Source organism: Eublepharis macularius, chromosome 7 (genome assembly GCF_028583425.1).
Source record: "Eublepharis macularius isolate TG4126 chromosome 7, MPM_Emac_v1.0, whole genome shotgun sequence".
In the NCBI taxonomy this organism is placed as follows: Eukaryota; Metazoa; Chordata; class Lepidosauria; order Squamata; family Eublepharidae; genus Eublepharis; species Eublepharis macularius.
Genome location: NC_072796.1, coordinates 104,752,895 through 104,813,842, shown reverse-complemented (window position 1 = coordinate 104,813,842; position 60,948 = coordinate 104,752,895). Strand labels below are relative to the sequence as shown.

The 60,948-nt window shown below is 43.2% G+C and overlaps 1 protein-coding gene across 1 annotated transcript; it reads right to left on the bottom strand.

Moving 5' to 3' along the window:
* Positions 1-4,550: 4,550 nt before the first annotated feature.
* Positions 4,551-28,136, bottom strand: ATP6V0D2 (ATPase H+ transporting V0 subunit d2). Its single transcript, XM_054985197.1, has 8 exons — positions 28,007-28,136; positions 21,952-22,123; positions 19,394-19,572; positions 18,525-18,604; positions 17,156-17,233; positions 15,683-15,859; positions 13,991-14,068; positions 4,551-5,712 (listed from the first exon to the last, which is right to left on the bottom strand). The coding sequence occupies exons 1-8, from the start codon at positions 28,134-28,136 to the stop codon at positions 5,551-5,553; spliced, it is 1,056 nt and encodes a 351-aa protein (XP_054841172.1). The 3' UTR covers positions 4,551-5,550.
* Between the last annotated feature and the right edge of the window lie 32,812 nt (positions 28,137-60,948).

Sequence of the window (60,948 nt, the reverse complement as noted above, 5' to 3'; positions counted from 1 at the left end):
AACACCAGTTAAATATAACCTGGAGAATCAGAGTGGCACAGTGGCCTGAGTATTTGGCTTGATTTGGGAAACTCCAATTCCTCACTACTCAGGAATGAATTTTGTTGGATTCACTTGGGAAAATGGTGGCATTCCTCCAACATGCGCCTTAAACCACTGGAAATCAATTGGCCCGTGGCATAAAATGCAATTGCTTCATGTAAGCTGCCCTTGGGGAAAGGGTGTGATTACAGTAAAACAACTGTAAACGTTTTAAATAAATCTAGTTAATATCACTGCAAGTGCAACTTCAGTCAGTTTGAACAACTGGTGTGTACTTCTAGGCTCCTTAATGATACAAATGATCACATTACAAAGGGTCAACGGCTAGAAGGCATTCTTTTATTCACGAATCAGCTGATTTACAAATTCTGTGGTGACCCTTTTAATCAAGGCAGTTCATAATTTTTGATCTCTTCAGCTGTTCAGGAATTACATTAATAAACAGTTAAGCCTCGCAAAGAATGTTAAATGTATAGAGTAAAACTCTTGCCTATTAAACAGTTAAAATTAGGAATGTTTTCCTTTGATTGTTCATTTGCTCTGCTGAATTCCTTGTAAGTACCAAGTCATCCCACTACTTAGACCTTTGATGATGGTTTTTAAAATCCTACATGTTACGATACTATATTGACACCCATCCCAATATAATGAGTTTTCCTGATAGGGCAAATATTGCTCCCAGGGCTGTTTCAGGATGGGAAGACAGCACAGGGGAACCTTTCCACACACCAAAGTAACAATTAAAATCAAGTATTATGTGTATGGCAATTGAGGAGAACATGCAATTAAAGGATGGGGATCCCAGACCTGATCTGTGCACTCTGTCATGTGTGAACATGTGACTTGGAGAGGAGGCTGGCCTTTTAAAAACAATTTAAGGGGAAATGTGAACTTCAGTGAAGGACAGGGGAGTGTATTATTTAGGAACAATTGAAAATGGATTTTTTTAAAAAAGCAAGAGTATTGCTATGCCGTGGGGGTAGCCTTGATGATTCTCATGCTTTGGTTTCTTTTTAGTTTATGTGCTCAGATGGTGTAGCAATGGAGCATTCAACATTTAAAAGATAAAAAAAATAATCAGTGACTCAGAAAATTGGTCAGAAAATGCAATGCATGTGGCACAGACAAAGAAGAGTTGAATCACTTATAAATGATGGCATGAGCATTATACAATAGGAGCTTTTTGCATTTATGCATTCACATTGTGCAACATGCTCACTCTCATGATTATTATGTATCTGTGCAAAACTTTTATTTCCCTGATGGAAAAATACTGTGGCTTAAGTACAGAGAAATTGCAATCCATGCCACAGATGTGGACCCTACCACATAAACCTCGGGTTCCTATGAATAATTGGTGCACAGCAATTAATCTAATCAAATGGTCTGGGGGGAAAGCCTTTGTTGAGAATAGTCAGACAATCTCTCAAATGACAAGCAAGTACAGAATTCTCCAACAGCAGATATAAAGGTTAACCTGCTTTACTAGACAGAAATAAGCACTCCGCCCGTTTGCAGCTACTGGTGTGTGTTACATTCTCAAGGACAGAAAGAGACACACACAATGAAGGATAGTTATTGCTGGCAGAAAAAGGGGCTGGTCTCTGGATTTTGTTTCATTCTTTCTCGGGGTTCATGTAGTAACATTTCCTCAGAGTATAAAGAAGTTTGCTATATGAAAAGTTACACTGTTTATCTTCCTCCTCTTTAAAGTAAGGAATTCTTGAAACTTATGTAACCAAAAATTGAGATTCCCTCATAATCACACAGGGAGCTTCCCAGGAGAAGGGAGAATCAAAAAAATGTCATATGGCCTTTTTGATCATTGTCAAGAAGGCTTTTTGACCTTAAATAAAAACTGAGTGTAGCAACCTTTCTCAAGCGGCACATTCTTCTCTCCATGAGGGTACTTGAGAGCTGCATGGGAAGAAATTGATAGCATTGGGCTCTGATGTTCTAAGAAAACATTATCTCCCTTGGCCAGCTGCTCAGAGCTTCATAACATACTGGTATGTTAAGCAGAGCAGTCCCTCTGGAGCTCCTGTCTCTATCATGAGTCACGTACTGAATTAAGTTTGGGGGGGGGGACCCCTGCCTTTGCACAACATACCCCAAGCAAGGCTCAAGCTTGGGGAAAGGAGGGGAAATGGGTCAGCTTTACCAGAATGCAGGAATGTTGAGGACCCTGTCTGGGCTGCAAGAATGGCATTTCAGAAATAAAGTATTTCTCTCCCCACCCCTCCCCATGTTTCTGTCTCTCTGTCAGTCTCAAGTCTATTGCAATTTGATGGCACAAATTAGAGTTACACTCTTCTAAGCTTATTGACTTCAATAAAAGGGTGTATCTATGCTTATGATGGCTCCATCTATTGGTCCCTCCCTCCATCCCATTTTTCCCCACCCTTGCTCCACGGTACTCAGGAAGGCATATATGGATCTGCCTTCTCCCAGTTTAGCCCTACAACAACCCTGCAAGGTAGATTAGGCTGAAAGATTGTGAGCTTAATGGCTGGATTTGATGGCACATATGCATGCATGTTATTTGTGCTGAGTTGCATTAAAACAAATCCTTTTCATGAACTTAGCAAAAGAGCATCAAAAATGTTAAAAATAGATATTCTCTTACTTAAAAAGCAGAAATGAACCAGAATTTATATTACAGCCTAGGCCAATTTTTTAAAATTGTATTTTTATCCAACCCTGTTTAAAATGAACTCAGGATAGTATACACAGTTTAACCCCCCTTCACTTTATCCTCCAACAACCCTGTGAGGTAGGTTATGCCTAAGGTCACCAAGTGGGTCAGTTGGCACAGGTAACATCAGAACCCAGGTTTCTCCATTCCTGGACCATACTCTAGCCATTATACCCCACTGTTTCCATCTTTTACTATGTTAAACAAGATGCTAAAGACAAAGGAAGGAAACTATTTCAACTACACACAAAAGCAAAACTAGATCAGCAAGTCACTAAAAGTCCTAGAGTTCAGCAATCTGACAATTTCTTTATTTGAGAACTGTAAGCTGAATGAGTGCAAATACAGTTATAGACGCTTTATGGAAAATAATTATATCTACACCTCCCAGCAAAATCATCCTGAATTCAGTCTCCTATTATTGCAAACGTATTTTCAAACAAAGGTAGTTGTTAGGTAGCACAGCTGCATCTACTCTTTTAATTTCCTGTTGGCCTTTACGCTTCTTAAGCAGGGCCTTATAGGAGTTCTGGCACTTAACTCTAACCTTGCAAATGATATGCAAGAAGTGTTCTTTAATGAAATGAGAACGCTTTAAGGGCGTGCTCCCCCCCCCCCCTTTCTCTTAGGCTCACATTTCTCAGTATACACATTCCTTTTCTCCACTTGCTAGTTATCATTCAATTTCTCCTTGCAAAACATGCCATAAAGGAATTCATTTGGCCATATTTACTGATTGTTTTGAGGCACACAGCAAAATTCTGAATTAATCCACTAGGAATGATTTTCCAAAATCTAGCCTGATAGAAGTAATGCACTTCTGTTTGACCTGATCCAGTAGTGCACTGAAGCCATTTTCTGTATACCAATCACTTTTTGCATCTGCTGCTATATACACAAATGAATCTTGAAGAAACAAAAGACATCCCCCACCCCACTCATGTAGCACAATGGAGGTTGGAGCTAGACTAAATTGGCAACTTCCACTGATTACTCCTTCATGCTGCAGATTCCCCACTCCCTCATGTCATTCCTCAAGGTCTCCTATCCCCCTGGAGCAGCATTGAGATCATCCAGCTGCAGTGGGATGAGGAAGGCAGGAAAGTTTCATTCTGCCATTGGAAAATTTACTGTGCATTCCAAAGAAGAGTTACTCCAGTCTAAGCTCATTGATTTCAAGGGCTTTAGCCTGGAGTAACTCTTCTTAGGATTGCATTGCCAGTCCAGAGTACTTTGTATCTCCAAGCAGAATAATTGTAAGTTCTCACACAGCTGGTTGTTGTGGGTTTTCCGGGCTGTATTGCCGTGGTCTTGGCATTGTAGTTCCTGACGTTTCGCCAGCAGCTGTGGCTGGCATCTTCAGAGGTGTAGCACCAAAAGACAGAGATCTCTCAGTGTCACAGTGTGGAAAAGATGTTGGCAGGTCATTTGTATCTACTCAGGAGGGGTGGGATTGGGCTGAGTCATCCTGTAAGCATTTCCCAAGGTGTGGAATGCTAATGGCGGGAGGCTTCCCTGTATCCTGAGGAGGCTCCATATGCAAAAGAACCTCCTCAGGATACAGGGAAGCCTCCCGCCATTAGCATTCCATACCCTGGGAAACTCTTATAGGATGACTCAGCCCAACCCCACCTTCCTGAGTAGATATAAATGACCTGCCAACATCCTTTCCACACTGTGACACTGAGAGATCTCTGTCTTTTGGTGCTACACCTCTGAAGATGCCAGCCATAGCTGCTGGTGAAACATCAGGAACTACAATGCCAAGACCATGGCAATACAGCCCGGAAAACCCACAACAACCATCGTTCTCTGGCTGTGAAAGCCTTCGACAATACATCTCACACAGCTGATCACGTATGTGTTGGGAATATACCCAATACACTCAGTGAGAGATCCAGCATAGTCCTTTGTTCAGTGAGAACAGAGGGGGGAGATTCTTGCCGCTATTCATGCAAAAGGATATCTGGACAGGGATTTTCTACAAAAGAGAGCAAATCAACTCCCCAAACAGTTTTAGATAACTATGGTAGAAACACAGTGCAAACATGGAATTTATCTGCAAATAAAAACACTCCATCAAATATTACTTCTCTTTGTTATTGTTCTCTGTGATTTGATTTTGATTTTTGATTGATAATTACATCATGTTGTATATAAAGGTGACAATTCATGCAGGTTTCTAGATTGGACCAGCTAAATGGGCTGCTTGAAATTGCTCCATAAGGCAGCTGCTAGCACATGGTGAGCAGCTTGTAGATGATATCGCTTGGGGGACATCAAGATTTCCAAACTGCTGTCACAAAACCTTTGTGTTTATATATTTGCGGTATGATCTAACTTGCTGAGGGTCAAAACAGATATGATTCCCAGATGCCAAATCATCTTCAGAAGGTAAATTACAGGTATTTGTGCCCCCAGTTTAGATCAGGGCCACGTAGAAATGGGTGGTTGTGGTTTAACCCTTCAAATCCCTCATTAGTTTTACTTATTAAATTCACCCAATGCTGTTATTAGCTCTTTCAAGGAAAACTTGATCTTCACTCCCTGTGTGATGGACCTGCTCAAAATCAGAAATGTGCACAGCAAAGACTAATTAAGATCTGTGATAGTTGTCATGGTCTGTTTTGGCACTGCATGAACAATTGATCACATGCAAAATGGTCTTTCCTGGGTGGTCAAACTCCCCTCCTCTTTTTTCCTTTTCCTTTTCTTTCTTTTTCTTTTTTCTTTTCCCATATCAGGACAAATTAAGTAAAGAAGCCAATTTAATAAGCAGGTGCTACTGTTCATATGCATCACAAGGATCCAGTTCAGAAAATCGGTATATAGTTGTTAATTTTTGTCCGGTGCCTCTGGGAGATGCATTCAGCAATCCAGACGATATTTCTGCTTTCTTGTTCTTTCAGCTTAACATAGGCATAAAAGACTCCAAAATGAAACTGGTTGTTGAATGCCAGTACGTTCATTTTGACCTAATGAAAGATTCACAAAAATAAATGTCATTTAAAATACTCTACTAGAAACAGGATAACCAGGTAATTTTATATTTGTCAGGTCCAGTGTATATCTAAACTGTACTGACTCCATTTTCTAATGCTTCTAGTGTTTGAGTATTCTCTTCCCAGGTGCACCAGTTCCCAGGCAGCATTCCCACCGGAGGAGACTGTTTTGTCTAACACCGTTCCACCAAGCATTGGCCTTGAAGGAGAGCCGCTTCCCAGGACTGAGAGATGTTGTTTTGAGAACTGTGGGGGGAGGCTGATCCAGATGGGTATTGTTACTCTGTATCTTATGCTTGCTCTTCATTGGTAACAATGATCATGTACCATCCTGATTCTCCTATTCAGGACAGTGGACTATAATGGACCTTTTCTGCAGTAAAGTTTCCTTTTCCAAACAATGGACTTGTGTTTGCTTCTAAAGGGAACCCTGTAGTGAGTGCCTTATTTAGCCACAGTCTGACATTTTGTTACCAATCATGTCTGAGTCGGGCCCAGCGGAATCCAAGGTTGTCCCGGACAGGGATCCTTTGTTTGATCCGTATGCGTCTCCCGACAATCAACCTGTGCAACCCGTGCAAGCCCAAGACTCCCAGGAGCTGGGAGCAGCCGGGAACGGAAACGGAGCCTCCACTTCCACCCCGCCTCTCATCGACCTCAGTACTCGGGACGAGACCGAAGCCAACCTCGGGGCAAGGCCGAAAGCGACCGCTCTCCCTTTGATTTCGGTACCCACCCCGTCGGAGTGGGGAGCCAGACCCCGAGAAACCAGAGAGCGTCGGGCAGGTGGACTCCATCCACTAGTTTCGATGGAAGGGCGCCGAAGCCTAGGAACCGTCCCGGAGCTAGACAGCAGCCAACCATGGCGATATTGGAACAGGACGTCCGAGCAGGCGGAGGGGAACACGTCTCGCCGCGGCGTCCTGAGTTGGGATTACTCCGAACTTGTTCCGTGGAAAGAGCCAACGGAGGTCCCTGAACAAAGTTGGGAGCAGATACAAGGTCGCACCTATGCGGTGGATACCAGCATCTCGGCCGTGACGGGTATGGCCAAGGGAATCCTAGCTGCGAGATCGAGAGTCGTCCAAGGGGACCCTCCTCCTTGGGGCCCCTTGTCCCCGGTGAGTGCAACGAATGAAGCTTCCATAAGCGAGCAACCGGGGGCAAGTCGAATGCAACAGTTAGAAGCTAAACTGATGGATATGGAGGAGAGTTTGGCTCATGCCATCCATTTAATTTCGGCAATGGGAGCAGGGGAAAGACTGTCCCCTGAAGAGATGGCGATACAGATAGCTACCCTTCAAAGTGTTATCTCCTATCCGATGGAGGATGTCCAGCAGCGGCCGTCACCTACCGGCGAAGGGGACACCCATCCGGGCGAAACGGGAGAGCAACCCAGGGAACTTCCAGCACAGCGGGAAGTTCCGCCGAGCGGGGGAGACCCGGTTGAGCCACCCGGGGGGACCCCCACCGAGCTTCCTGGCCAGGCAGGGGATGCGCCGCCAGACGGGACTCCCATTGAGAGGCCTACGGAAGGGGAAGAAAAGCCCAGTGATACACCGGTGAGACCCCCTCTTACTTCTTCTATAACGGTCCGGCCGGACCAAGCGGGAGCACACGCGGCTCCATCCGAGGAGGGAGCCCCTCGTCAACCGCGAGACATTGTCCCCGCCGGGCAACCTACGGGGGACGGTCTAACAGCGCCAAGAGGCCAGCCGCTGCTTCCCAGATTAACAACACCCGGAGGGGCAAGCCCGCGCGGCCTTCCACCGGTTCAACCCTCGCCGCTGCGGCCTCTCTCACCTCGACCGCAGCTCATACTGTTGCAGCAGCCCCAGGACCAGCCCGTTTTACCACCCCCGAACCAACCGGGACGGCCTGCACCACTACGACACCTTCAACCCCCTCCTCAGCGGCCGATTTCCACTCTCCCACACCAACCTCCTCCACCTCGACAGCTGCCACTAACGCCTCCCGTGTTACCGGCCAGACCGAGACTGCCGCCTCCTGCTCGCCTGCCACTACAGCCTCCGGCCCAACCAAGACCAACCCCGACACAGCAACCACGGCAACCTCCGCCCGCACAACCAGCCCAACCCCAGCCGGCACCGCCGGTTCAACCGCCACCCGTACAGCCGGCACCGTTGCCCCGACCGAGACTCCAGTTACCTCCTCCTGTGCCTCAGGCGCAACTAAGACTGCCGATGGACTTTTACCCAGCGCCTGCTCCGAGACAGGAACTCCCGATGGGTTGGGTGAAGCTGGAAGCCACCTTCGATGGGGATCCATCCAAATTGGGATTTTTCCTAGTCCAAGTGGTACAGTTTTTCAACCGGTGGGGGCACCTCTTCGGCAGTGAGGCCAGTCAAATCGAACATCTTGGATCTCGTTTACAGGGCAAAGCAGCAGACTGGTATGTAGGACTATACAATGTCGGGGCCCCAGAACTCGATACTCTTCAGGGGTTAGTGGATGCTATCCGAGCGCAATATGAAGACCCCTTAGAAGAAACCCGGGCCCGAACAGAATTGCAAGCCATCAAACAAGGCAGCATGTCAGCAAGAGACTATGTCACAAAATTCCGGCAATTAGCAGCCAAGTGCCCTAGGTGTGAGGAGTCCACCAAGATTATTCTGTTCAAACAAGGCCTTAACCCGAGACTTTTGGACAGAGCTCTCATGCAAGACAATCCCCCCACGTTGTTAGGGTGGATCCAACTTGTTTGCGAAGTAGAAAATCGCATTTTGGAAGTCCGTTTGGTTGAACAACAACAACAAACGGGACAAAGAAGATCATTGACCTTACAGAGGGGAACACGGGGAGCTAGCTACGCCACCCGTGGAGCGAGAGATGCTAGATGGCAACAAGGGCTGTGTTTGCAATGCGGACAGGCTGGTCACTTTGCAGCACAATGCCCTTACCGGCCTGTGCAAAGACCTCCGCTCCAATTACGGCGTCCAACCCTTGCTCCGTTTCCTACGCTCCAACGCCCGACTCCAGCACCACGAGCAAATAGAGGCCGCGGCGCTTCCCAAAGGCCAGCCTCGGAGAGAGGGCTGGAAGCGGAAGAAGTCATGGAATACGATCCCGCTTCCCCAACCGCAGAAGCTAATCCAGAAAGTCCCCAGTCGGGAAACGAAATGGATCTGTCGTGAAAGGACCCAAACGACAGATCCGCCCTAAGCCCGTCCCTGCACGGAACCGGCCGCCTGGGTCCATCTTATTCATGCCAGTGACTCTAATCAACCCAGAGAGGAAGATGCATATTCGGGTGCAAGCTCTTATTGACTCGGGCTGCTCAAGAGACATCATTGCCCCTGCTCTAGTCAATGGACTAGTCCTACCAACTCGGGATCTACAAAATCCAGTAATCTTTGAGCAAATGGATGGTACCAACATGAATCCTGTAACAACTGAAACCATCCCAGTGATCACAGGCATGGGACAACATTGGGAAAAGAGGTCCTTTGTCATCAGCTCGACTGCCAAGTACCCGTTAATTTTAGGCAGCAAATGGCTATGTGATCACAATCCCTACATAGACTGGGCACAAGGATGTATTACCTTCAGTCATACCAACTGCAAAAATCACCGTTGGAATCAAAACTGGGGCGAAGATCCGACTCATAAAGAAAAGGCCCTTCTCACCCAAGAAGAAGTCAACCAAATACCCGAACCGTACTGGCCTTTTCTAAATGCTTTCTCTGAAGAGGAAGCAGATACTCTACCCCCGCACCGACGAACGGACTGTGCGGTAGAAATTTTACCCGGAGCCTCACTGCCCAAAGGACGACTTTATCCCATGAGTCTCCATGAACGCGAAGAGCTCCGGAAATTCATCGACACCAACCTCCAACGAGGGTTCATCCGCCCAGCCGCTAGCCCCCACGCCGCTCCAGTCCTCTTCGTGAAAAAGAAGGATGGGGGACTTCGACTGTGCACAGATTTCCGAGGCTTGAATGCAGTGTCCACCAACAACGCCTATCCTATACCGCTCATCCGAGACCTTCTCAACGTCGTGGCCCAAGGTAAGATCTTTACGAAATTAGATCTAAAAGATGCTTACTTCCACGTTCGTATCAAGGCAGGGGATGAGTGGAAAACCGCTTTCAATACGCCCCTCGGACAATATGAATACTTAGTTATGCCTTTTGGTTTGACGGGAGCCCCGTCCGTATTCATGTCCATGATAAACGAAGTTCTACACGAATTTCTGTACAAAGGGGTGGTAGTGTACCTTGATGATGTATTAATTTACTCGGACACCGAGGAAGAACATATTCAAACGGTACGAAAAGTTTTAGCCACCCTGATGAAGAATAAGCTGCCCATCAAACTGTCCAAATGTGAATTCCATAAAACCGAACTCACTTACCTCGGGTATTGTATCTCCCAAGAAGGTCTGAAAATGGATCCAGCCAAAATACAGGCGATCCAGGACTGGCAGAAACCCACCACCCGTAAAGAACTGCAATCCTTCCTGGGTTTTGCCAACTTCTATAGAGACTTCATAGCAAATTTCGCCCAAATCACGCTCCCTTTAACAGACTTGCTGAAAACCAAAGATAAAGGGGACCAAGCTAAAAAACCCTCTACCAAACTGCAATGGACCCCCGATTGCCAAACGGCCTTCGATTGTCTAAAAAAGCAATTTGTAACAGAACCCATCCTCTCCCACCCCAACGAACAATCCCCTTTCATAGTACAGGTTGACGCCAGCGATACGGCGATAGGGGGGGTTTTACTGCAGAAGGGGGAGGATGGTAGGCTGCGGCCGTGTGCTTTCTTGTCTAGAAAATTTTCGGAGGCGGAAAGGAATTGGAATGTGTGGGAGAAGGAGGCCTTTGCAGTAAAAGCGGCCCTTACTAATTGGAGACATTGGCTGGAGGGGGCGCGATACCCTTTCGAGGTCTGGACGGATCATAAAAATCTGGAGGCCCTCCGAAGCCCACGCAGACTGAATGCCAAGCAATTGCGATGGGCGGAATTCTTTTCCAAATTCAACTTCACTCTAAATTATCTCCCGGGCAAAACTAACTTTTTGGCAGACGCCCTATCGCGCATGCCCCAACATAAGAGCAAACGGGAGGAGACTGTCGACACTGTCTTCTCGCCTACGCAACTTGGGGGCGTGGTGACTACTCGCAGCCGTGCCAAGCAGCCCCTCCCGGCCAACCAAGAGTGGAAATCGAAACTTAAAACTGAGGTGGAGAAGGAGGGGGATAAGGCTCCGCGAAACAAACTGACCCAATCCCCACAAGGGGATTGGTTAGCCGGGAGCAAGTTTTATGTCCCAGACAGCCTCAGACTGGAAGTTTTGCAGCGCTGTCATGACGCTCCCACTGCTGGACATTATGGGTATCTGAAAACTTTGCACCTAATCCAAAGACAATTCTGGTGGCCGGGCATGCGCAAAGACATTTCCCAATACGTTAGTTCCTGTCCTATTTGCCTCAGCGCCAAAACCAGAAAAGGGAAGCCTCCGGGTCTCCTGCAACCATTGGAAACGCCAAACAGACCCTGGGAAATAATATCTATGGACTTTATCACTGATCTACCTATCTCAAAAGGACATAATTGCATTTTAGTGGTGGTAGATCTATTCTCCAAACAAGCTCATTTTATCCCCTGTACTGCTATACCCTCCGCTCGAAGGCTAGCAGATTTGTTTCTAAAACACATCGTAAAATTACATTCTTTTCCGTCCAAGGTGATTTCGGATCGCGGCGGACAGTTCGTTGCCAACTTCTGGCGGGAGCTTTTGAAAATGTTGAATATTGAACAAGGCATCAGTTCAAGCCACCACCCACAAACCGACGGGCAATCCGAAAAAACAAACCAAATATTAGAACAGTTTCTTCGTTGCTACATTAATTTTCAACAAGATAATTGGGTGGACCTTCTCCCTCTGGCTGAGTTCTCATATAACAACAGTGTACACGCTTCAACGGGGGAGGCCCCCTTCAAAATTGTCTACGGGACTCACTTCAATCCCTTCCCGTTGGATGCCCCCCCTCTCCATTCCTCTAAATTGCCAGATGTATCTTCGTGGTGGGGGGAGGCGGCGCAGCAATGGACTCTTATTAAGAAGCACCTTGACAAAGCCAAACTGGATTACAAAAAATACGCAGACCGCCATCGTGTGGCCGAATGGGAATTACAACCCGGAGATCATGTGTATATTTCCACAAAAAATCTAAAACTTGCTCAGACCAGCCGCAAACTTGCTCTGAAATTCCTAGGACCTTTTCCTGTGCGCAAGATAATAAATAAAGTGACTGTTGCTGTAACTCTGCCCAAGAACCTGCGCCATGTGCATGATACGTTCCATGTCAGTCTTCTAAAGAGAGCTCCCACCGACAACAAATGGCACGTCAAAGCTCCACCCATTCCAACTTGATTGACGACCAAACACACTATGAGGTACAACAAATCTTGGACTCTAAACTCAAACGAAATCAGCTTTTTTACCTCATTAGATGGAAGGACTTTGATTCTGGTTACGATGAATGGGTGAACTCTGCACATGTTCATGCTCCTAGATTAACCAAGACTTTTCATACTCGCTACCCATATAAGCCAGGGGGGGATCTGTTTTAAGGGGGGCAGAATGTCAGGTCCAGTGTATATCTAAACTGTACTGACTCCATTTTCTAATGCTTCTAGTGTTTGAGTATTCTCTTCCCAGGTGCACCAGTTCCCAGGCAGCATTCCCACCGGAGGAGACTGTTTTGTCTAACACCGTTCCACCAAGCATTGGCCTTGAAGGAGAGCCGCTTCCCAGGACTGAGAGATGTTGTTTTGAGAACTGTGGGGGGAGGCTGATCCAGATGGGTATTGTTACTCTGTATCTTATGCTTGCTCTTCATTGGTAACAATGATCATGTACCATCCTGATTCTCCTATTCAGGACAGTGGACTATAATGGACCTTTTCTGCAGTAAAGTTTCCTTTTCCAAACAATGGACTTGTGTTTGCTTCTAAAGGGAACCCTGTAGTGAGTGCCTTATTTAGCCACAGTCTGACAATATTAAACCTTCCAAAGAGCTTTTAGCCATTAGTAAATGGAACAGCCTTTTCTCACTTACAGTGCAGTCCCAAGGAGAGTTAACCCAGTCTAAGCCCATTGAAATCAGTGTACTTAGACTGGAGTAACTCTGCTTAGGATTGCACTGTTAGAGATGAGTTGAAATAAAACCCTCTCCAGGTTTTGTGATGACACTTATAACATGTTGCAGGAATATTGATGAAGAGGTTAGGATAAAAAATTATGAATACTTCTCTAGATGCAGTGGTGGCAGCTTCATCAAGTTGCTGTGTAGGGAATTTGACCAAATCATTAATGGGTGTATCTCTGTGCTCATGCTTATAAATAACAACAACAACAACAACATTCGATTTATATACCGCCCTTCAGGATAACTTAACACACACTCAGAGTGGTTTACAAACTATGCCATTATTATCCTCACAACAAAACACCCTGTGAGGTGGGTGGAGCTGAGAGAGCTCCTAGAAGCTGTGACTGACCCAAGGTCACCCAGCTGGCTTCAAGTGGGGGAGTGAGGAATCAAACCCGGTTCTCCATATTAGAGTCTTGCGCTCTTAACCACTACACCAAACTGACCTATACCAAATGGGGCCTATAAACATAGAAACATGAGTTAGAAGAATAGTTCAGCACATTGTGGCTAACTAATGTTCTTCTAAGATGACAGTGTGAACAGTGCCATCTCCTGAAAGTCCATCACTATTGTTGCTCACAACTGGTTCTGAGAAAACTCATCATAGGCTACATTCACACACCATTGGATATTGTGCTATTATTGTGCTATCGCAACCATTCATGACTGGATTTTCCTTTGTAGGCAAGGCAATCCAGGAGATGGATGATCATGTTTGATGTAGTGTCACCAGTTTGGTGTAGTGGTTAAGAGCGCGGGACTCTAATCTGGAGAGCCGGGTTTGATTCCCCACTCCTCCGCTTGAAGCCAGCTGGGTGACCTTGGGCTAGTCACAATTCTCTGGAGTTCTGTCAGCCCCACCCACCTCACAGGGTGTTTTGTTGTGGGGATAATAATGACATACTTTGTAAACCATTCTGAGTGGGCATTAAGTTGTCCTGAAGGGCAGTATATAAATGGAATGTTGTTGTTGTTGTTGTTGTTGTTGTTGTTGTTGTTGTTGTTGTTGTTATGTGGTTGCAGCCATTGTGATAATAGATCTTCAAGAAAGTGAGAAAATATCTTACCTCATGTTCAAAAAAGGCATCTTCTAATGTTTTTTCTCCAGTTCCACCTCCAATCCCTTCAAAGCAAGCTCTATATTCCTGAAAGCACAACCACCAATGTTTTTTGTTTATCTCACATACTGCTTCTTTTTAGACTTTTGTAAACAGGTCTTTTAGATGTGGGTAAGAAGATAAGAACATGTGTGCTAGATCTGACCAAAGGTCAATCTAGTCCAGCATCCCATTGCCCACAGTCAGCAGGAAGATGCCCCAGAAAAGCCTATAAACATGATGCAGCCTAAAGAAGCCCCTTGGTTTTACCCCTTTGCACAGCTGGAATTCAGAACTACACTGCCTCTGATCACAGGAATTCTCTTCAGCTCTCATGGCTAACAGCTACAGATGGACCTATCCTTCCTGACTTGGTCTGATCTCCATCTCAATGCAATTCTGGGATGCTTTTTCTATCACATATTTCCCCCTCACACACTTGCTGAGGGAACTTCAGTCATGAGTTGACATTTTTAAAGGTTGTTCATTACTTTTGACAAACCAATAAATGGTCAAGATACTGAGAGTTCCATTATTAGGTCTTCTTAGCATCTTTTAAAGCTCAGCCATAGCTGTGGAGGGCCATGATATGTATCAGGAATATGCAGGGAGAAGAGAGGAGGTTTACCTTTTTTAGCCTTGCACCATATTGTACATGGAAAAGGGGTTTCCTATGCTGTTACAGTCCTTTAAAGGACAGGTAAAAGATCTTTTTGTCCTCTCAAATGTCTAATTATAACATAGAACCTTAGTTTTAACCAGCAAAATGTTCTATGGATGGAAGGGGGAAAAAAAACCCCTCTTCCCTCCCCACATATCTCTAATTTCAACTGGGGCCCTAAGCAGCTGTAATTCAACTTTTCAACAACCTACGGAGGTCTGTGAAAGTTGCCACATCTAGTTTGACCCAACAGATACAGGTGCCTGAAATTAATTTATTCAAAACTAACTCTGCATGTCTCTTTATTTCATATGATGCTGTGAAAAGAATGAGAAAGCAGAGAATTGCAAGTGGCAACCTTCTGTTTTATAGGTTTCTTCCCAGACAGCATAGATTCTATTTTCTGGGAAACCACAGTACAGGATCTCTCCTGCTTAGCCTCCCTAACTCAACCTGAACCAAATATATGTGCTCAATGTATGCCTGAGTTCTCAGTGTTTTTCTAGGAGTTCTGAAATGCAGGTGTGCCTTCTTTATACCTTTAGAATAATGGCAAGTCACTGCAGATGGAAGAAGCACACAATAGTAGAAGCACCTTCCTACTTGGCATGGGACCTGACAGAGAGAACACACAATCTGTCCAAACTGTTGTGTGTCCTCAACAAGAACAAGCCAAGAGGCTTGCAATCAATGGACCCCATAGCGGATCCAGGCCCTGGAAATTGGCCTGCCCATACTCCCCCTCTGACCAGGCATGTTAAAAGGTGGTAATTCAGTCATTTGGGACAGGGAGACAAGGCCCACACAAAACTAAACAGCTGCCCTTCCCCAGCACTGTATTCCCCTCAGTGAAGTGCCATGAGACTCAGGAGGACTGTGTTTGCTTTTACTCCATTTAACACAAGTTGAACAAATAGCTAATGTTCTTTCCTTAGCAGAATGTGCCATGGAATGTTGTGGACACAATATGCTTTCTGTAAGGATGTTTTGTATTTACGTACACCATAGTAGTCTGCCACACCCTTGACTTGCTCATAATCTTCCGCATTGGCAAGCAGAAGTAAGCCTTCTGGATACAGTTTCCCACATGTCGGATACAGCTTCTGCCTGTCTTCTTTGCTTAGTTCAGTGCCAAATGAATTAATTGTGATGATGAAGGCACGCCTGTCCGCTTCAAACTTAATGCATAAAACAAACGACAGGTCCATCATTAAATCATGCATATGACTATCCTGTTAAGCACAGCTCTTCAGTTCATAATCCCATTGAAATTCACAAAGGCAATTCACATTTCTGCTCCATTGTCATAGTGGGTACAAACAAGTTTGCAAGGTGTAAACACAATTCTTTGGAGCCACACAGAAGTTAACCAAGCACATTTTCAGCCCAAGTGGGAAATTGTTTATTTCCAGGACATATCAGAGATGAACCCAACAACAGTAACATGATGCTGCAGTGACCTATCTTGATGCAGTGCAAACACTTCAACATTCCCGTGTGTGTTTATTTGGCTCTGGGTCACACATCTGATATCATAGCCTTGGTACAATTACAGGCTTAAAGAAACCTATGAAGATATATAATGGATGTCCTATAACCGTCCAGGACCAGGATTAATGTATAGTAAATTCTTTCCAAGAATGACATATTTTTACATGAACATATGAAACTACCTTATACTCTGCAATACTGGTGAGGGGTGGAAGGGTGATGTAGCTCAGTGGTAGAACATCTGCTTGGCATGCAGAAGGTCCCAGGTTCAATCCCCAGCATCTCCAGTTAGCTTCATCTGTTCATGCATCGGTCCCTTTAGCTCAGTAGTGCCTGCTTTGACTAACATTGGCTCTCAGGCTCAGAAGGATCTCCCCCAGGATTCTCCTCCTAAGGTCTTACAATTGAAGACTCCAGGGAGTGAACCAGGGATTCTTTCTTGTGAAGCATGCATTCTGTTACTGAGCTACAGTCCCTTCATACTGACTGCTGGCATACTGGCAGCAGGCTTAGAAGAACGGTCAAAACTGTAATATTTAACCCCAGTTCAATTTTTGGGGGGTTAATTTCAGAAGCAAATCTGTCACAGTGGTCTATTACGGTCCCTAACAGACAAGCACAATGATCTGTGACATTAAGTTCTTTAAAGCTTTTATTGCCATCTGCAGTGCCAGGGACTGAACTTGGGAGCTTCTCCATGTAATGGAGATGTTGTGAGTCGCAGCCCCACCCAAACATAAGCTACCTTGTGGTATGTTGGACAATTCTTAAATGCAGAGGCATGTTTAACACTGTGGAAGAAAGGACTTGGCCAGGATGAATTCTGCTAGCCTACTCATTCAAGAAAGCAGTGAAGGACAGCTGGGCAAGCCATTGAAAGATGGTGGAGAGAGCTGCTGTAATTGCTCCGTTCATGCAATGACTAAAGGCTCAGCATATTTTTGTGAACCGTGTCTTACGCTCAGGCACTCTGTTTTCCTTACCTCTAAAAGGGGGCACATTATATCAGCTGTAGTACCACCTAGTTGTTTGCAGAATGTATAGAATGCCTCGAGATAAGACTGAAGAATAAAACAGAACAAATGAAAAATTATATCTGAGTCATCTTTGAAATTATCAAGTGAACAGCATTAATGTTAAAACTTCAAGTGCAAGGGAAATTCAAACACTTCCAGTAATTGCTTTGTGTACTGTGCCACTTATTCACAATAAAAACATTCATTAATTGCCTCCTGAACTGAAAAATGCTCTCTTGGTCTTATGACTGAAAGATGATGATATTGCTAGAATTATTATTCTACATTTTCTTCCTCTGGAGAACAGCCTAATCTTACAACTTGAAAATAGATAGCAAACAGAAAGGTTGCGGCAGTTTGGAAGATGTTATCAAGAAAGGCTAGTTAAAAACAAGATCTGCTCATAAGAGTTATCAATCCACTCAGTGAACCATTCATAACTGTTGATAGATAGGCAAAAAGAAATTAACATAAAGTCTAATCTAGGAAAGTGGACTATGAAACAAGATAATTAAATCTGGTTAGAAAGTTACAGAACTAGTCAACAACATCTGTAAGGGGCAGGATATGCAAGATGTTAGCACTGACAATAAGTGAGAAACATGACATCTTTGTTAAGATCTATGAGGGTTACTATCTCCATTTGGATCCCCTTACCCTTTCTGTTGTTAATATAAATGCATCAGCTTAATGGATACATACTTCATGCATCTGGATCACGAAAGCTTATCCTGGAATAAATTCTGTTAAGACTCTAAGGTGCTACTAGATTCCCATTTGTTTTGCAGACTAACATGGCTACCGCTCTGGAATCATATTTTTCAAATGGTGGGTTTGATCATTACTGAAGAAGCACTTGCAGCCATTTGTGCAGACATTTCCATGATCAGCTGGTAGAACTTTTCAATAATGACTGAGATCATACTTTGGAAATAATGTCCAGATTATATTTGTGTGCTTTCTTGCATGGTCTAGTGCACAGCTTCTAATATACAGTGACAACTTGTACCTCTCTGACCATGTCCATTTGGAATGTGATAGGGAAGCAGAAATCATTTGCTCTTCCAGTTCTCTCCATAACTAAAGCTATCCTAATTCTATGCATTGCATCCTATTCTCACTGAACGCAGCACTGAATTTTAGGGGTGGTGCTAAGTCAAAATGTGAGTTGTTTTCTTCTTTGTATTTCTTGCAGTGTGCAAATCTGCCTTAGTAACTGGGTGCAATCCAAACCCCATAGATATCAGCAAAAAGTCTGCCATTTGTTCTCATGATCAGGAATTGCATTTAATACATGGTTTTTAATTTTCACAGCTGATCCCAAGTAACAAATTACCTTGTACAGTTTGTTGCGCATGATCTCAATGTTTATTTCATCTAAGTCATTTTCAGACAGGCAGTCTTGAAAAAAAGGAGCTGAAAACAGACATGTTTAAATGATAGAGTTAAATCACATGTATGCATAAGAGTTCTATGTATCAATTTTCAAAATTCTCAGTGAGGATGTGATGCCATAGAGTCCACCCTCTGAAGCTGCTGTTTCCTCCAGGAGAACTGATCGATATAGTCTGGAAATCAACTGTAATTCTTGGATAACTCCAGACTCCACTTTTAGGTTGGTAACCCTATCTTGTCATACTGTGGCTTGAGAGCCACAGCTGGCTCTTTGAAATGCCACTTGCAGCTCTTCTGAGCATTGTTCTTCAGTGTGGGTTATGGCTCTAAGAAGTGCCTGAACCAGAGACCAGACCGCTTGGGAATCATGGGTTGTATTGTATCCAACCAGCTTTTCTGCAGGTAGAAAGGAAGTAGGGGTTCTCTTTAACCATCAAAAAGGCTATATAGGGGATAATGGAACCTGTATGTAAAAATGTCACGTGGGATAGTGACAAGAATTGGCTGAAATTGAATGGAAATATTGGTTGGATCCAACCCACTGTGTTCTTTGGTGGAAAAGTGAACTAAAATGTAACAAGCTAAATCCCTGGCAATCAAGTCAGTGCATGCTTTGCTTGGGCAGGTTTCTGAGGACAGAGGGATCCATCAGGTCCTGGCATTGCCACTTCATTTTATTATTTGCTTTCACCTTGGTGGAAAGCCAGGTTCTGCACACCTGATGTGGAGAAAAATCAATTGCTGCCATGACAAGAAATGATGTTTCCTGCAAGTGCACGTATATAATTGGAAAACTGTTAACAGGTTTACCTAAAGGTGTGTCTACCAAGATTGCGTTGAACAGTTCTGCAGGGTTTGGAGCAATGCTGACAGCCTCCAGCTGCTCAAAACTGCCTAAAGGATGGCACTTGGGAACCAGTTCTTCTACAGGGTGCTGATGCAATGTGCCAGTAATGAGCAGAATCACATTGTCAATCATATAGCTGTACCTAGGGAAAGAATGCAACATTAGTCAAAACAGTCTTTTCTTTTAAGAGAAAGCCAAGCTACCATGGATCTTTGGCAAAATGGGAACAGTAAAATTAAAATAAGGGCTTGCAAATGAGGAATTCTTTTAAACAAATATTACGCTAAGCAACACCTAATACAACTGAACTTCTGTATATTAGAAGTGAACTCGGATGCAAAAATAACTTTATTTACTTACTTACATCATTTATATCACACCTTTTCTTCCCCAGTGGGGACCCAAAGCTGATTTCATTGTTTGTCCATCTTCCATTTTATTCTTACAACAACTTTGTTAGGTAAGTTAGGCTGAGGTGACTGGTCCTAGGTAATTCAGAAAACTTCCATGGCAGAGTGGAGATTTGAACCTGGGTCTCCCAGATCTGAGTCCAACACTCTAAGCACTATCCCACACTGGGTCTAGTACAGAGTCAAGTTGGCTTCCAGATTAAAAAAAAGATTGATTTTCCAGTAGTGTTAATACTGGAAGTTGTATATGTTGCATTAAATCAGATTATGGGAAAGGGAAATGTGTGCATGAAACAAACAAGGCATTTTGACACATCTCTGAGAGCAACAAACTCAGCTCCCTGATGCATGCCCCTATGTTTCAGGGGCCAACCTCTTACTTTTCATGTTTGGTGTGCAAAGTATGAATTTGCTCTTATAATTTAATTGAGGAAGCTACTAAACATTGTTTCCTCACTAACATGAAAATAGCCAGTCAAAACAGCAAGTGTGTGTGTACATCCATATACTGCATAAGGAAATTTAATCTGAATTTCCAAAAACAGTTCTTCAATTTATTGCTCATTTGAAAGATACTCTGCATTTCCTTGAACAGACTTCTGGAACACTGGAAACAGATAATACATTCAAGCACAGTATCAAAACAAACATCTTTCTATAAAGAAATCAATGATAACCTGATTGTCAAAGAACAAGAAACATTTCTGCAAAGAAAGCTAGGGCATTTAATATTGCAAGGGTGTCAAAATGCATTAAAAGACTATGAGCAGGATCAAAAGGTCTTGTTCTGAGGGCCAAATCAGATATGATGATGGAAGTTCCATGAATGGAGCTCCCAGCATTTTTCATTAACTGGCAGGAACTCAGTCAGGACCCCCATTCAGACCAGTTTTTACAGGAAAAATCACCATGAGATAATCATAGAATCATAGAGTTGGAAGGGGTCTTACAGATCATCTAGTCCAACCCCCTGCCCAATGCAGGAACAGCCTAAAGCACCCCCAACAAGTATTTGTCCAATTGCTCCTTGAAGACTGCCAATGAGGGAGAACCCACCACTTCCCTAGGCAGCCAATTCCATTGCTGAATTACTCTTAACGTGAAAAAGTTTTTCCTAATTTCCAGCCAGTACCTCCCCTCCTGTAGTTTAAACCCATTGTTTTGAGTCCTATCCTCTGTTGCCAACAGGAACAGCTCCCTTTCCTCCTCTACATGACAGCTTTTTAAATACTTAAAGAAAATAATTATGTCTCCCCTCAACCTCCTCTTCACCAAACTGAACATTCCCAGATCCCTCAATCTTTCCTCATTGGGCTTGGTCTCCAGGCCCCTGATCATCCTGGTTGCTCTCCTCTGCACTTGTTCCAATTTGTCTACATTCGTTTTGAAGTGAGGCCTCCAGAACTACACACAATACTCCAGGTGAGGCCTGACCAACACGGTATGTAGTAGGATAATGACATCCTGTGAACTGGATGTTATGCCTTTATTAATACACCTCAAGATTGCATTCACCTTTTTTGCTGTTGCATCACAGTTAGTGCTTATATTTAACTTCCTATCAACACATATCCCAAGATCTTGTTCACATGCACTACTACCCAGAAGTGTATCCCTCATCCAGTATGCATGCTTTGCATTTTTGTTACCAAGATGGAGAACATACCAATATTAAATTGCATCTTATTCAAATCTGCCCACTTTCCCACTGTGTCCAAATCTTGTTTAATTCTATCCCTGATCTTTAAAAAATTCCTTCTGATCCTTGCATGGGTTCTCATTTATTTATTTATTTATTCCTCTGTTACTATATCCAGGTGTCTTATATGCTAAGACTCAATAAAGGTCAAAACCAAAATAGTGGTTGGAGTCCAATTGTACCATATAGGCCAACAAGATTTCCATGATATAAGCTTTCAAGAGTAAAAACTCCCATAATCAGATAAGGGAGTTTTTACTCTCAAAAGCTTATACCCTGGAAATCTTGTTGGTCTCTAAAGTGCCACTGGACTCAAATCCTGCTCTGCTACTGAAGAACAACATGGCTCCCTACCTGAAACTCACTTTACCTAGTTTTATTCAAGGCTTAAGGAATAACTAATTTTACTCACGTAATATAGTTAAGGAATGTGGCAAGTGGCTCAAAGGCATGGTTTCTGAAGTATGTGAATTCTGCCAGTAGTTTGGCTTTTAATTTGTCATCAATGATAGAAACTGTGAGGGGACCAGTTTCATTAGCCAAGAAATTTCCATAGTCTGTGGTCTGTAGGTGTAATTTCAGGTCTAAAATAGAAGTGAAAGAGATAATCAAAACAGATTTTGCTGCAAAGAAATATGAAGTTAAAGTGTTCTTTTAGTTTTCCCTTTCTTTATATACTCAGGGCATGCATAATTCCATGATTCTTCTAATGTATTTTTTTTCTTTTATCAAATCGCTGTGGCTGCAATTTTAAGCAGGCAAACATCTGTAAATTTCTCCTCATCAGCCATAAGCAGATAGTAAGGGATGGTTTTCAGTAGAATTATGTTCTGAGGCATAATGATTAAAAAGTCCCTTTACCTCTCTTATTTATCCTTGAAATCAAATTGCCACAGGCTTCTTTTTGTAAAAGGGAAAAATGGTTCTTAAAAGGATGACAGAATGGCACATAACATTTATAACCTTTGATATATATGGGTGTTTGGGATCACTGATATTTAATGGGAATATTCCTACCTTCCCAGAGACTTTAAGACAAACCAGATAGCATTGGGAACAGTTTGACAGCAATCTGCTAACTTTCACTGGCAGAGATTCTCAACAGGGTTAAAAGCCATTCCTTCACATGTACCCCAAGATATCATCAATAGCTAGCATTTTACCCTTTCCTTGATAAAAACCACTTTACCTGATTATGTGAATCAAGTAACTTTTGTGGTAGTTGGTATGGACGATATACAGTGATTTATGTTTCTGTGTAAAATCTAGGAATGGAATTTGGCAAAGGACAGAAGACTGACTGGAATATCTGATATCGGAAGCTTCTCTTCATTCCAAACTCTCTTTAGAAGTCAAACTCCAAGGGCACGCTCTGAATGCTTTGGAGTTCTTTTCCACTCTGTCTCACCCTGCGAGTTCTCACAAGTGTGTACCTGTGCAGTTGCAGTTATTTCTGCTCTAAGCTGCACCATGCCAGTAGACACTAAGGATATTTCATGTTAAACAAGACACAGAAGAATTACAAACAAAGCTCTGTTGGTAAAACATCACAAAGATCATGACACTTTGTATAAACTGTAAAGGAGTTACTAATCACTATGCTCCTTTCTAGCCTTCTTCACAAGGTTGTTGTCAGGATAAAATGGTGCATGCAATATACCGCCCTGAGCTCATTAAAGGAATGGTGTTAAAAACAATGACTTGCTGACCAGAAAACCAAAATGTTGGGAATGGCCTGGCGTCCCCTTGGGAACGCTCGTTTTTGATCACAGTATTACATGGCTAGAATGTGTTGCTATTGCATCCCTAAACCGCTGCTTACATGGTAACCGTCTCTTGCATGCAGAACATTCAAGTAGTTGTCCTCTGCCTACCCAGAATAATATGTATTGATATTTTATTGTTTTATGATTTTAAACTGTAATTTATTGTATTTCTTGTATATATATCTTTTGATATATATATATTGTTTTATGATGTTGTGACCTGCCCTGAGCCCGCTCATGGGGAGGGTGGGATATAAATCCAACAAATAAACAAACAAAAAAATAAATCATTCATGTGCAGGCATAAGATCAGATGAGGATGTACTGTGTAACTTACTCCCTCTACAAACTGATGAGTTGGCTGCACTTCTTTAAGTGGTGTACATGTGGGGATTGCCAGTGGATCACTATAACCATTTTCACACGTCATGAACGTCATGCAACATCATGTAACATTCACAGAACGGTTGCATCTTCATGGTGCGATTTCTGACATCACCCTTCATGATTCTGTTTTCATTGCACGATGACATTAGAAATCATGCCATAAAGACACTAATGTTCTGTGAGTGTTGCGCAATATTGCGCAACATTAACAATGTGTGAAAATGGCCACTACATGGAGAGCTTAACTAGACAGCACAAACTGAACGAGTTTGCCATGGAGAAGAGTTTGCAGTGGCAATTCATCAGTAAGCCCACAGCAGGGCCCAATTTGGATTGATACCACTGTGCAGGGGAGCACCAGTGGGGCTTCATTTGCTCTGTGGGAAGTCCGCATGTGCAAGCAAGCATCCCATGCATGTGCTGGCTCTTGACTGAGCAAACAACACCCTCCCCTCCGTGCTTGTTTATCAGCTGCAAAAAACAGCACAGGAATCCCTCCTTCTCTCGTGCAGGGGTCCCAATCCGAATCAGGCTCTGCTGCATGCTTACTCATGAGTTACCACCAGGAACTAACAGCTACAGTATAGCTGCAAGTCCCTGTGGCAAACTTGTGCAGTTTGTAATGTCTGTTTAGGTGACAGACGGGTTAGGTCATATGTTATGTTCTTCAGCCTAATGTGGCCTTTAGAACTGTTAGACTACAGCTCATCTTAGATAATTTTAGCTCCCCTGACTGACAATCAGCAAAGCATAGATTCATATGTACTATTTCATTTAGCGGGTGCTGTTTTTGCACAAGGGGAGATTGTGCTATTTGTGATCCTGTTGAGACACAAGGATACCATTTGGAATGCACAATCACAAACCCAGATTTTTGAAGCTATGTTCCTAACAAAGCAGAAAAATATCCACAATGTCCTATTCATGTGCAGAAGCAACTGCACACACTGAGAGTATCACAGATAGCACACTCTCCCATTAAGTGAGCATGGAGTGCCAAAAATGTAATGACTGAAACTGAGATTCAGCAACACCACATTAACACAAGAAGCTGCTGCCTTATATAGAATGTGATCCTTAGCCTATCAAGTATTGTCAGACTAGCAATGGCTCTCCAGGGCCTCAGGTAGAGGTTTCTCACATCATCTGCTACCTGATTCTTTTAGGTAGAGATGCCAGGGATTGAACTTGAGACCTTTTGCATGCCAAGCAGATGCTCTGCCACTGAGCAAACATCCCCTCCGTGTTTTGAAGACTTTTCTTGTTGGAAGGCAAATCAGGATATGGGTGGCATAGCTGAATCAGCTAAAAAGCAATAGGCAAGGAACAAGCAAACAGGCAGAGAAATAAGGCTATTGCAAGACAAAAGAAAACACAGAAAAAGAGGAACACAAAAAAGAAGACATAGAAATAGGCAAAGGTGCTGTAGAGGAGCCGTTGCCCAGCCTGCTAGCAGCACCTTTTGGCTCCTTTGGCTTGCGCCCAAGAAATCAGACCTTAGAGTAGCTTCCCTTCCAGAGTGAAAGGGTGTATGTTTAGTGAAGAACTATTTCTGGCACAGTCAAATGCAAGCTATTTATTGATTTTTGAATATTTAAAATCAATATATATAATTCTCAACATGGCCCCATTTGTGGATACCTTAATCCAGAGATTGGAACTAGGAACAGACAGGTCTTTCCACAAACCTAAGGAAAGCACTAGGTTTGCAGAACAATCTGAAATCTTAGAGAAAAAACAAAACAAAATCAGAGTTAACCCTCATAAAAATAATAGAAGCAGTAGTGTATGTATCTTTAAGAAATGAATGCCCTCTGAGATCTCGGTGTCCGTTGGAGCTAGCATGCACAACAACATTGCCACCCTTCAAACTTTGGTTTCTGTCAGTAAAAGTTTGGGGAAGAGCCTTTTATAGAGCTATTTTGCCCTTCAAGACCAGTTCTGCTCCCAGTTTATCTCTGAAGAGAAGCCTTAAACGGGCCAGGCTCTGCAGCAACCACTGGGCAACTTGCTACCATGCAATTTGCATGATTAACCCAGGTAAGGTGATGGCTACTGGACAACTTGATGTCACACTTAGGTCCAGAAGCAGCCTCCACACAACTTGTACAACTTGGATAAAATGGAGGAGGGAAGAATGATATAAAATGATTTGGGTCTCCATTGGGGAGAAAGGTGGGGTATAAATGTAGTAAATTAATAATAAATAAAGCTGGATATGGTGGGCATATAAAAAAGGTTGGTTGGTCAGCAGGAAGGAGGGAAGGAAGCAGAGACGTGGGGAGAATATGGGAGCTTCCAGGAGCGGAGAAAGAGAAAACAATGTGAGGAACGCAATACAGAGTAACCTTATGAAGTAACCCCCGCTTGTCCTTTTATAACATCTTAAAATCAATTAAAAATTTGCAACAGCATAAACCTAAAGACCAGCTTAAAATCCTACCAGGCACCACAGAAAAGCCAGATTGCCATGGGGTGGGCAACAGAAAAATGGGAAAGGGATATGTGGGGGTGGGCTGGATAGCCAATTGTAAACAGCTGATTCTCCCACTATAATTATTCTATTAGTGGGGCACAGAATATATCCCGAGCCATATTTTTCACAGAACTCCTCCTTGAATTACTGGTTTCTATTTGTTTGCTTGCTTGCTTGCTTGCTTCCTTCCTTCCTAACCCATTTTTCTCCCTACTGGGGACCCAAAGTGGTTTACAACAATCTCCCCATTTTATCCTCACAACAACCTTTGAGGTAAGTTAGGCCAAGGGTGTGTAACTGGCCCAAGGTCACCCAGCAAGCCTTCATGGCAGACTGGAGAATCAAACCTGGGTCTCCCAGATCCTAGTCCGACTATCTAATTACTACACCAAACTGGCTGTATTGTCATCTATATTCTATCAGAGTTCCAAATTTTCAAGGAAGATAAAAATAATTTTGATTTCCAATATCTTTTATGCTCTTGGATGTGTATGTGTGTGCGCTGTCAAGTGGAACCGACTTATGGCCACCCCATAGGGTTTTCAAGGCAGGAGGCGTTCAAAGCTGGTTTGCCATTTCCTGCCTTTGCATAGCAACTCTAGTCTCCTTTGATGGTCTTTTGTCCAAATAAGCTGTTTTGCATAGTTGTGGATTTAACGGATATAGGCTGAATCCACACTTACAGGGGACAGCTCTAAACAGACAGAGTGAGGGCATCTTTCTGGCGCGTTTTATGACATCATCGCCCCATGATGCCGCTCTTGTGGTGTGATGATGTCATAAAACGCACCAGAAAGATGCTCTCACTCCGCCTGTTTAGCGCTGTGCCGGTGAGTGTGGATTCAGCCATAATCAAGATTGGAATCAAGCCTGCAATGGTTTTCTAGCTGTACGTTGCTTACTCACCGGCATTAACATTTTCCACAGATTTGACCTTCTTGTTTCTGATATATCTTGGGTAAAAATTAGCAAGTGGCAGTCACGTTATCATCTGCTTTCAGTTGACACCCACTATATGCAGTGGGTACCACAGGAGGAAATGTTTAGAATGCATTCTGCTAGGTAATGTTTAGAATGCATTGGTGGATAGGAGAAGATGAACATCTATCAGGTTTGGTGCACAGGTTATCAAAGCTGCATAAGGAACACTTTTTCATGGTATTCTTCCACACATTGCTAGTAATGTCTGTAACCGTATGAGCCCCCTCATGGTGAAGTTAACATCTTTGCTTGTGTTATCTCTGCCATGTAGCTGAGTATTCTAGTGTGGGAGGAAACATATTATTTTCCTGACTCACGTGGTTCCTCTTTATAGATATTACCAGGATGACATGGCAACCAGCAGTATGGAAAAGGCTCCCATACCACTCAATAATATATGGATTAGGCTTAAGCATTGCTTTAGGTGTTATGTGATTATATAAGGCCTTGCTCTTCTTCACTCTGTTGTTGGAAAAACAGCTTTTTAGTGTCCTGGACCTTTTTGTGCTCCAAAGCAGCTCAAAGCCCTGTTTCCTTTCTCTTTTCCCTTCCCCTTTCTCCATTTTATTTCTCCATGGAGATAAGAGTAGGTCATTCTGAACAACCAACTGATGTTGCTTTAATCATCAATAGGGAAACTCCTAAAAAGCCCATAACAATGAAAGCCATTCATGATATATAGGGTCAACCTTCCAGTTTTCCTTTACTGTTACAAATGAAATACAAAATAGTTGCATGAAACACAACAGAGTTTACTTTTCACCTATTGTACAAGGATGCCAATGACATCAAATATTCTGTAGTCCAGATCAAACCACCACCACCACCACCAAATGTGGAAACTCGATGCAACTCACCTTCCAGAGTTTCACACTGTGCTAAGTTGACATAGTCAGCATTCTTCAAGATTCCACCTTTAAAGCCTCGGACCAATCCTTCTAGGTATCCATGATCCACATTGAAGTAAAATTCTGAACAGCCTGGCATAGTAGAAAAGACAGTTTGGATGCCTCCTTTGGCTTGTAGACTACTAAGCTGAGCGTGCTTCTGAAGAAGGTAGTGAGTAATCGCTAGATTTGGTTGGGGCTTATTTCCTGTTTCATTGTTTCCAATACAGCATTACTGCACTTTGCATAGTGCTTACACAACATACACTTACCAGGCACATACAAATCAAACTCTTTCCTGTCAGAAATACAAGGTGCTCTGAGCATAAGGGCAAAGTAAAGATTTGGAACAGTGGGGTTTGGATCTGATTTATACCCCACTGAGGTATAAGAAGGACCCAATAGAACCCAAAGTAGCTTATATCATTTGTCTTTCTTCTATTTTATCCTCACAATAACATGTGACCAGCTCAAGGTGACCAGCAAGCTTCCAGGGCAGAGTGGTGGTTCAAACTTCACTTTCCCAGGTCCTAGTCTGACACACTAAGCGCTATACCACACTGGCTTTTATCAATGAACCTGCACCATAAGCTGTACTTACAGATAAAAAGTCCTCTGAAAGATCAAATTCAACGTGAAAGATCAAATGGCTAGAAAAATATATCAGAATCGTGGTGTTACTACTGGAAGGCTTTCTCTTTCATTTTATTTCAGATGGTGGGGGCATGGGGAGCAGGCCTTCCGAAGATGACCTTCTTGCCTGGGTGGGACCACATGGAAGATGATGAGTCTGAGGGCTTTTAAGGTCACAGTCTGCATACAAATTAATTTTTAACCACACTTATCAAAGGAATGAGTTCTGCTTGTGACCCAGTTGACACAGCTGCTGTAGTGATCCAGTCCACACAGCCATCAGTATATACTTAAATCTGGGATACTTTGTCCCAATGTGTATCACCTTACACTTACCTATGTAAGTCTGTATGGCTTTTGAAAGGGATTAGACAAAGAATATCACAGGTGTGAGCCCTGGCAACGAAAATGGGACCTCTGTGTTCAGAGGAAGTATACTTGTGAACCAGATCCTGGGGACAAGAAGAAATTGTTATGCTATGTTCAGTGCACCCTCTGGCCCCATCTTGGCTACAGCCCTGTCCAGCTTCTAAAAGCATTCGGCTTTCAGTTGAAGGAATCATAAATCTGAATTAAACATTCTTCTCTGGCAACACAATTTGTATATTTTCACATTTATTTTTCCTGAAATGAGGCTCATGATAAAAGAATATAGATATAGATCAATACAATGATGGCCCTTTCTTTGATGAAGTGTCTTTTGCTTCCTGGAATTCTGAAGAGTAGTTCAAGGTCATTGTCTGATCTAGCTAGACATTACAATTTGAAAACTCATTCAAATGTCATTCATTATTATTAACGTCCCAGGAAATTTTTTCCCCTGCTTCTGTCTTCCCCCTACTGGTTACCTGGAAAACATAGTATAGTTGTAGATTTTCCTGCCTTTCTAAGGTTGAAAGGGACAGAAAAAGAGGAAGAACCTCTTGATTTCATGTGCAGATCTACTTACTTTGAACCAGTTTGTAGTGTTTGTGTTCAAACTCTCAGTTTCAGTTTAAGGTAACAGAAGTTTTGAAGTTTAAGTTCAGTTCTGGTTTGCTGGAAGGGAAAAAAAAACCCTTGTAAATTGTTCTTGGGGCTTGGGTTCAGGTTTGGTCCAACTCCCTCCTCGAAGGATATCCACTGTAATCCCACAACAGGTGAAGAAAAATATGTGGCAGGGAAGAGCAGGGAAGCTCCCTGCATTCATGTGTCAAACCACATGTGACTATTCCCCAGTTGCAACTTATCAACTTACATTGTAAGACAATTAGAAACAATTAAATGGGCCTGTACAATAGGCATATGTAGTAAAGAAACCAACCTCTCTGCTTAAAAAGCAGCATTTATAGCATTGCAACTTTGCAAGAGTTATGAGCTATCAAAATAACCGTAAAAAAATGTCCTTTTTAAAATTTGAATTTGAACCTGAGTATATCATAGAGTGGGCTTCAACAATGGGTGGGAATTTGGCTGCCTTCTAATGAAGACTTTTTGCTCTGCTATCGCTAAACTTTAAGGTGGTGCAAAAAGGCCTGTCTAGATGTACCCTGAGGCTATTGAAAGCTTCAGAATAAATCTTTGTGAATTTGAAAATGTATTTACTATTTTATGCATTTGGGTTTGCATTTAATTAGTGTTGTTTTACTGTCCTTCTGAATTTTTTCTAATAGACCAACATATCCAGTTTGTTGGGTATGTTAGTTTTCTGCGTGAGAAGAAATATTTATTTTTTTGACCACAAGGGGACTCCCTAACACTGTGACAAATCTCACGTCTTGCTTGTGTGGTTGGAAGAATGCTACAAAGTAATAGAAAACAACCTTATTTTTAAAGCTGATTTGAGCCTAACCAGTGAACAAGCTCTCCTGTTTTCCTTTATGATTCCATTCCATTCCATCCACTTCTAATGTATTTAAGGCTCTTCTTCATATTATTGTCCTTTTTTCCAGTGTGTTTCTTCTAAAGAAAATTGGAATCACAAAGCAGAAGAGGACAAAAGAATCAACAACCAGGAGTTTCTGAGGAAGTACTGTTCTCCCATTCAGATTCATGAGATTTTGAATCATGTGAAGAAAAATGGAAACTGTTTCTTTTCTTAACACTGAATCAGCTTAAACAGTCACCACTCACTCTTGCCTATTCACTAATCTTTATGTTGAAGTGTATTTTATGCTAACTCGTTTATTAATAGTGTTACATGCTCATGACTTGCCACTGCAATGAGAAGTTCTAGGCACGGTGCTTATTGGGTGGTTTCCTATAGAGGGAACAGAATGCTGCAATTTGTGCCTTTTGTTTTATATACAAATATGTAAGAAGAGCAAAGGTAAAGGCAAAGATACATGCCCACAGGGAAGCAGGTCCATTATATAATATCCTCAGAGAGAGAGAGAGAGAGAGAGAGAGAGAGAGAGAGAGAGAGATTGAACCCCAAAACTAATTTACAGCTATCTGTTTATATCATGAATCAGGTCCAGTAACACCTTAGAGACCAACTCTAAGGTATTACAAGACCCCCAACTGGCTCTTCTACTACAGACCAACATGTCTACCAACCTGAAACTATCTGTTTAGTTATTTCTTCATCTCGAAATTCTAATGGGTACTTTGAAAGAGTTATTTTCTAACAACTAGCCCCTCTTGAGAAACCATTCATAGAATAGTGTCTTTTGTCATAGACTCTGGCTCTGGTTCCTTTTCAGTGTATGTGATGCTTTACAATTCTTAATTCATTAACACTTTCAGTAAAAACACAAGAGTTGTTTAGCCTGTGTTTTTCAAGCAGAGTAAAATGGTTTCTATGGTCCCTTTCTTGAATGTCCTATACCACCTGCTCCATTTTTTTAGATGGTAAAACCAGCCTCCTCTGTAAACTGAGACCCAGGGTGGCCTAGTGGGTAGAATGTTAGACTAGGATCTGGGAGGCCCAGGTTTGAATTCCTGCTCCACCATGGATGCTCGCTGGGTGACCTTGGGCCAGTCCCACAAGCTCAGCAAAATAATAAAAAATAACAACAACAACATTTGATTCATATACCACCCTTCAGGATGACTTAACACCCACTCAGAACAGTTTACAAAGTATGTTATTGTTATCCCCACAACAAAACACCCTGTGAGGTGGGTGGGGCTGAGAGCTAGAAGCTGTGACTGATCCAAGGTCACCCAGCTGGCTTCAAGTGGAGGAGTGAGGAATCAAACCCAGTTCTCTAGATTAGTGTCCCTCACTCTTAACCACTACACCAAACTGTCTCTCACCAAACTGGAATAATCTACATCACAGGGGTTTGTGAGGATAAAATGAAGGGCAGGAAAACTATATAATCTGCGTGGGTCCCCGTTGGGGTGAAAGGTGGGGTATAAATAAAATAAAACAAAATAAACTTACTATATTTATTTATTTATTTATTTATTTATTTCATCTTTGTATTCCGCCCTCCCCGCAAGCAGGCTCAGAGCGGATAACAACATTAAGAACATTTAAAACATTCCATATTAAAACATTTAAAACATCATACAAAAATATCATACAAAAATAGTAGAACTCTTTTTCCTGATGGCGGCAATACGATTAATAACAGTCAATACAACAGTACAACTGAATATAGCAGCATTCTACGGAGATAGTCATCCTCCTGTTATTTGTTCCCAGCATTTGGTATAAGGTGTTGTTTGCATGCCACTGAATATGGGGTTTAGCTATCATTAGACCCATTCTCCATGGATCATTCTAACCCTGACTAGGATCCTTAACAAAATGAATTAGCTAGTTAGTTCAAATTAATTATATACAATCCAGCTCCCTTATCTGTTGTTTCATGGCCCTCATTGCCTCTTGAGGTATTTCCAGATAACAGTATGCAATCACATAAAAGCTACAGCCAGCAGAACTCCCCAAGACTCTAGAGCAGGGTTCCCTCTAGTTGAGCATACAGGTATTTCTGGAACTTTGAGAAATGTTAGTGAGTGCCACAATAAAATGAATGTCATTGGGGCCCATGCCTCTAAGTTCTCTGTATTTTTCCCTCAAGCCTTCTTTGACTCTATCTAGCCTTCTTTCTAGTTCTTCTTGTTCCACTACACCTTCAGTCATTTTTTTCTGAGCAACCTGTCTCTCTCCATCCTGATCTTTCCCCAGACTTCTGGAAGGCCATGTGTATTAGAGCTTTCCCTGTTGTTATCCCAAGGGCACCGGAAAACTTTTCCCCAAGAGATTGCCGCCTAGGTTGTAGGTCGCGAGGGAAGCAAGCGGCTTGACCACAGATTCAGATACCCACCGGGCTGGAGCAAACAAGGCCACAACTTTATTGGAACAGCAACAAGGAGTATTGGCGCAGCATCTGGATCAGATCCGCAGCATCGGGTGACCCGCCTGTCAGCCGATGAACCCCATCCCCCTCAGACCCAGGCTGAGGGAGGAAATCAGGAGTGGCATTAAAGGGGGAGGTCACTCGGTGTACACCGCTCGGTGACTCCTCTGCTACCTGGGAGTGGGCATGCTCTGGCAGCCCCCGAGCTGGGCATACCCCTCACAGGCCACTCCCAAGATTCCTTAAGGGAATCCCCAAAATGGGGACCCTGTGCGCACAGGCCCAGACTCCCCCAAATGGGATCTGATCCAATGCCTACTGCCTACAAAGTTGTGACAACAATTAAAAATACAGGAAGAGGTGGGAGGGTGTTCCTGATGAAGTGATGCTGGGGCCGGCGCCGAATGAAGGAGAGGCAGGCGAGGCCTCGCAATTTATCCCTGCCCGTCGGACCAGAGAGCGAACTGCAAGCCTGCAGTCCGCTGGCTGGCCCCGCCCCAGACTCCGAACCCAGGCACCCATGATTGGGCGCCCGCGATTCAAACCGATTGGTATAGGGCCGTGTGGGGGATGCTGGGACGGCCCTCAACCATGACGCCTGCCGGCAAGCTTCCTACACGGTCCCGTCGGCGGCAAAACAGGCCTCCCGGTAAGTCGGGAGCCTCGTCTTCTGTTGATGTTACATCATAACATGAAAACCTTTCTTTTTTCCAGGGTTTTTAATTTATGTAGCAGTTTTAATCTGAGTTGTTGATTTAGCTTCTATACCCTGATGTTTAATACTGTCAACTGAATACTTGAATCAATCTTTTAATGAGTTCATTATTGATTAAGCATTGTTGTGATGGTTTTATGGCTGCCGCATCTATATACAACTTTGGCATTGTTTGAAAGCAGCTGATAACTCCAGTAAAGAAATAAAATATAAAATGTGTATGGCAGAAAAAATACATTATGCCAACACTTGTTGAAATGCCAGTGACCAAGCAACCATGGCCGTTTCCACACATACCAGCATAGTGCAACCTCTTGCAACGAGAGCGTCTTCCTGGCACGATTTCTGACATCATCGCACCACAAAAATGGGATCGTGGCAATGCCCTCGTTGTGAGAGGTTAGTGCTATGCCAGTACGTGTGGAAACGGCCCATATGGTCTAAAATACTGACATGGTAAGCTGATCATCTTTAATCACTCATTCTGTGGCAGTGAAATCTGTATATTAATTATGTATTGTGTAAAAAACATTGTTTGTCCTTCTGGTCAATATGATTGGGTGAACCCTCCTTGCGGTATTCTTATCTTTCCACGTTTTGCCATGTGTAGAACTTTTTCTACATGTTAAATTTTTTATTAAAATATACAGTTAATTTCTTAAATATGAACACTTTTGAAAATTATGTATAGTTTGTCTTTTAATAGTTAAAGAAAACAATTTTGTTTATATTCCAGGAAAAAGGTAAGGCATCCTTCCAGGAAAACCTAATTAAGTCTATTTTTCGTAACTCTAAAATGTTCTGGTTAAGTTGCACTGGAGAATTTCCTCTTAAGCTTTTCATATCAGATGTTTTGCCAGTCATGAAATCCAAAGCTCTTCCAATTATGTTATTTTATGCAAGGAAATATGCTTGATTAATCAGTCGGTCATTAAACTTGCAGCTATAAATATATGATTTCTTCCAAGGAATTTTTTATTAACGGGAACATGTATATTCTGATTACAGTATTAACAATGCCATCCTAAGCAGATTCACAGTCTTCTAAAGTAATTGAAGTCAATAGACTTGGAACGGTTTGACTCTGCTTAGGATAAAATGGAGTGCATTTAAAAATCCTATCACTTTTCATATGATGATGATTTGGCACATAATATATGATTACAGACAGCAAAAACTAAAATTAGGTTGGGAAAAAATGGGAATTGCTTGTCCAAGCCATACTATAGGATGGAGTGCTAATACAGAGAATGAAATCTGGTGTATTGCTAATACCCATATTTTTTCTCCAGAGGCATTAAAAGTGACTAAGGAATGAATAAATAGATATATTTAGAACGAGGCAGTTTTTAAAAATGAGTTATATTTTACTACTGTACTTCCAAAAATATTACTTGCAGTAATGCGCAAAAAAGAAAAATACCATTAGTGTTGTCCAAAGAGACAGATAAATTAAATAATTGCTTCTTTTCCATTGTAAGCCAAATGGAATCTGGACCTAAGGAAAGCTAACCAAGCAAGTCCTCTAGGTGATGGATTGCTGAAACAATCTATTTAAAGCTGGAGGAATGTTTTCTATGATTTAATTAAATAAGAGGGATCTGTATCACTTGATATTTCTTCTGCCACTAGTAGGCCGGTACATTAATACCACAAGACACGGAAAGAAGAAATATCGGACACTTCCTTCATAAGATTATTGACCTGCTGGAACCATTACTGGAAAGCAAAAATGGCATCTTTAAATAACATCCAAGTTCTGGACAGATTTCTTTCCTATAGTAAAAGAATGCAGCTACTGTATCACATTTTATAAAGACAAAAAAAAGTAGGAAGAAGGTCTGGCAGGAAAGCATGAATGTAAAATGACAATAGTGAAGCAACGGAGTCAATCACTAATGCTGTGTTTCATCAGATCTAACAGCTCTAATTCAACATCAGCATTCCCTGATTTCTTGTGGCCTGGCCGTAATTACCTGACCATACCCAAAGCCACACCAGAACGGCTATATAATGTAGGAAATAACAAAAGCCAATGTTCAACTTTATGCTACAGGCTCTAGCAGGAAGAAAGTAAGTTATGGTGAGACAAAAATGTTTAAAGAAAATTGCTTTGTTTCTAATGTCATAATCCTGCCAGTGCAGAATTATGCCAGATGAGACATCTTTCTGCTGTTCGTAACTCTTGATGCTGCCACTTGCTGCTACTTGCCTTCTAAGCTCTCCTGTGAGGTAACCTTGGCACACATGGTAATGGGTTAACCCAAGCAGAAAAAATCGAATTAGTTCTTGCTGCGAAGAGTGCGGTGAGATGACAGGTGTGCTATGCAGCAAAAACCAACATGTCTGTAAACAGAATTGTTAACATTCACCTTGTTGCTGTCTGGCAGGTGGAAAACTTAGGCCCTCAGCTGCATTTCACCTTTTTAGAAATGCAAGGGGAGGAAATCTGCTAATTAGTTTTCACAACCGTTTGTGATGAAGCAAGAAACAATGTTCATATTTTATGTTAGAAAACCAGAGGGAAAATTTAGAACCAGTGTGATGTAGTTAGAGTAGGATCTGGGATTTTCAGGATTAAATCCTTGCTCTGGCATGAAAGCCAAGTCAAACAACAACAAAGGGGGGCTCCTCTGAGCTGAAGCAAAGGGGGAAAAGGGCAAAGCCCCTCGGAGGGAACGACACAACAGTATAGAGACTAAAGACATGCAAAAAGTCAATAAAGCTTTGGATCACAAGCCCTTGTTGTTATTTCTTATCCATAAATTGGGTGGAGCCGACAGGCGTGTGCCAGCAATATATTCCTGTTTCATGTGTGACACTTTTTCAGAGGCTCATACTGACCACGACAATGTAACAAGCAGAATCGCGGTTAATTAACCAAATGGTGTAGCCTTCGACGGTTGTATTGGCAAGAAGGAAACAACTGCTGGTCTTTCTGTGAACACTTGACAATAGAGGAATCTTCTAAACCTAAAGGAACAAGACAAAAATAATTTTGGTCATAAGATTTAGGATTGTACATATATTTGTTCCTTACCTATAGTTTATGTTCTACATGATTGATTCTATGACCTCTTCTATGCATTGCATGTAATATTTATTATAGTAGCTGAATCTGTATATTCATTGATACTATGATTTATATGTTCATTGGTACTGTGACTTTTTACTACTGAGCACTGTTGCACTTTTTGCACTTTATAGTAAACTTAACAGGTAATCAGTAATTATTTAGTCTCTATACTGTTGTGTTGTTCCCTTCAAGGGGCTTTGCCCTTTTTTCCCTTTGCTGGCATGAAAGCCTGCTGGGTAGCTTTGGGTCAGTCATGCACTCTCAACCTAACCTACATTTCAGGATTGCTCTGATAACAGAATGGAGGAGAAAGAACAATGAAAGTTGCTTTTAGTAAATAATAAATAAAGATTTCACACATGTGTGTTCTGTATGTGATGAGTGTAGTATCTATTGTGGTAACATGAATGTGTGAATGAGCCACCATGGAACAAAGAACATTTACAGTACAATAATAATAACAACAATAACTGCATTTAAATCCCACTTTTCTAGACAGATTAATGCCTGCTCAGAGCAGTGAACAAAGTCAATGTTATTATTATCCCCACAATATTGCTGGGGAGCTAGGGATGAGAGAAGTGGCTTACCCAAAGCCACTTATGGAGCTCATGGAAGTGGTGAGATTTGAACCAGCAGAGTGCTCATTTGCATCCCAAATTAACCACTATGCTACAGTATACAGTCTAAGACCATTGAAGTCCTTAGACTGGAGTTACTCTGCATAGGATTGCAGTGATAATTACTGAATTTTATGTGAGCCGGGGTGACTTATATGTATACGTCTCTGGACAAGGGAATTGGCTGATAACTCTGCATGCCACTTCACATTTTTTCTGGTGACCTGCTCTGGTGCAAAGGTTCTTCATACAAAAGGGTTGACCTAGATGGAAAGCAGATGTCAGGTGTTCCATCCATGATATTTCAAGCTGCTGCATGAAAGCATTTCTTAGCAGGTACTGGTGGCTATCATCTGTGAAGTATCCCCTCATAAGATCAAACATAAAGAACAATTTGACAAAAGGGACACAGTGCCTTTTGCATATCTGTGGGGAGAAGACAGCTAGTTTCAAAATTAAATTCTCCTCTCCCTTATCAATGTCAGTGTTCAACAAACAATCATATAGGTAAGAAGAATCTTTCCAAAACAATTTGAAGGCATATTAAAGATTTAAACTGAAAAAACAACTGTTGTATCTTATTTGTTCAGGCCAGTTTAGTGATATGAGTAGTTTTTCACTCTCTGCATAGGAATGTCAAGAGCGCTCTTCAGCCTGTGAAATTAAACCATCATCCCTTTTTATTTATTCAAAGGTCTGCATGGTGTAAATTATTTAATTTTCTGGTCCTGAAATTGGATAAAATCACATTGTTTTGTAACGATACTTATAGAAACACAAGGTTATTATCTGGAAAAGCTGCAGTGCAGCAAAATTCTGTTCCTCGGGCTTTTGTTTGTCTGCTGACAGATGATGTTGTGTTTTAAAGTGTACCTAATTTGAAATGATTTGATGGTAATAAAATGAGATAAATACACAGTATCTGTCCTTGTTGAACAAAGACTAGGCATAAATGAAGGAATTCATGTTGAGTGGCAGCAGTGATGAAGCCAATGGCTGAATCCACACTCACTCACCATCCGCTTATCTTGTGCAGTTGTGGCAATCGGGTTCATTCCGTTACCATGCTGTGCATCATCACATTCACCCTTCCAGTGCGTCTTCATGGCGCAATCATTTCTCCACACGCCACTGAGTAAAGCGTTACAGTGGGTGGTTCCATCCTCCGCTGTCAGAATTGACGGCGCACGTCACTTCCCTTTTTTTTCAAAAAAAAAAGGGTCAATTTTCCGGTATACCGATATTCCAATTTTTAAGAAATGGCAATGTACCCTCCCCCTCATCTTTGATTGGCTCATTTTTTGCTCGTCACAGACCACTTTCTAACAATTGGCTGGTTGGTATGGCGGGCAAATTTGAAATTAGATTGTCACATTAAAGGCATTGTTCGGAAATTCTGCTGCTCAGAGTGGTTTTCTGATTTTAGTAGTTAACAACATGGATGCTCAGAGTGTGATATTTGTGATGATGGCTCAGATTGTGGTTGGCATGCTTCACAGCACAGCCATGCGACACCACGAGATGATGCATTCTGTCTTTCGCACATGGTAGAATCTCCCACCTGCGTCCTAAGCTTTCAGGAATATATTTGTTTTCCGCACCTGCTGTTTACTGGAGACGATCATTGTGGGAAATACAGGATTGCTCAGCTTGGCTCCTAGCACTCTTAAAAATGGTGGGACACAGTAGGGAAACAGTCCCCGTGTGACATGCGCATACTCTGGTGACCGTTTCTTTTCCCGCGCAAACCGCTGCTCACTACAGTTGGTTTACTGGTATACCGACCTTTCTGCTCTGTGCAAAAAAAAAAAAAGGCAGGGAGAAAACGGATTTCTGCCACTATCACATGGTTTGGAAGGAAGGCGCAATTGTGGCACGGTGATGGCGGGGAACACACGGAATGGGAAAGCGTGTGAGTATCTGCATGAACAGCGTACCGCTTGCAAAAAAGGCACAGAAACAAAAAGGAAGTGTGGATTCGGCCAATAATATTTGAGCTTCCTTGTTGAAAGGTAGCCTTCATAGGGAACTTGTTAATCGTTGTCTAAGCTGGGAAGAGAGATAATTTGCCCATATCAGTAAAATAAATCAATGGTGTGCCCTGATGCACTGTAACTGTTGAAGAAATATGGGTGGTCGTTAAATCTATTTGGCATCGATCATTAACTGTTTAATTCAGAGACTGGATACCTGGTTTTGTGGATATTATTGAAACATGACTGGATGAAAAGCTTGGGCTAGAAATTGCTTCTTTGGCTCTAATTGGGTATGTAGCAGCCGCAGCAACAACAAAAAATTAAACGTGGGAACTGATGATACAAGGGCAGTGATCCCTGTGGACCTCTTGCAGAGAAAGTGTCCTATGCATAACTGTAACAGCATGACTGTGTCTTCTGGTTAATCTTCCTATTTAGAGCCTTTGGGCTACACTAGCAGAGCTACGCTTGTGGTTACCCATACATTTAAATACATTTGCTGAACCTGAGTTTTTCAGATATTAGGACAACTGTAGGTCTTACCTAGAGGTCATGTGGCAAGACAAACTTTGAGCAGAGTGTTTTCCATTGCCCTGGAAACAGGTGGCCCAACTGAGCGGATCCGCTTTCGGAGACTCATGAAATCCGATGGAAGAATTCTTCTATTGGCCACAATAAATCCTCTGTTGGTTTTGTGGACTTGCAAAATAGCAAGTTGACTGGGACCATCTACTTACTCAGTGGCTTCTCATTATTTCATGTCACAGATCCCCCTTTAGTTTATGGGGGAGGTGAGACAGATATAGCAGGAAAGTATACAACTAGGGCACAGATCGCTCTTAATTTCAGTGAAAGAAAACATCTTTTTTTTAAAAAGATGCTATAGCAGCAAAGGAATTGTTATTTTTTGCTACCATCACATTAGTCAACTGTCACCCATCAGAGTCATTTTCAGTGATAAGCAAGTCAATGGGTTTAGGCTGCCTTTGCCAGGAGGCTGAGTCATCCTCTCCCCTACTGTGACAAGTTTTGTCACCTACTTTGCAGACAAGAATCACACAGCTAAAGATAGCTGCCTGCTTTGACGAAGCTGAAGTTGGTTCCCAGTTCCTTATTTGCAGTTCCTTATTCCTTATTCGTTATTCGCAAAGCCAAAGAAAAATATTGTGGGAAAACTGAAAAGCTATAACTCCAAAATAAAGTTTGCAGGGGCACATATTACACACCTCCATATTCATAAGACTCAGCACTCTAAGGGGACCTATACTGGGTCATCCAACAAAACCCAGATCTTGAGTAAACAGCTTTAAAATAGGATTCCCCCAGAACATTACAACAAGAGGAAAGGGGCAGCAGCTGCAGCAGAAAAATACTTTGGATCACCCCAAATCACATAGATATGAACTCGAGAGATTGTCCCCTACAAGAGGACATGTGCTGTTGCTGATCCAGTCTCTGGTTCTGGACCTAAGGCCTCCTATGTGGCCTCCCTCCAAGCACCCTGTATAAGACATGGCTTTGAATAAGCAAGTGGTGAAAATATAAGCCCTCTGAAACCCCAAATAATCTTTGGATCACCCCAAATCACACACCCCTGAACTCCAGAGACTGTCCCCTACAAGGGGACATGTGCTGGTGCTGATCCAGTCTCTGGGTCTGGACCTAAGTCCTCGAATGTGGCCTCCCTCCAAGCTCCCTGTATTAGACATGGCTTTGAATAAGGAAGTGGTGAAAATATAAGCCCTCTGAAACCCCAAATAATCTTTGGATCACTCCAAATCACACACCCTTGAACTCCAGAGACTGTCCCCTACAAGAGGACATGTGCTGGTGCTGATCCAGTCTCTGATTCTGGACCTAAGTCCTCGAATGTGCTGTCTCTAAGCACCCTGTATTAGACATAGCTTTGAATAAGGAAGTGATGAAAATATAAGCCCTCTGAAACCCCAAACAATCTTTGTATCACCCCAAATCACACACCCCTGAACTCCAGAGACTGTCCCCTACAAGAGGACATGTGCTGGTGCTGATCCAGTCTCTGGTTCTGGACCTAAGTCCTCGAATGTGGCTTGTCTCCAAGCACCCTGTATTAGACATGGCTTTGAATAAGGAAGTGGTGAAAATATAAGCCCTCTGAAACCCCAAACAATCTTTGTATCACCCCAAATCACACACCCCTGAACTCCAGAGACTGTCCCCTACAAGAGGACATGTGGTGGTGCTGATCCAGTCTCTGGTTCTGGACCTAAGTCCTCGAATGTGGCCTCCCTCCAAGCTCCCTGTATTAGACATGGCTTTGAATAAGGAAGTGGTGAAAATATAAGCCCCCTGAAACCCCAAGTTGTCAACTACTGTAAGGAGGTGCTTCAGACACCCAGTTGCAGGGCGGGGGGCGGCAGGGGGAGCGGCGCAGCCGCGACCCCCGGGGGCCCGGCTGTCTTCGTCTTCGTCTTCGTCTTCGCCTTCCAGATAAGCAAATATCCTTGCAAGGTGTGTGGGGAAATTCTAAAAGAGTGCCACTAGTCCAGCTAGAAATTAACTGGAAAGGAAAGGAAGGATATTTTCCTGTAGCAGTTATTAAAGAACAGAAAATACAAGTAATATTGGGAAGAGATGTAATGGGAGCAAAAGCAAGAATTCAAATATACACTGACTCCGATGATTTTCTAAAAGTTGAAGCCAGGGGAGCAAAAGACAAGCCCCTAGGTATCTTAGCAACAGACACAACTGATACATTGCAGGAGGGAAAAAGAGAGAGACAAACTCTTGTCAGTAGTATTGCTGCTGAAATGTCCCAAGAAACAAATATGAAACAAATATGAGAAGGGGGTTTCGCCACCAGAGTAATGGGAGATGTAAACTAAGGCGGAGTTTTAGGCGAAGACCGGAAAGGTGTAACTCCCAAGTACCTCAGCCAATGGGGAAAGGGAGAGGGAAATTGCGGACGAGGATAGGATGCTTGAAATCTGTCAATTATCAGTGATGATTTACAGTCTATAAAAATCCTTGTTCAGGAAGCCTCTGGGTTCCTCTTTGGCACCTACAGGCCTGTATAATTCTATTGCTTCAATAAAATGGCTTGTTCCTCTCAGAGCCTCGATCTCTCTCTTCTTGTGGTTTGAAGCGGGAAGGGTCTAGTCATCTGGCCCAGCTGCCTTCAGGCAACAGCTTTCTGGTGCCGATGCCTGGGAAACTCTCTTCCTGGGGACCTCACTGCTCTCCCACTCTGAGGCCATCAGCCACCCTCCCGACTCTTGACCTACAGTGAGACCCACGGACGACTCGCCAGCCGGCACACGACCCCTTGCTTCATGGGCGCCTCGACCGCTCGTCTGTTGAACCGGACCCTGAGGCGGAGAGACTGGCAGACTGAGAGGGACAACTCACTATCCTAGTGCCTGGGGAACTGCTACTCCCAAGACCACTGCTGCATCTTTGGTAAATATCTTGTGTGACTGAGTTGTTGTGTGGCTGGTTGAAACTGACACGTGTGTTTCCCTCTAATTATCCCGGGGGTGCCCACGGCCTCTGCTGTCAGTGCAAATGAAGGGGCAACACGACACCTATATGAGCCCCGCCGGGCGATGACTGTAGGGTCAGGCGAGCTTTGCTCCTGACACGTCGGATTCAGCAGTGTTTCACTGGCAAAAACCCAACCTCACAGCGAGAGTCTGTGTGTGTGTTGATGTGAAGCCGGCATTGAAAGAAAACAGGGGCCCCCGTTCCACAGCTAGATATCAGTAAGAAAAGCTCACTCTCATCTAAGTACTCGGTGACGACCGACAAAAACCTCTTGAGTGAAGGATGAGAAGCTCCAGTTCCAAGATCCCTGGTAGAGAAACCCCTTTAGAGTGTGTCCTTAAGTATTGGGATCTGGTAGCCGACAGGGACATGAGAAAGAAAAAGATGATCAGATACTGTACAGAAATCTGGCCACAATATAAGGTAGATGACTATGATCAGTGGGATGCCAACGGATCTTTCCGTCTTACCCTGATCAACCCATGGTTTGTCTGGATGCTTAATGTAGGGAAATTTGAAGGGGCTAGATATATGGAAATCTTTCCATCAGGTGGTGAGGGATGTTATGCTTTCCTGCCCTGCGCCCCCTCACCACAGACTCGAGGTCAGGCCCTGGCACTAGTCAAGTCCACTCCTCCGGGGCCACCCCCAGTATATCCTGGACTTTCACAGATAGATAGCTCTGGCCCAGATAAAGGGGGATGCCCACCTCCAAATTCGCAGACAGCAGCATCAAGTACACCTTCAGCTTCAATGTACCCACTACATATGAATCCGCAAGTTGTTGTTCCCCAGGGGGGCCAACCCACCAGTGTCTCTGTGAAACCACCATCCCTGGAGTCCAATGGACTTTGCCAAATTTAAGAAGATGTCTGGAGGCTTCTCCAAGAAACCCCAAGAGGTTATAAACTTTCTCCAGTCACTGTTTCAGATGGCCACTAGACATGACTGCCAAAGGATGGCCCCCTTGTCTCAGGATAGTGGCAGCAGCAGCACTTCTGGTCCCAGAAGCTATCAAGCTCACCTTGGGGGGCACATTGGAAGTAGTGTCCCCACACACTATCCAGACCCTACTAGATGCCAGAGGATCCATCTAGATAACTGCTGGCTGGCTTCTCAAGATTCAAGCCCTTCTGTTTCAAAGCCCTTAGGTTTCTGTGGTTCGTTCAGAGCGATGGAACCCAGCCACTCTGTTGCCTCCAACTGAGGACCCACACGAGGTCTGGCTGTTACATGACTGTTTAGATGTAGTAGACACCCAGACCAAAGCCCGACCAAACCTCCAAGATGAGCCCTTGGTAGATCTGCAGAATGTCTGATTCTCTGATGGTTCCAGTTTTGTCTCTGAGGGAGTTCGTCACACGGGCTGGGCAGTGGTTACTTTAGCTGGGGAAACAGTCAAGGCTGGGGCCCTGCCCCCAAGCTTCTCCGCCCAGTGGGCAGAACTCAGAGCAGGAATCCAAGCCCTTGAGCTCTCTTCAGGACAGTCACTCACTCTGTATAGAGACAGCAAATATCTCTGGAGTATTGCCCATGCCCATGGGAAGTTGTGGCAAGAAAGGGGCCTCCTCACGGCATCTGGGTCCCCAGTGAAGCATGGGCCTGATATCGGGTGTTTGTTGAGTGCCATCTATTTGCCCAGTGCCCTAGCTATTATACACTGTCGTGGACACCAGAGGGGAGGTTCAGAAGTTGCCACTTGAAACCGTGCGGCAGATGCCACCACCCGCCAGGTGGCTCTCTTACTCATTCCAGAAGCAGAGGTGTGCCTAGCTAGCATTGAACTTCCAAGCCATCCCAAATACTCCGCTACTGAATCCCAGTATGCCATTGACTTAGCATGCACCTTTGATACTGAGGGATGGGCTATCCTAACGGACATGCAAAGCCAGATCCTGATCCCCAAAGCACTGGTCCACCCTCTGCTCCAGCGCATCCACTCAAAGAACCATTTAGGAGAGGAATCCCTCCTCACTCTGTGGAAGCAATACTTCCACACTGTAGAACCAGTGCATGCATTCTTTGCCTCAGAGGTCCGGTCCTGCACCATTTGCCAAGCCAACAACCCCTCAAACTGACCAGAAGGACCAGGACCCCCAAAGCATCTGCACAACCCTTCAGTGTACCCAGGACAATTTTGGCAAGTGGACTTTGCTGAGTTGCCAAAAACAAAAGGGTACCGATATCTTCTCGTGTTCATTTGTAAATTCTCTGGTTGGCCAGAAGCTTTTGCAACCCGAACAGCCAAAACACGTGAAGTCACCAAGTGGCTGCTCCAAAACCTTGAGCCAAAATGGGGGGTCCCCCAAGGGGATAGATAGTAATCAAGGAGCCCCATTTCACTTCTAAAGTCTTAGCTCAAGTTAGTCAGGCTCTGGGGATCCAGTGAAAATTTCATTCCCCATATCATCTGCAAGCCAATGGTCGAAAGGCTAAATGGCTGTCTGAAGGGACTGCTAGCCAAAATAGGACAGGAAACAGGTCTAAAATGGCCACACGCACTCCCACATGCACTTAGCATCCTCTGTTCAGCCCCCAGGGATAAACTCAAGCTGTCTCCTTTTGAAAGGGTTTTTGGGCACCCCTGGCCCCTTGTTATAGGCCAAAGGGGGGAAGTCCACATCGGGAATAGAGTTTTACTAGCGCATGTCCAGTCGTTGTCTCGCACCCTGTCTGTTCTTTGTTCTGCAGCACTGCTTAAGCACTCCTTTAGCCTTGATGGGCCCATACATGACCTTGCCGCTGATGACTGGGTCGCAGTCAAAATCTGGGACACCAAGCCCCTCCAGGCCTGGTAGACGGCACCCGCCTGAGTCCTGCTAACCACTAACACAGCCGCCAAGGTCGAGGAATTCAAGTCCTGGATCCACCACTCGTGACTCAAAAAGGTCCCTACACACGAAAAATGGACAGTGCGCCAAGTTGACGGAGATCCTACTGATGGACTCAAACTGTTGTTCCAAAAGGATCCTGATCCCAGCGCCTAAGAACTGCATTTAATGCTGTTATTTATCTTCTATCTCTGTGTAGGATTGTTCATTGAGATTATTTGTCTACTGTTTATTGCCTGGTTGTACAACTATGGCCACACTTATGATAGTCCTTGCATGCCTCAGCATCCTCGTGCCTTCTTTTTTTTTATTGTGATTCCTGTTCCCACTGTTATGGCTTCCATTGAAATCTCCGAGTATTCCAGACAGTTGCCTCTGTTAATGACCGGTGTTACCAAAAAAACCCAGCTCTTTGTCAGCACACCGGTAAGCAATACATCATAGTGTGACCACAACAGGTTCTAAGGCTGGAATAACCTGTCCCGGTCCCAGGAAGAAATCTCTTTCTAACGTTAGCAAAACAGATTGCTGCCTCCCTAAATGTTTCCAATTGCTGGGTGTGTGAGAAACCCCTTATGAGTGAACAATGGCCATAGGTAGCATCAGAAGTAACCCCTAAATCATTAGCCCTAGCTGGAATCATTCTGCTCCCATGCTGTATCCCTTGCATAACTCGATTGATACAAAGTACTGTCTCAAACATGACTATGGTTGCAACTTCGGCACAACCACTTCAAAAAGGGAGCTCCATTCCCCTTGCACCTCTAATGACTATAAATGCATTTCTGCCCAAACAAGTCCAGCTGCTGAACCTCTTAAATGAGGCAGGAAGGTACACAGAGAGGCCTGATCCAGAAGGAGAGCAAAGGGGGGAAAACCTGTAAGCCAGCACCAAAAAGAGAAAATCCATAATTGCCCCCCTCCTGTCTCAGGCCCTCACCCTTCCTGCAAACCCTAGATATATCTCAGACCCCTGCCCTGCTCACAGGTTCAGCTACAACTCAGGCTATATTATATATATGCAAGGGGTTAGATAAAGTAACCATTTGCTTGCTCGCTATGACCTTTTTCTTACCTATAGATTATAAAGAAGTTTATACATAGCTGTTTTCTGTCTCATTGAAACAGGAAAGGTGTGTGGGTTTTTGCAAGATAAATATAGCTGTGTTCAGCCATGGAAAATAGGAAGTAAGTAGCAGATACTTGCGCTCAGCTATATAAAATAGGAAGTAAGGTAGCAGACGCACCAAGGGCTATGACCTTTGTGGTTAGACTTGCAGACATGTGTGTGTGCGCTAATGTGTGACAAACTATGTATGGTATAAAAGAAATATGAGTAGGGGGTTTTGCCATCAGAGTAATGGGAGGTGTAAACTAAGGCCGATTCCACACTACCTTAGCTCCCACTTTTCTTGTGCAATGATTGCTCCATCTGTTATTGCGCGTTCTTCACTTGTTTGTCCACATCACCCTTTGAATAGCGCTTCTCCTGCGCAATCCGTTGATCACATCCCCTTTCAAAAAGATGGGTAAAGGGGCGGGAAAAACCCAAATGGCCCCACGTTTTTTTGGTTTTTTTTTTAAAAGGACAAATTGACGCTATATCGACGTGTAATCATCTTGGATCAACGAAGCCGTGTTCCCTCCCTTGCCTGTCATTGGTTAATTTTCGGACCAGCCTCTGAAATGGTCAGTTATTGGATCCCCGTGGAGGCAGCAAAATTTGAACAGCTTTAAAATTGTACTGATGGTACTGATGAACGTGAGGAACTTCACAGCCTGCTTGCCAGGTGAAATCAGCATGGGATGGGTGATCGGTCACGATGACCTGCAGCAGCATCCCAGGGCAGAGCTTCATTTTGTCTTTGGAAACTTGACAGCTACGCCTAGCTCGGCAGCACAGTCCGTGTCGTCCATCTCAAGAGCCATGATTGCAGTGTCACGAGGATTACTAAACATTACTGAATTTAATAAACATATTAAACTGTTCCTCTGATATTTGAGGTCTGTCCGCTAGATTGAAATGAAAGTAACATGATGAGATGTCGACATTTCGACATGGTACTTTTTTATTTTTTAAAAAAGGGGTGGGAACAAAGGCAGGGCAGGGAATTGCTCCTTAATTTGGAGGCGGGTCAAGAGAGGCTAGGAAATTAACAGAGGGCGGTTATTCGTCACAAGATAACCTGCAACAAAAGTGCAATGGGCTGTGGCGACACCGTGCCGATTTAATGACGGCTTCGGGGACAACGTGTGTGAACAGATTAAGGAATGGTGCTGCAGAAGCAAAAAACTGCCGCAAGAACGAAGGTAGTGTGAATTTGGCCTATGGCGGAGTTTTAGGCGAAGACCAGAAAGGTGTAACTCCCAAGTACCTCAGCCAATGGGGAAAGGGAGAGGGAAATTGCGGACGAGGATAGGATGCTTGAAATCTGTCAATTATCAGTGATGATTTACAGTCTATAAAAATCCTTGTTCAGGAAGCCTCTGGGTTCCTCTTTGGCACCCACAGGCCTGTGTAATTCTATTGCTTCAATAAAACGGCTTGTTCCTCTCAGAGCCTCGATCTCTCTCTTCTTGTGGTTTGAAGCGGGAAGGGTCTAGTAGTCTGGCCCAGCTGCCTTCGGGCGACAGTCCAAGAACCTTGTATTAGACATTCCTTTGAATAAGGAAGTCGAGAAAATATAAGCCCCCTGCACCCCAAAATAATCTTTGGATCACCCCAAATCACACACCCCTGAACTCCAGAGACTGTCCCCTACAAAAGGACATGTGCTGGTTCTGATCCAGTCTCTGGTTCCAGAGTTGAGGCCTACTATTTCACCTTTCTATCAGAACCTTGTACTTTACATTGCTGTGAATAAGGATCTCAGAAATATAAGAGCCCTCTGCACCCCCAAATAATCTTTGGATCACCACAAATCAAACAGACCTGAGTTCCAGAGACTGTCCCTCACAACAGGACATGTGCTGGTGCTGATCCAATCTCTGCTTCCGGAGCTGAAGCCTCCTATTTGGCCTGCCTCCCAGAACCTTCTATCAGACATTGCTGTGAATAAGGAACTGGGGAAAATAAAAGCCCTCTATGCATCAATACAATCTTTGGATCACCTCAACTCACACAGACCTGAACTTCAGAGACTGCCCTCTGCAAGAGGACATGTGCTGTTTCTGATCCAGTCTCTACTTCTGGAGCTGAGGCCTACTATTTCACCTATCTCCGAGAACCTTGTATAAGACATTGCTGTGAATAAGGAACTGGGAAACATAAGAGCCCTCTGCACCCCCAAATAATCTTTGGATCACCCCAAATCTCACAGCTCTGAACTCCAGAGACTGTCCCCTACAAGAGGACATGTGCTGGTTCTGATCCAGTCTCTGGTTCTGGAGTAAGGCCTCCTATGTGGGCTGCCTGCAAGAACCTTGTATTAGACATTGCTGTGCATAAGGAAGTGGGGAAAATATAAATCTTCTGAACCCCGAAACAATCGCTGTGAATAAGGAAGTGGGGAAGTATAAGCCCTCTGAAACCCAAAACAGCACTGAACTCCAGAGACTGTCCCCTACAAGAGGACATGTGCTGGTTCTGATCCAGTCTCTAGTTCTGGACTTAAGACCTTGTATTAGACATTGCTGTGAATACGGAACTGGGGAAAATATGAGCTCTCTGCACCACAGAACAATCTTTGGATCACTCCAAATTACACATGTGCTCCAGAGACTGTCCCCTACAAGAGGACATCTGCTGGTTCTGATCCAGTTTCTGGTACTGGAGCTAAGGCATCCTATTTGGCTTGCATCCAAGAACCTTGTATTAGACATTGCTTTGAATAAGGAAGTGGGGAAAATATAAGCCCTCTGCACCCCAAAATAATCTTTGGATCACTCTCACGCACCCCTGAACTCCAGAGACTGTCCCCTACAAAAGGACATGTGCTGGTTTTACAGTATATCTGACTGAGAATAATAGGAAAGGGGATAAAAATTAACATTCTAGTCCTGGCTCCAAATCTGAGCAGACCCGAGACCAGGGCTGCTTTGAGAGAGAAACTGTTCTTGGAGGCAGCCGAAAAAGGAGGTCACAGCTCCAGAACCACTTTGTGGGGCAGAGGGCTTATATTTCCCCCACTTTCTTATTCAAAGCAGTGTCTAATACAAGGTTCTTGCAGGCAGGCAACATAGGGGGCCTTAGGTCCAGAACTAGAGACTGGAAAAGACCCAGCACATGTCCTCTTGTAGGGGACAGTCTCTGGAGTTCAGGGCTGTGTGATTTGATCCAAAGATTGTTTTGTGGGGCAGAGGGCTTATATTTTCCCCACTTCCTTATTCAAAGCAATGTCTAATACAAGGTTCTTGCAGGCAGGCCACATTTGAGGACTTAGGTCCAGAACCAGAGACTGGATCAAAACCAGCACATGTCCTCTTGTGTGGGATAGTCTCTGGAGTACAGGATTGTGTGATTTGGGGTGATCCAAAGATTCTTCTAGGGTGCAGGGGGCTCGACTTCCTTATTCTCGACTTCCTTATTCAAAGCAATATCTAATACAAGGTTCTTGGAGGCAGGCCACATTCGAGGCCTTAGCTCCAGAACCAGAGACTGGATCAGAACCAGCACATGTCCTCTTGTGTGGGATAGTCTCTGGAGTACAGGATTGTGTGATTTGGGGTGATCCAAAGATTGTTTTGGGTTTCAGAGGGCTCATACTTCCCCACTTCCTTATTCACAGCAATGTCTAATACAAGGTTTTTCTAGCTGGGCCACATAGGAGGCCTTAGGTCCAGAAGCAGAGACTGGATCAGTACTAGCACATGTCCTCTTGTAGGGGACAGTCTCTGGAGTTCAGGGGTGTGTGATTTGGGGTGATCCAAGGTTTTTTTCTGCTGCAGCTGCCGCCCCTTTCTTCTTATTGAATTGTTCTGGGGGCATTCTATTTTGAAACTGTTTACTGAAGATCTGGGTTTTGTAGGATGACCCAGTATAGGTCCACTCTGGGCCAAGCTACACATGACGAATGACACTTGAACGGCAAGTGGATTGAGTGGAGGGCAAGTGAACAGGGAGAAATACACTTGCTGTTCAAGTGTCATTCGTCATGTGTAGCTTGGCCCTCAGAGTGCTGAGTCTTCTGAATCTGGAGGTGTATAATATGTGCCCCTGCAAACTTCATTTTGGGGTTCAGAGCTTTTCAATTTCCCCCCAAGATTTTTCTTTGGCTTTGCGAATAAGGAACTAGGAACTGCGGATAAGGAACTGGGAACTGGGAACCAACTTCAGCTTCATCCTGCTTTGATACAAATTGGGAAGCATCTGAAGCTTTGTCTTGGTATGTCTATTTGAATCAGTTTCAACAAGGATTGCCCACTGAGGACTGCTTTGGATTTCCTACATGGAAATTACTGACTAGGAATTCAGTCAGTAGCTCTCAGGCAGAGGATTTTATTAGTGACCACATGCTAGGGATTTATGGGTGACCACTTGTGGATTCGGTCTACATTCATCTTGGCTAATGAAAACCAATGTAGTGAAGCTGGGTTCTTTAACAGCTGGACTAATCTTTAAAAGAGGAGTCAGACAGAGTTAAGTTTGTGGTTACTTTTTTCACCCTCCCACACCACTAAAGTCTGTTTCCTCAGTGAGTCTTCACTTTTCCACTTCAGCAGCTTCCAGGACACACAAATTTCTCAATGCAGCATTCAGTTTGACTATAGCATTAAGACTGGGCTTATCTTGAGGTTTTAGATGAAAGTATACGTTATTAATTCTACTAGATATTTATTCAGCCTTTGATGCTACCTAGAAGACCTGGCTGACATTGTAGAACTATTTGATGGACTTTCTGATAAAAGTCCATAGGTGTGGTTGCTCCTCCTATCCCTGAAATTTTATGTGGAGTTCTGCAGCTTTCCATCTTGTGCCCACTCAGGTTTTGGTGTGTCTATGAGCAAGTGGCCCATACTCGAACAATGATGTCTCAGCAGAGTCAGCACTCGAGAACCAGATGAATCATAAAACTTATGTTTAGGGGCAAGTTTGCAGAAATGTAAGTACTGAAATTTGTTCCTTTTTTACAATTCTTGTGCTAGAGGTAAGTTATTTCTAGTTCAGTCTCAAAATAACCTTGTTTAGACACCAGTTGCTTGAAGAATTTGTCATATGAAGAGACTGTGATTTTGCATACCCTCCCCCCCAATCTTTCTAAAGCAGGCTGAGACTTGGTATACACTATGACAATACCCTGCAAGCACATTTTGAGTGCAGATTGGAAACCAACCATCTCCAGCTGCCTTGCTAGAAAACCAAAGGTTCATTTCAATTCACCCCCTAAAAGCACACAAAACAAAACCATATTGCTGCCACAATTTGAATATTACTGAAGTGGTGTTTTGAGCTCTGTATTCCATTGAAGTTTGAAAACAAGCCTCTCACTGTTAATTATGTTGGCAATGCTCATTAAATTAATAATGAAAACAAAAAAAATGTAAATGAGCTGGCAGCTTAGCAAAAAGGTCCACATTTCCTTTACTTGGCACCAATTTGAGAACTCTGATCCAACTCTCTTATTAATATATATATATATATATACAAAGAAATTTAATGCAAGCTGTAATCAAGATTTGACATGCTTCATACCAGTAATGCAAATCACATACACAGCATCTGGAAGCCTTTCATATCTGATGAGCATTATATAGGTCAGACCCAGGATATCTATGTGATTATTAATTGGCTGCTAATAAAAAAACTAGCTGCCATTATCAAAATCCAAATAATAATAACTTAATGCAGAAGCAAACTGGTCCACATTTTGGAATAGCTGTGACTTTGCACGTGGTTGCTATTCCTAAGCCAATATTTGTGGCAAATGTGTTTATGTGTTGCTGTTGAAGCTATATAGACAATTCAGAGATCAAGACACGCGGAGTTTTCCATGCTTATTCATATGCATACGCTGTGAATATTTTTTGTTTGTTGAAGAGCAGGTTTAGATGCAGTTTACACTATTCTTCAGAAAGGGGGCACCCACTCTTCAAGGTGAGGCACATGCATGGACAAATGTGTAGTTCAACAGGTTATTTACACACACACACACAAAGTCAGCAGAGATTATAAGAACTTTAGCAGAAACATTCAAACTTACTATGATCAAACTACTCATTTACATAAGAGTCAAGCTCTTCAGTGGATCACCTTGATCCCTTTGTTTGAAGTTTGACTTGAACTCCGTACTGAGCAGCTTTGGACCTGCATTCCATCCACTTCTACAGGCTTTCCTGGTTAAGTTGTATGGTATGCTATAGAGTAAGGAACTTTCTCAGTCAGAGGAGCTCTTAATCATGGTACAAGATGAGAGTCATGCAGTTACCTAGGAAATAGAGGTGGGCACGGTCTGGAAAACAGACCTAAATTTGACACGGTCTGGCCTGGTTTGTAGTTTATGAACACACGGTTTGTGGGACTCACCTTTTTCATGAACTTTGATCCATTTGGGCAGGTCCGTCAGTCCGTGGTTCATGAGTCCAGACATCCTGGCTCCGATCTATCAATTCCCTAGGCAACGGAGGGGACATTCGCAGACCTTCTGCAGCCCTTAAAAACTTGATATGCTGCTCTGCCAGAGAGCTCCCATTCTGCTCTATGCGCGCAAGAAGGAAGAATTAATTCTGTAGGCAATGGAGGGCTGGACATTCTGGAGCCATGGGAACACCAATCTTAGCCCTCAAAACCTTGATAGGCCTGTCAACCAGAGAGCTCCCATTCTGCTCTATGTGAGCAAGAAGGAAGAAATAATTCCCTAGGCAACAGAGGGATGGACGATGGTTGTTGTGGATTTTCCGGGCTGTATAGCCGTGGTCTTGTTATTGTAGTTCCTGACATTTCGCCAGCAGCTGTGGCTGGCATCTTCAGAGGTGTGGCACCAAAAGACAGAGATCTCTCAGTGTCACACCTCTGAAGATGCCAGCCACAGCTGCTGGCGAAACATCAGGAACTACAATGCCAAGACCATGGCTATACAGCCCGGAAAATCCACAACAACCGTCATTCTCCGGCCATGAAAGCCTTCGACAATATATAGAGGGACAGATGTTCTGCAGCCATAGAAACATCAATCTTAGTCCTCAAAACCTTGATAGGCAGCTCTGCCTGCCAACCAGAGAGCTGCCATTTAGCTCTATGTGAGCAAGGAGCAAGAATTAATTCTCTAGGCAATGGTGTCTAGGCTGGAAAGGTGTCTATGTGGTGAGTGATGAGGCTCTTCTCCCACTTTTTCTGTTTGATTTTGCTTCATTGCAACTTTTTGGTGCTGCAAGCCAATGCAAGTCAATTGGCATTTGCAACTCCTAGTATCTACTGGAAGTTTCCTGGGGGCAACTGTTTGGGGGGTCTGTAACTCGGTCCTCTGAAATGCAATCTTGGCCAAACTTGGAGGATGGCTGGAGGAGAGGCTGCTGAAGCCTTGCTGTGAGTTTGGCATCTCTGAGTGCAAAGAGGGCAGGCCTAGAGCCCCTGGAAATGATGGACCACAAACCGATGAACTGGTCTGTGAGTGGGGCTGGTCTGTGAAAAGTTCGTTTTCTGTCGTCCATGGAAATCAACGGACCACAGGCCAGCAGTCTGTGGTATTTTCCTGGTCTATGCCCACCTCTACTAGGGAATGATAGCTCCTCTGAGAAGTAACTGCAGCTCACTTTTGATCTGAACAGTTTGCCTGCCTTTTCTATTAAAAGACTGTGGGCCATGCAGGCATGATGGGCCACAAAAACAGTAAAAGCATGTCTCTTTTATTAGTCAAGCAAGTTTTAACAACAAGAAGTTGGTGGATGAAAGAGATGCTTCAATAAAGGGATAGAGACTGTAGACTATACTACTGTGCACTGTCTTTTACTATCATTTATTACATCATGTCAAATTGTTTGTGGTTTATTTCAACATTGTTGCAGCTCTTTATCATATTTCTTAGTGTTTTCAAAGGTCAGCAGTCTATTTATTTAATGTCCTGGCTGTTGAACTTACTGTACACTATATAATCCACCTTAAATCTCAGTGAGAAAGGTGGATTATAAATAATATATACAAACAAATAAAAATATATTGAAAAAACTGCAATTCTCACGGGCCAGTGCAAGACTGTGCAGCCCCTCTCAGTCATGTTTCCAATGCTCCTACCATGCATAACAGTGCAAGAGTTTAAAGACCTAGACACTGGGGCAGCTTATTTGTTTGTTTGTTTCTTCTAGGCAACTGTGACCCAAGATAAACAAGATATACAAGCGAAATAAAATTTGAGTCCAGTAGCACCTTAAAGACTAACAACATATTCCAGGGTATATGTTTTTGGGAGTACGAAGGGACCTTTGACTCATGATGAAAGCTAATATGCTAAAAAAATTTGTTAGTCTTTAAGGTGCTACTGGGCTCAAATTTTATCCAACTACCATTGAATAACTTAGATACTCACCTGAGATTAACAGTGCAATCCTAAATGGAGTTATATCCTTGTCAGTTCTTGAAGTCAACGGGCTTGGAGCAGGAAACTTTGCATAGCAGTGCACTGTAAACACTGTATAAATATGAATCATATTCTGGGGCACCTTTAGAATCATCTTCTCCCCTGTGAACCTGCCACATCTGAAGCCCTCTGAACCTGCCACATTAGCATCTGAAGCCTTGTTGAGTTGCCACTAATTACAAAGGTGAAGGGTGTGCCTGTGTAGAACAGATCCTCTATGGTAATACCCCATCCGTAAAATGTCCTCCCTGTTATATTCACCTGGAGACTTCTTTGCTACATTTTAGACACCAGGGAAAAACTTTATTCTCCCAGTAGTTAGTTTAAGTCTAAACTGAAGCTATTGTAATTTATCCTGACCTGGATTGCCCAAGCCAGCCCAATCTCATCATATCACAGAAGCTCAGCTGGGTTGGCCCTGGTTAGTACTTGGATGGGAGACCACCAAGGAAGTCCAGGATTGCTTCACAGAGACAGGCGATGGCAAACCATGTTTGTCTCTAGCCTTGAAAACCCTATTATGGGGTCACCATAAGTCAGATGTGACGTTATGGCACATGACACACATATTGTATTTTGATCACATCATGAGAAGACAAGACTCACTGGGAGAGAGAATAATGCTAGGAAAAGTTGAAGGCAGTAGGAAAGGAGGAAGACCCAGCATAAGATGGATTGACTCAGTAAAGTAAGCCACACCCTTCAGTATACAAGACGTGAGCAAGGCTGCTAAGATGTTTTGGAGGTCATTAATTCCTACCATTCCTATAACTCAGAAAAGAATTAATTAATGTTAATTTATGTGCACAGTTAATTTATATGCAACAGTTAATTTATGTGCAACAGATGCTCATTTTAATGGCTCTTCTTAATTGCTTCATTTTAATGGCTCTTCTTAATTGCTATAGCTTACTAATGATATGGTTTTTATGGCCGTTAAGAATTTTTAAGAATATTTTTTCATTTTGCTGTTTTAATGGCATTTTGCCGTTTTAAAACTTTTTAATTTTGCTGTTTACTTTTTCTGTTTTAATTTTTTATTATTGCTAAATGGTTTTATCTGCTGCTGAGTTTCAATTATTTTATAAACCTTTTAAACTGTTGCTGTTTATTGTTGTAAAGTTTTCCACATTGGTTTTATTATTTTTAATTGATTGGTTTGATGAGGGGCTCTGTCACAAGAATCTTATGGTTATGAGGAAGTAGATAAGCATATAAATAAGGAAATAATTTTAGATCACTGTTTTTCTTTTCATCACTATATTAACCAATCAAATAATTTCATTAGTACAATATAGTCTTGATTAAAAGGCATAGGTCAAAGGGCATGGAGTCATTCATCATCAAATTATTTCAGATATGTTTCATTAAATGAGATACACATAGATTGCTTATCAAATCTACCAATTCTGAATTCACATTCTCAACGTTCCTCCGAGTATTCAAATGTGATGAATAATCTATATATCAAAATTCTAATTGATCATTTCCCCCCCCCCCACCAAGTGATGTGCTTTTAAAATCTAGCCACCGAGTAATATATGCATTATCATTTACTATTATACAGTGTTATTTGTATGCAGGGTTTTTGAGTAGCACAGGCAAAAACAAGGCACTTACCATCAAACTGTGCAGTGTGCTTGTGTGTCTAGTATGCAGGGCTTTTTTTCTAGAAAAAGAGGTGGTGGAACTCAGTAGGTTGCCCTCGGAGAAAATGTTCACATGGCTGGTGGCCCCGCCCCCTGATCTCCAGACAGAGGGGTGTTTAGATGGCCCTCCGGGCCATCTAAACTCCCCTCTGTCTGGAGATCAGGGGGCGGGGCCACCAGCCATGTGAACATTTTCAAGAGGTTCCGGAACTCCGTTCCCCCGCGTTCCTGCTGAAAAAAAGCCCTGCTGGTATGTATGTGTGAGAGACAACAGAAAGAGATTAAGGATCAAGGGAGCAAAGGGGAAAGGTAATGAGTAATGCAATTGAAACATACTGGTAGAGATCCTAAGTAGGTCCACTCAGACATAAGTTCCATTTGAATCCATGGAGATTACTTCTAGGAAAATGTTCTTTTGATTGCAGGGAATCCGTGACAGATTCTGTGGTGTTCATTGGAATGCGTAGGTAGAGCATGTATGGTTTTCTCTATGCAATGACTGCACAGAAAATCCCTATATGCATGTATGTGTTCATATGTCAGTTCTATGTGTACATGTCAGTGAGCATACATAGGCTGAAGGTGAAGTTTGCTGCTGCAATTCCATGTACAGTCATTTTCCTTATCCAGAGCATTGGAAAAGGTCTGTTCTTAGACTTCATTTCATTTTAGGACGAGGATTAGAGGATTAAGCTGAATGTCGAGCAACAATAGCTAACACTAATGTTTTAACTGTAAGCTGCCTCCAGCAGGACTCTGAAGAGGAGTCATAGAAATAGCCTAAATAAACAAACACATATCACTCAATAAAACAATGTACACATATGGTGTGCTACTATCAATATTTACCAGTCCGTGTCACTGTTCTTCCATAGTATGCACATAAATAAACCATTTAATCTGATTCATTTGGAGATTAGTACATGCTGCTTTCAAAGGTCACCCATCATGTTAAGCTCAAATAATAGCATGAAGCTATTTTCAAATGACAAAGGAACAATGTTTATTGATACTTTAGCCCAGGGCTTTTTTTCTGGGAAAAGAGGTGGTGGAACTCAGTGGGCTGCCCTCAGAGAAAATGGTCACATGGCTGGTGGCCCCGCCCCCTGATCTCCAGACAGAGGGGAGTTTAGACTGCCCTGGCGCGGAGGGCAATCTAAACTCCCCTCTGTCTGGAGATCAGGGGGTGGGGCCACCAGCCATGTGACCATTTTCAAGAGGTTTCAGAACTCCGTTCCACTGTGTTCCAGCTGAAAAAAAGCCCTGCTTTAGCCCCCCCTCCCAACAAAATGGAGGAGCTCCTGTGAAGCTCTGTATGATTGTCATGAGTATTTTTGCATGAACACCAGGACTGGGCTGTATATATGTCTGTATCTTTTTTCCCCCACACTTCCTCCAAAGAGCTCAGAGTGATATACACTATTCTTCCATCCTTCATTTTATCCTCGTAATAATTCCTGTTTTGTTGTGGGTTAGGGTGGGAGTGAATTACTGGCTCCAAGCCACCCTGTGAATGCCATACCAGATTTGAAACCAGGTCTCCCCAGTCCAACTACTAAGCCACACTGGCTGTCAGTATGCAAGGAGGAAATAAAAATGAAACAGTAAATACCAGAGCCTCCATATGGATGTGTAGCTGCAAGATTGGCTGCTTCTCTCAAAAGATAAAAATAACCGGACCAGTATTTATTGGCCTATGTTAACATTTAAATATATGGCATTTTAAACCAGGCACTGCTGAGCATTGAGGCAAAGCTAAAAAGAGAGCTAGCCAGGTGGTATTAAAAACAGCCATGCCAATCAAACTCCACTTTTGCTGCTGGCAAGCATTCTATAAGCATCTCCCATTAAAAGGGTGGACTTCATTATGCCAAGCAAAAGCCATGCAGTGAACTACCTAGTTCAACATCATTACATTTCAATGTAACAATAGAAAATTAGTATTTATGGCTACCACGAGCTGAAGCTCATTTTATAAACATGCATTTTAAAGCCTGTAACCAGAAGGCACAATGTATGTCAGCTCAGGTCCATAATCCATGACACATGAGCACCCTTCCTTCTCTATAAAGGATTTTGGCATGCAAAACAGCTGAGCAAGTGGGTAGTGTGCTATTTTGAGCAGATACTTCCCAGCATTGTACAGATCAAATGTGTTTTCAATTTCTTTTTCCTTCTTACTGAAGTATATCGTTCGATCAAAAAGTTCTCTGTTCACTTCCATGCTTGGGTGGCTCAGAGATACAACAATTCTCTGTGTGTCATATTAACAATTCTGAAGGAAATTCACCCATTGACCACTCAAATTAGCATCCATTCCAGTTATGCATGCAGGGGAAGGAGGGGGATAAAATTTGAACCTTTGTGGAAGCACTAAGCATAGGATATGTTCTTTGGTTTACTCATTTTAAATCCCTGAAAAGAAATCTGTATATACAAATTACCTGGAATGAATTCCCCCCAAAATATGAGTTTCTCATCTCAGCTTGTTTGTCAGGTATTTGCATAGAGTTTAGGCTCTGTCCACATATTGCTGGATTTCTCCAATCTGGACATGAAAATCCATGAAGTAAATGATTACAGTGATGCAGTGATCTTTAGTGTGGTACCTATGAGTGCCATAGTGCCTGCCTACCAATGTGGTTGCCAAAACTTGCATTTTATATGAAGCATTCTCACAGTACAAACAGCTTATAAAGCTTATGCTACAGTAAAGTTATTTAGTGTTAAAGGTGCTACTGGACTCTTTTCGATTTTACAGTACAAATAGAATTATGCCCTTCTAAGACAAGTGAAGTCAACGTGCTTAAAAGGGTGTAACTCTGCGAGAAGCTAAGAGCCAAGCTACAAGTGATGCCTGACACAGGTTGGACACTTGTCAGCTTCCCTCAAGTTTTGGTGGGAAATGTAGGCATCCTGGTTTTACAGCTTGGCTCTCCATTACAGCTGCAAGACCAGGATGCCTACATTTCCCATCAAAACTTGAGGGAAGCTGACAAGCGTCCAACCTGTGTCAGGCGTCACTTGTAGCTTGGCTCTTTAAGCCAAAACACACGTTAAGAAATACCTAGGTTCAGCACGTGTTCTCTTACCTCAAGGTTTGCCGGGATCTGTAGGTGTCCTGGAAGCTTAAAGTTTAGCATTTACAGAGCAGCAAAAAGGGGAAGGGAAATACAGGCGCCTGTATTTTAAGCTTTAAGCTTCCAGGACGCCTTTAAGCTTCCAGGATGCTTACAGATCCTTTAAGCTTCTAGGACTTTAAGCTTCCAGGACCCCTACAGATCTTTAAGCTTCCAGGACGCCTACTTTAAGCTTCCAGGACGCCTACAGATCCCGGCAAACCTTGAGGTAAGAGAACACGTGCTGAACCTAGGTATTTCTTAACGTGTGTTTTGGCTCTAAGTGCTCAAATTTCTAGCACCTTTCCTACTGAGCAAGGCTTGAAAATCTATAAAGATGGTCCAGACATAAAGTTCTCAATCCTCCATATGTCTCACATTCCTTCTTCGTTTGTCTTCCCTCCCCTTGTGCACAGGAATTCTCTTTCTCCTTTCCTGGTTCTCCAGTTAAAAATTAATTCTGACTTCCAGGAACACTATGGTTTGCTGACGAACAGGCAATGTGTGTTGGAGAGGGAGGATGTGGAAGTGTGTCTCCGCACAAGCCACAGGCACAACTAGCCAAAGCACCAGAGAAAACAGAAGAGCAAACAATATAGCTTATCAAGAGCATCCTATCACCCCAAACCAGTGGCAAGATCTATGTGTCACTCTGCTGACTGCAAAACATACATGTCGGTTAAACATCTGCTGAGATGGGGGACACAGGGTTAACCCCCTAACTTGTGCTGTGCTGTCACAGACTGTCTATACAGCAGCTATTTAGAAAGTAAGAAAGAAAGAAAAAATCCTTGGGAGTTAAGATCCCATGGAACTTCCATAGCAGCATGCAGTCTTTCCCTGAATTTCATTAATTTACCTTTCAGGTAAAAAAAATGTTTCAGGTATGGCTTTTACTTCTGTTGTGACTTCTTTCTGAAAAAGTGTGCACCATTGCAAAATAATAATAAGACAGATTGTACTACTGGGA

Bases quoted from the DNA above. Each gene is read 5' to 3' on its own strand.
- ATP6V0D2 (XM_054985197.1), bottom strand. From the start codon at position 28,136: ATGCCAGGCTGTTCAGAATTTTACTTCAATGTGGATCATGGATACCTA. The intron at 15,860-17,155 runs GTAAGGAAAACA...TTATGCATTAAG, and splicing joins TAATGTGCCCCCTTTTAGAG to TTTGAAGCGGACAGGCGTGC. The intron at 5,713-13,990 runs GTAAGATATTTT...ATCTTTCATTAG, and splicing joins ATGCCTTTTTTGAACATGAG to GTCAAAATGAACGTACTGGC.